Source organism: Fulmarus glacialis, unplaced genomic scaffold, assembly GCF_000690835.1.
Source record: "Fulmarus glacialis isolate BGI_N327 unplaced genomic scaffold, ASM69083v1 scaffold10, whole genome shotgun sequence".
In the NCBI taxonomy this organism is placed as follows: Eukaryota; Metazoa; Chordata; class Aves; order Procellariiformes; family Procellariidae; genus Fulmarus; species Fulmarus glacialis.
Genome location: NW_009185633.1, coordinates 40,152 through 112,240, shown reverse-complemented (window position 1 = coordinate 112,240; position 72,089 = coordinate 40,152).

Here is a 72,089-nt window from a genome sequence, read left to right as displayed (position 1 = left end):
TTCTTTGCCTCCATCTAGTTCTGCCCACGGAGTGATGTATTTTTTGTGAAATTTTATTAGCTTGACTAGAGTGAGCAGCTGTCCTAAGCCTAAAATTATACACAGTATTGGAGCAATTCCAAAAGAGCTATTCTAGGCATGCAAATGAAGGAGACAATCCCACCTTTTTTGTAATTGATTAAGGTAAGTAACTAAAGCCTGAAACAACTTGAAAGGAGCCCCTTCCCTTTTAATTATGCCTCTTTTTTAATAATGTAGCTTTTGAAATCACCGTCATAACACTGAGAAATTTTAATATCTCCATCTAATGCTATTGTGTACATACCTGCAATCATGGCTTCTTTACAGGAATTAAGGAATCCAAGTTCCTCGTAATATTTTTTAAAATTCCTTTAAAAATTGGCTATCATTATCCCTCAATTTACCAACTGATTTTCTGTTGCCTAACTAGGGCTGCACAAATTAATAACAGATTTAAGTCATCTTCAGGCATTATGATTTCTCTTCTCCACCTATTCAAACAGTGGGGATTATACTCATAAAGCAGGTCAATACCACCTGATTTAATACCCTATTTTCAGTTGCTTTCAAATCCTCAAATTTAATCATGCAGCCTGAATGATCAGCTACATTTTTTTTTGAGAAATTTCAATTTTTTAAAAAAAGACATTCATTTTGGAAACAGGTTTAAAGAACAAGACATCATATTCTTTACATAAAAGTTCTTATAAATTTTCAGCTGAAATGCTTTAATGTTTTTATGGTTTAAATTAGTGACGTGGAACACCTTTTCGGTTCTTCGTAAGTTGATAAAGAATAGTAGAAAACAAAATTAATTTCTTTCAATATGGAATTGTCTAAGTTACAGACCCAAATAGAGAAAACTCATTAGATAATAACTCTCCCTGTGTTGTCAACATCCGTTACCTCAGTGCTTCTTGTACTGTTTCTGTACCAGCAAAACAAGAGTTTAGAATCGATTGAACTATATTTTCTCACCAAAGATGACACAAAAATATGATCTTCTGTGATGTATCTGTTCTTTTTTTACTGCCTATAGACAATGAATTCATACATATTTTATGAAAACCTTTCACCAAAAGCTCTTGCAATCCTATAAAAATGCTTGTATGTTGTGTTTTTTGAGATGCAGGAAGATTGATATTTGGAAAAATGATGGACTTCAAAAATAACTTTGGATTCTCTGACCTGCTTCACTAATGCACACTGCTGTAAAACCAGGGTGGGTAGAAAGTGCAACTCGCAGATAAGGAAAGGTGGAGGCATGTCCTGAGGCTTCATGGCACTGATCATGACCTCTCAGCCAGGCGCTCCTGTTGCTGGAGCTGTCTCCTCCTCTACCAACCTGCTAAGACTGGTGAGAGAATACATCAGCCCCATCTGCCTAAGAACAAAGAATAAAACTGTGCTTTAAAAGTGTCTATCTCTTGCTTTCTGGCTATTTCTATCATAATTTAATAATCTTCCTGCTTTCCAGCACTCTGTGATCAGAGGGAGGTGTTTGCACCATTTGTTATTAATGTTTTTTCCATCCATTCTAGTTGCCACAATAGCTCCATCATCAACAGGCTTGAAGTATGAACAATTAGATCACGATTTTCTTTAAGCATGTACCAGACATCACAAAAATCCAGCTGTTTGAACAAAGTGAAGTATCATCTTTGAGAGCAAATGCTGTTTGCAATCTTACAATTTGCAGACTAGAAATTAAATGACTATTTTTATCCTCCCTTTCCTGCCAGACACTAACAAAATTTGTCAAAGTAAGCATGCTTAGGATTAAAGTTTTATTGATTTTTTTTTTTTTTTTTTTTTTTTTAAGGCGGAGCCTTGCTATGAGTGAAATTTTTTTTGTTTTTTTTTTTTTTTTTTTTTTTTTTTAAGGCAAACTTGAAATGTGGCACATAAAGTTTTCATAGCTGCATTAGACTGCAGAAGACTTCCTGGCCCAGATTCCAACTCCTGCTGCCTCCTGTTCGCCTGCTGAGAGCTCCTGATCCCAATCATGGTGACAGTCTTCAATCCACTGCAGCTACCTGGCTCACAGCTTGGTCAGGGCAACCAAACGCTAATGCAGAGGGGTTCTTGAAGGAAGGAGAAGTGAGAGATGGAGACTGAGAGAAACACCTATGGGAAAAAAGAATATCACCCAGTAGTGGACATCACCCGCAGGTTAATGGGAATGGTCGCCAGCCTGGGAGCAGGTCGCAGTCATAAAGGAAAGTTGGTTTATTCAGTGCTCACTCTGAAAGGCTTCTGTTGGGTTATTTTATGCAGTAGTATTGTTTTTATTTCTAGGTTTGAGAGATGGCTTTTTTTGTGTTGAATTTTCATTAGCTTTGTCTTTCGTTTCTGTCAGTTGTCTTCCATTCCCTTCTTAGCATTTACCATACATAAATCCACGGTTCTGAGATGAGAGGAAAAGCAGAAATATTTTAGGAACTACTGTTTTCAGAAGTTCCCTTGTTAAACTGCTTTCTGAGGTGGTTACCCACCAGCTTTCCATGAGCTTCTAATCCCATTCTCTTGAATTCAAGAGAGTCCCATGGTCTTCAGTTAACTAGACCAAATCAGGCACAAATTTTTAACTGGTTTTCCAAATAGCTCATTGGTGTTCACTACCTGAATTGTTCCTTGGGTTACCAGTAGAGGCTAAAAGACCTAGTGTTGTGATGTAAAATTCAATAGCTTTTGTAATATTTTCATTTACTTGTAATTGCATAGCAAAGGGGTGGTATTTAAATGGTAACTTTTTACCTGTGTTACAGGAGATGAAGGAGGAGGTCCTGGAGTCTTGTATTACGTACTTCAGTGAGTACAGCTGAATTCCTGAAACTTCTATAAGGTCAGTGACATTAATTGTGATCTCTAGCCATATCTGCTTAGTGGTCCAAAAACAACTATTGCTAAGGGAAAAATAATTAGTTTATGATGTTATTTGATAAAGATAGGAGTGAATAATTTTAATGCAATCCAGAGAGATACACCAATTTACAGCATCTGCTAAAGCGTCAGCTTCATCTAAAGAAAAGGCTGTTGCATAGCTTTTACATAAGCATATTGAGCAGACATGCAAAACATCAGCACTTGCAGTAGTTGCTCTAGTTCAGAAAGATTACATACCTATAAAGAGGTACAAACAAGCAGCAGATTAAGGAGGACTGCAGGGGACTACTGAGTCCTACACAACTTCATGTAGATGAATTTTTAACAACAGGAGCAAATAACTACTAGAAGGTACATTATTATGTAAAGTATGAAAACAGAATTTACATGTCTTCTTCCTGAAGCAATCAGGATTTTTTGTATTTCTATTGCTAATTGAAAAGAAGATAAGATAAAACACATAGTCTGCCCAGCAGCATCACAAGCCCCAAATAACTTAGTCTCACAGTGCTGAGTATAATTTGTGGTGCCAGTTATACTGGGCAGGGTAAGGAGCTTCCCATAAAATGATCCCCAATCTCAATTAAAAATTCCGCAGTTACCTCTTGGTTTATCTGAAACTAAAGAAGGCTGCTCTCTCTTGCAGTCAAAACATGTCATATGCATATTCTCACACAGAAAGCAGTAGAGGCTCTAAAGCCTATCTTAGAGCGTGTTTGATTTCCTGGCTGCCTTATTTGTTTACAACAATGCTCTTAAAATTGTCTCTACCATCTGTGTGGTTTCTAGTTGTTTGAATGAGAATGAGATATTAAAATGCCATCCAGATGTCTAGATGCATATCAGCATTAACATATTATGCAAATTGTCACAAGGATAGGTTTTTTTCCTCTTAAACAAAACAATATTTTTAGAGGGAATGGAAAGAAGTAAATCTGTGAAGGATGACAAGCAAAAAATGCACTGAGCATATTCAGCTGAACTTTTCAATCACTTTTTATGAAAAGATTAGATACAAAGTGTCCTTAGTTGTTTTTACTGTAAATCTATAGAAGGACAATTGGATGAAAACATAATCTTAAAAAAAAAATCCACAAAAAGCAACAAAGCACCACTAAGCCTGAAGATCTCATAAAATGAATTCAACAAAGTGAAATATAAAAGTTGCTTCTGTGTATTTATCTCATGAGAACGGGACTTCATGAACAGTAATAACAAATACCTGTTGGCTACTAAGCATCTAATTTAAAGAAACCTTTGGCTCTGACTCTACAGATGTTTATACTTGGAGATAAGTCCACGGAATCAACAGTGCAAGATCATACCTGAGCCTTCATTGCTCTCAAAAAATAAGAACTGGGATCAGAAAATTAAGATAGATATCTTTAACTGAGGTTGATTTTTTTTCTGGGACCTTGATTCTTACAACTAAAAAAATAAACGTGATGTCTCCTGAATTTCTCCTTAAAGTTTGGTGTGTTAAAAAAAAAAAAAAACAAAAAAAAAAAAAACAGGGAACGTTGCAACAAAACCCTGAAAGTTATTTTTTGGAACACTGTTGGTATCAAGAACTAAGGGTGGAAGATGGCCCCAGCTGGTAGGTTCTCCAGGGAGGCTGGGTACCGATGCAGGGAATGAGCTGTGAATAGGAGGAAGAAGAGATTCTATCACTCAGCAGGCAAATTTTCATGGCTTTTAAAACTGGAAAGGAAATTGGAATTCAAACAACTGGAAAATTGTCTGATCTCCTCTATCTCATGGAATTTCACTCAGCTACCATGCATTAAAGCCTACCAACTTGCATTTGGGTGAAAAGATAGCAGGGCAAGTGCATACCTATGCTTGGGTTTTCCTTCATAGTTTCATCAGCAATACAGGCATGAGACATTTTGTCTTTGGTGATATATATTCCTTTCACAAATTTTAGCTTTCAGATTTGTGAACCAAGGGTTATATTTTCCTTAAAAATGTGTTGCACATAGAACACTTAAATGAATTTCACTTAAATCAATTATTGTTGAAATCAGTATGTGTGTGCAGCAACACCACTTTTATGGTAACTTGAGTGATACTTTTCCAAGAGAAATAAACAAACAGTAATTCTCTCTGAATACAGCTCCTGACAGTCATGGTCCAGAAGCTGTCCAGATGACCCCTTCAGCTTGAAAATAATATGAATTAGTTGCATATTGGTTCAATCAAAATACTCAAATCTGAATATTTACAGCTTTCCACCAAAGTTTTGAGTTTCCATGCATTCCAGATCAAAATGTTATGTGGTCAGCAGAATCTGTAGCAAAGACTTTTTCTTTTGAATGGAAATGGGGAGTCATGGGTTTGTAATACTCCATTTAAAATGCATTATTTCCAGCTATGTTTGTTTATAAAAACCTGTAGTTCTTACAAACTATGCCTTCCTGTCCCCACAATGAGTAAAATAAGAGCATGAGAATGGGCATTAGGAAGTCCTCCATCTGCGTCCCGTCCCCTCTGCCCCCAGACTGGATCAACCCTACTTCTGCTCTTTCTGAAAAGATATTTGTCTGCTCTGTTCCTGCAGGCTACAATATTGGACACATCTTACAAAGTATTTCTGGACCACTTATTCCAATGTTTTACTATCCATCCTATCAGAATTATTTTCCTCATATGCAAATCTATCACTTATTCTGCCCACCATCCCTGTGGAGCACAGATTATTTCCTTGGCTGTCATCTCCAGGGTTTGGACACTAGAAAAAAAGAAGCTACAAATTTTAATCCCATCTACCTTATTTTGTAGGGTTTTGGGGACAAAGAAAACCAACAATCAGAGATCATCCCCTCTCCTAAGAATCACTCATAATTCACTTTGTCTCTGGTATGTCATCAGCTTAAAATACTCTTAAGTCTGTGATTCTGGTAGATCTTTTAATTTATATTAATAATCTCAGTGCTTTACTTTAAACAACAGAATAGTTATATTTCCAATGTTCACCATTTTTAGTATATGCTTTATAAGCAATATGTTGGCAAACTGTGCAGAACTTCAAAAGAACTCACACAAGCCTGTGAAAACTTTTGGGGTTGATGTATTTTGACTTAATTTAACTCAAGGGCATATGGTACATTAGCTAGAATGGGGCCTGAGTGCAAAAAGATATTTGAAAAACAGTAGTAGTTCAACTACAATCACCATGAAAAGAGTGTTTGAAAAACAAAGTATTTGGAACAAAGAAAATGGGGAAATACATTTTACAAGAGGATTCCTGAAGAGGCTGTAGCCATCGTAGAGGAATTGTTGCAAATGCCAGGAAACTGAAGTATGATTGCAAAGGCACCAGTGGCGATTTCATGCTGGGGGTGATCAGATGAAGGAGTAAAAGAAAAGCCAGGGAGGCTATTCCCAGATGCATTTGAAACCTGTTGCTATACCATGGTCTACTCAAAAGCCATCAATTTTGCCAATAGAAATGGTTTGTAGTGAAACACAAAAATCATAGATACGTTCTTTGGCTTCAAATATTTTAACTAAGTCTAACCTTAAGCTGAATATCAGGATAAAAATAAAAATGGAGTCATATAAAGCAGGGGTAAGGGAAGAAGGGTTTTTCCAAAGTCACCCACTCCATCATTTTTATGTCAAGATGGCATAAACCAGACTTAAATCGTGTCTGACAGGTGTCTGCTTAACCTGTCCTTCCACTGATAGAAATTCCACATTATTTATTCCACTACCTACCTGGCCTTTAGGCTGGACTTTTTTTTCGCTAGTGTTTAACCTAAATTTTCCTTGCAATTTAATCATGGAAATTATCCTATCCCCTTCCTGATGGCAAGGAGTACACTTTACAGCCTTCCTCCCTACAGAGAACAGAGCTAGAGCCGACGCCATATAGGTTAGAACAACCATTCGCTTTTGTGAAGGCATTGCACCTCCCTTATTGTCCTTCTCCAGACTAACCAAGCTCAGTTATTTCAGGCTTTCCTCACGCATCATGTTTTCTGCAGTTCTGACTATTTGGCATGTTCTCCTCAGAATTCCCTTTTGTTAATCCGTATCGTTTTAGAAATATTGAATCCAAGACAGGCCAGAGTACTCCAGCTGTAGTCTTACTGATGAGTAGCCTTGAAGAATTACTTCACATTTAAAACATACTATTCCTGTTTATTTATCCTGACTTGATGTCTGATTTTCTTTGTTAATGACACTCCTACTCTCTCCCACCACAGCTCCCTTCCACTGCTTCTTTCCTACCCACAACCCTGTTACCTTATCACCGAAAAGCATTAGGTTGGCTTGATATGATTTGTTCTCAAAACATCCATGCTGGTTCTTTTCTTATCATCTTTTATCTTCTGAGTGCTTAAATAGATTGTCTGACTATTTATTCTGGTATCTTTCTGGGCACAGAGCAGAGAATGATTGGTCTGTAATTCCTCAACATTTTTTAAACATATTACCTTATTATTGTTCTTTTTTTGTCTGATACCAGTGGCATATAATCTTCACAAAGAGAGTGTCTATTATGTGTGTATTGAGGGCTTAATCCACAGAGAAATGTAGAAGAAAGGATTGTATTTCAGCTGCTACTGCAGCTACTCCTGAGTGAGGATGACAGTTCCAGTGCTTGGTGGATCAATGATATCACAAAAATTGATCTTTAATAAATAGGCTGAGAGTTTGTGTACCCTGTAGCAGACAGTAAAAAGGTATGCACTACGATATATACATGTTGTATACATCATAGCAAAATATATGCATGATCCCATCCTCAGGGGGGCAAAAATATATTTTATATCTTTCAGTTTGTGCATTTACTGGTTTTTTGCTGTAAAACCACCAGAGATTTCTAATGATAATTCTCAAATGCCACTGTAATGTCACAAGAGAGTAAAAAGAAGGAAATCTAATCGTATAGTTTAGTTCCTTCGGTCACTAAAACAGGAATCCTAGCCTGGTTGAAAAAAATATTGCTGTTTTGAGGATTGCTAACTATTCAGAGAATAAATCTGTTTGTGGATTATTAACTGCAAAGTAAAAGCCTATTTGCAATGAATGAACTATAGCTGCTTTTTGTATTGGTGTGTTTGGAGTGTCTGCAGCCAGATACAAACATTTGTAAACAATCCATCCATACAGCTTCATTTAGAGTTCCTGAGAGTTATGAACTGACGCCAAGAGGATAATAAATAGACCACCAGATTTTTTTTAAATCTCATTTTTGCTTGGCATGAAGGGAGTTTTAGTAACACTTCTTAAAGCAACAGGGTATTGTCTGCTGAACTTTATTAACTGCAAAAGATAGAGCTCCTGTTGGTGAGACCCTCCAAATGCTAAAAGCAGAACCTCGTTTACAAGGTACTGAAGCAGGGGTCCAAACTCACCATATCGCAGACTTGTGCACCCCAAACTTTCACAAAGGACCTGGCAGAAAAAGCTCTTGTGATATCGTTTTAGAAAGGAAACAATAGTAAAAACTTGCTTCGCTTGAATCCTTACAGACTATGCAATCCTCCTGGATGGCAGCTAGTCCTTATTTACAGTGTAAAATTAGCCCTTACTTACAGTATAATATTATCTTAAAACTCAAATTAAATGTAAGGTCTCTCAGCTTCTGTTATTCAGGTGCAGTAGAGGATTAATGTGCATTTCCTATGCATGGTTACAAGCAGAATGAAGCTCTGCTGCTGCTGTTCACCCTGAAAAACATTCGTGATCCCAAAGGCCAAACCAACTGGTTTTCAAGCATTCACACGAAAGTTTTAACTCATGCTCTCACAAGTCCAAAGTATGAATGACTGATATAATATATTCTAGGGTTTAGCTGTTGTCATTCTTCTGGCTTTTATAGTTGCTCTCACACATGGTGGTATAAGCAGTGGCTGTATTCTCACGTTTTCACATACGCAAGGGTGTTTTACTGTGAACTATTTTGACACTTTCAAAAATGGCTAATTACACACATTTAGAGGTCTCTTTCAAGGCCTTACCCAAAACATATTGATCCACCATTGACTCTTGTTGCCCTTAATAGACTGGTGGGCAGTCAGGCTCTTTCTGCTGTATTTGATCTCTGCTGCTTACCAGAAATGCAATTTCTTTTCCAGCAGAGATCTGGGCACACTTTTCATTTTGTATCTTCCTGCATTACCTCAGTAGTTGTTTTTCTTGCTGTTTGAACCTTCTGCACAGAGACCTTCAAGGGAAATAACAGAATTGCATCAAGGGAAATAAGAGATTTGATGTAATCCTGAGACACGTTTTAGTTAAACATAGGCAATTTGTCTTAGAGCAGTTCAATATCTGGATATAAGTATATGTCCTTTGTATACCTGAGATAATATTGTCTATCCCAGAAAGCTATGACTCTCTTAATTAAAATAGATCAAGTGATAGCAATAATTTTACTGGCATATTAAGAAATAATTAATTTTTATTTGAGCCTGAGTCCTTCACAATGACTTTCCTTAAGCACTTGATGACTGAGCTTCAGTTGCACAAAATATTCTTAACACACTAATTTTAGCAATAAATATTTTATTTGAAGTTATTTCTTAAAGGCTTCTCAAATAGTATATGGAGAGGTAATATTAGACTTTCTCAATTTACAGTATTACCTATTTGTATGTAACTATCATGTGCAGATAAAATACCTGGTAATTTGCTTTCAAGCACCAATACCTTTTCAAAGAAATACTTTTAAATCTACTGAGGAACATTTCACAGAGTGAAAATGATGAAAATAGGTTAATACATCATTTATGATGAATGATTTGCTCAGCCCTATGCAAAATACAGGAACATTTTTAATCAGTTAAATCAAAGGTCTATGAAAAGAGGTGAAGCATATTGTTTTCCTCATTTTTCTCAGTTTCATGGCAGACTGCCTTACTTACTTACTAGGCCTTAACTTTGCAACTTGTCATGTGGCAGCTGGACAATAAAGACCTGTGCCTGAAAAGATGAGAAACTCTGGGCAGTACAAGCAGGAATAGTGGCATTGCTGCCTGATCTTGTCTCCTTTTTTAGCCACAATGTCTGTGTCCTCTGCTTGAGCAGCATGACAGCATGTCTTCTTCCCCCTTTAATTCCCTTTATACATAGTTATAACAAAGACATTGCAACTGGAGAAGCGATAGAGTGCAGAATAGAAAATGAATTCACGTTAATCATGCAGGTACACCTCACTGGATAATTAATAGCACATCTTCCTGCCCACATGTAGGACTTCAGAACTGATTAACTGGCAGCTTTCACTGCTGTCACGCCATATAAGATAGTATGGCAATAAAAGAGGATTCAGCTTCACAGCATCATATAAGTTTTGTTCTGTTTTCTTCATAGTAGCTAGTATGGGGCTCTGTTTTGGATTTGTGCTGGAAACAGTGTTGATAACACAGGGAAGTTTTCATTACTGCTGAGCAGTGCTTGCACACAGTCAAGGCCTTTTCTGCTCCTCACCCCACCCCACCAGCGAGCAGGCTGGGGGGGCACAAGGAGTTGGGAGGGGACACGGCTGGGACAGCTGACCCCAATGACCAAAGGGATATTCCATACCATATGACGTCATGCTCAGCATATACAGCTGGGGGAAGAAGGAGGAAGGAGGGGACGTTCGGAGCGATGGCGTTTGTCTTCCCAAGTCACCGTTACGCGTGATGGAGCCCTGCTTTCCTGGAGATGGCTGAACACCTGCCTGCCGGTGGGAAGTGGTGAATGAATTCCTTGTTTTGCTTTGCTTGCATGCACGGCTTTGGCTTTACCTGTTAAACTGTCTTTATCTCAACCCACGAGTTTTCTCACTTTTACTCTTCCAATTCTCTCCCCCATCCCACTGGGGTGTGGTGCTTAGTTGCCAGCTGGGGTTAAACTATGACAATCTTAAATTTCATTGATCGTAGCAATGTGAACCAGAAAATGTGAGATATGGGGAAAGTATCTCAGGGAAAAAAGCATAAGAAAACAGTTCTTCAAACCTAAAAATAAAAAAGCGGAAGAACAACCTACTAACCAACGTAACAAATTTCTAAACCGAGGTTGCAAGAGAAAACACTTAAATCCCACAAGAAGCAATTAGAAGATCCTGTGGAACTAGTGCCTTAAAAAGATGAGTCTCCAAAGGAATGAACTGCTTTGTCCTCATATCTTTTTTTTAATTATTGTTCACATGGAATTCATCTAACTGCTTATTCTCTCCACAGTGTTTGAATGTTGCTTTTCCCTTTCAGAACCATTATCTGTCCTCTATTGTAAGGAGGTATGAATAACTAAAAGCTTTCAAGGCTGCTGAAGTACTTTTTTATTTCTCTTTGTAGAACACAGAGCCTGTAGGAGGGAAATTGCAAAATATTGTTCTTCTCTAACGTGTGTTAGAGAAGTACTTGGCTTATTTACTCATATCCCACCTGAAACAACCCACAGATTCATTTAAATAAATAAGCTTGCACTACACAGTAAGTTTTTATGTCTGGAGTGGGGCAAAGACAGTAAGGGAAATTTTCTCTTGTGCGGAGTGGATTAGTCCATGCTTAGCCTTTTTTTTTTATTCCTTTTCAGTTTTACTGCTTCCCTTGTAGAGGGGGTTTGAGCTGAAAGAGTTTGGGAATCTCATAATCCAGGGCACTTAGTCCCTGGTTTTAGACATTTATCACCTTCTAGATCAGCTCACGTGTGGTTTAAAATGCATCTTTCTTTGTAATTCTTCAGTCACAGTCACCTGGAATCTGAAAAGGCCTTTATACCACTGAATCTGTTACCTGCTGTCGTGCCCATAGTGACTACTGCTCTTCCTTAGAGGTAACAGGAGACATATTACAAATCTAGGTTAATAGGTTTTATGATCAATCAACTCAAAGGCACACACTTGTCCTATTAATAATGCAAATGTGATAGGATTATTGAGTTATGAGTAGCTTATACACAAATATTAGCCACTAATACATTCATTAAAGCTGAGTAAAGTATTAATTAGCTTTGATGCTGCTGGATTGCAGAGTAATAGATAGTTTTACCAAGGCCTGCTTGAATTGATTAGTGTGATCCCATGCTGTGCACTGTGTTTCCACAACAGAATTGATCTTTTTCCTAGATGAAGACAAACAGCGTTCTAAACCACATTTGGGGATGTTTCTGACTAAGCGTGGTTAGGGAAATAAGTAATAGAAATATCCTGCTAGAGAGTTTTATCCTGTATGAGATCTTATTCTGAAAGTAACCATTTTAATTTTGATATGATAATTTTTAGATCCAAAAGAAAAGTAGAATAAAAGATTCTCCACTTTCACTGTGCACTGTAGGGGTATAGGCAGTCTACCAGAAGTGAGATTATTCTCCAGTATTCCTGAAATGCTGCTTCCTAAAGTGATTTTCCTGTTCTGTCAATCTTATTTATCATGAAACTGTCAGCTTTGACTTTTCCAAACTGCAGGTAAAAAACCCACCATTTGATAGTGTCTGCATAAGCAGATGCCTGTAGCTCATGCTTATTATTGAGTCTTAAAAATGTGGCCCTCAGCATCTATAGTCATCCAACTTAGCAGTGGCAAAAAATGTATCTCCATACTCACAAGAAAGGCTGAAAGTGCTGAACAGTGTAGTTTGAACACAAATTATATATAAGTAAACTCAGAAAGCAAAAAGATCACAGCTGGCATGCATGTTAGGCAACCGTGCACTTCTCAAAGATGCTCAGATATGAATCATGTATTTTAAAGCCAGTTAAAATACTGTTGCAGAAATGCAGTCATAAAATATTACTGCCAATGATTTGAAGGAGATATATGTTGTTCAGTAATTATGCAATAATTGAAAAAATGATTTTTATTTCATTACTTTTTTTGCTTGTCTCATCCTGGAGGAATGACAGCAACAATCATACATGGGAAATCATTATCCTAATGTGGTAGCCACTGTGGATTTCTGTGCTGGTGAAAGTAAGAAAAACTGGCCTTCTCAGCATGCTGACCACAACATCAATGAAGGCACTCATTGATGAGAGTATAAATATTGGTACTTTAATATTACACAGGTTTAACAACAGGAACTGTTTTTTTTTCATATACCTTTTAAAGGGTCTGAGACAAGCCTATGAAAGAACAAGATTATTTCTAACAATATCACTGGGCTAAATTGACATGGGGTCATTTTACTGCATGTATTAAGGGATAGAAAAGTTTTTCAAGGTTTGACCTGAGTGAGTGCCACACAGAGATGAATATTCTCAAGGTCTCAAAAGGCTCTTGATCAAGGAAAATTTCAGTTTCCTCACAGTTTTTTCCCCAACTCTAAATGGCTCATTGTCCCAGTAATATTATCTCATTTCTCTGACTTCTGAAAGTGCCTTTTCTTTTGTAGCACTTCACTGACAGTGAGTGGCAGTTGTTCATTAACCATTATCTCTTCTAATTTTCTGTGAACTAATTGTAAGGAGCATAAGAAAAGCTATTAGAATAGTAAAGCACTGAGGGTTAAGAGAAGAAAAAGAGCGGGTCAAGATTACATTGGGTCATCGCAATTTACAGCAATATTTCTTTCAAAAGATGTGAAGGTCTAAAAGTCAATTGTTAAAAAGAAGGCAGAAACAGACCTGCTAATATCAATTCAAAAATCAATAGAAATGTCCAGTTTGATATGAACCTCTATAGCAATGTCTAGGGAAAATACTTACCTTATGACATGACAAGCATCTTTATTGCATAGGTTAAATGAGGCAGTAAAAGGAAAAATACTGCTAGCATATCGGAGCATAGCAGTAGAACTGAAGAACAGACATACCGAGGCACAAAGCTGAGATAGCCAAAAAAGAAAAAGAAAAAAAAAAACCCCTAACAAAAAAACCTATTGGAGCTGATGCTTACAGTGCAAAGCTGATGTCTGAAGAAAGGAACATGCTTGGTAATCAAAAAGCATCATTTATCTGGCTAATGTTTCCCAGAATTTTGAAAGAAATAGAAATAACACTATTAAAACTATTGCAGATTATGAGTAAAGTAATTTTGCTCATGTTTGCATTAACTTGACTAACCGCAGCAGGAGATTCCTTATAACTTTAGCTGATTATGAATACAAATCATCAGGTTTATATATATATATCTCACTCATAGTTAAAATTCATTTTTGATAGCAATGAATGAGGATGGTAAAAAATTGTAAATCAAAATATGTACTTGAACAATGTCCTGTTGTGTCAATGTGATTTCAATAACTCACGATAAAAAGGTAGAAAAAATGTGAATGACAGTTGTGGGAATAACATTTTTTGTATTTTCCTGTCTTTCAGAATTTAGACTAATAGGTGGATGTAGCATGAAAAGACAAACAATGATGGAAAAAATAGCGACATTGGTCACACGTAGCAAACAAGTAAGACATAGGCATCTTTATAAATCAAATCTACAGCTAGAGCACAGACGGATTAACAGGTGGTGAAACAACAGATGACATATACAACACTGATGGTGAAGAAATATGACCAGGTTGAATAGTTTGGACAAGCTTTAATTCAACACAGCCCACTTTTGAAAATTGATGGCTTTTAAAATAACTTAGGAATGTTTCTGCTGGCCCCTGGGACTAGGAACTAATCCAGCACCATTGTCAGGATAACAAACAATAAAGCTGAGCAGTTGCTGATGATCACTTGCACCAATTTGAAATTATTCTTGTGACCAATTACTCAGGCTGTGGCTGGAATCAGTTCGAGTTGTTCTGACTACACAGTGCAGTATTTCCACAGCTAGAGATGCACCACCAGATCAGAAGTTAAAATGTTAAAATAATGTAAGGCAAAGGATTCATTGGCATGCAAAGGTTCTCACTACTTAGGTGGGGGATAGCGAGGAGGGTATTGCTGAATTCCTTATGGATGATACCAAAAATAAATGTTAGCCTTGGAGTAAATTAAAGGCAAGTAAACAGAGCAGCAGAAATATCAGTCATAATAATGAAGGTGGAAGTAGATGGCTTCTCCAGATTGGTAACCTTCATCAAACAAATGCAGGATGAGATCATTTGAACACAGACTGGAAGAATTATGGAATGAAAAATAAGTTGAGTAAATCAACAAGCATGCCAGGTGATATTCTGCAGTGAAGATGGAGGTTTCGTTTTTAATTTACTGAAAAGGCACATTCTATTCTCACAGGGATGAAGCTACAGGGACTCATTGCCAAGAAATGCTGCTGGGTACAAACCTCCATCCCTTCACCCAGAAGACCGTTGATGTGCTTGCAGGACAGAACTATTTATGAAGAAACTTTTTGTACAAGGTATGCAGTGTTATGTGCATGTGCACAGTTCAATGTAAGTCTAAAATAAGCGCCTAATGTGCAACATGGATAAAATCAGAAATGCAGGTAATGGAATAAATGAGACTGAGTGTTAGGTCTGTACCCTTCTTATCCTTTTAGCTGGTCAGAGTTCTCCTCTGTATCTTTCTTTAGGAAGCTGCTTGCCTGCTCCCCAGGCTGTTAAAAGGAAGGATTGATTCGAGGCTTTAACCTGGGCAGTTCCAGCTGAGACATTCGGGCTGGGCAGACAGTACACGAATGTTTTTTGAAAATAATAACATTCCATCACTGGCGATACCAAGTAATAGTAAGAAGAAAGAAGGGTTGTGATTTATATCATGTCATGATGCCATTGGAAAAGGGGGAGATCCACTAAAGCCTGTACATGTTTCTCCTGGGAGCAGGACTGTGCTCCACTCAGCTCAAGATTGTGCCCAAAGGTGTATTTTGACCAAGAGAAAATAAAACAGTCATGTAGACCTATAATCTCAGTAATGGCAGTAGCATGGGCATACCAGACATGCTTTCAATCTAGCTAGACTTGTGTGTGTATATATATCTACCTCACATGCCGTGATTTTGCACCTTGGGCAAGTTTTGAAGACCATCTTGACTTCCACGCAATTTAAATCTTCTATTTAGATATGACTAATATATTTACAACTATTGTTCATCTGTCGCCTAAACTCTTAGACATCTAAGTCTTCCAAAATATCTGTACCATCTGTCACAGTCTAAGAATTACCATTCTAGTTACCACCAATAAAGGGAAGGAGGCATTTGATATGAAATTTATGCATAGCAGCAGTCACCTGTTCACCCAGGATACAAGTGAATCTGCCACTGGGGAATTCTATATAACTAGTGAGTCAAAGGCTGGGTTAATCATATGCATAGAGGGCTAAGAAGAGTATACTGGAATCGTGTGGATAGTTTGAAAGGGTGGGTATGAATAAGCATATGTGAGACAGAGCAAGGATGGGCTTTTAATTGGTGATGGTAAAATGAGGTTGTTTTGGAGAGTGCAGGGATGATGCATTATTTATTCCAAATATAAATAATGCATTATTTATTCCAAATAATGGATTATACTAAAACTAGATTTACCTGTCTTTAGTTTTGTACATGAGCACAGGCACAAAGCAAGATTTAGTGTTCCACAGTGAGTGTGGAACTACAGGTTAAAGCACCCACCTTGGAAAAGGAATAAATCTGCTTTCCCCCCCTACTCCAATGAGTTTATGAAAGACTTTGTAGCAGTTAAATTTATGCAAGGGGGTTGGAACTCGATGATCTTTAAGGTCCCTTCCAACCCAAACCATTCTATGATTCTAAGTTGAATAACTTTAAAAGAAACACTGAGAAGTCATCCCTGATGGTTAACTGGTGGCCTAGTCCAGGGAGGACACTCAGAGGCAGGAATTCAACCCTCCTCACGCAGAGCACAGAGCTCAACCTCAGTCTGCCACTTCCCAGGTCAGCGATGCAATTAACGGCCTTCTAGGTGGGAAAGAAACAAGGGGCTGTGTTTTGCATGAAGTCCAGACCATGATATCTATTAGGTTGGGTCCTTCAGGTGTCACAGATGGGGAATACCTGCTCTGACACTGTCTCATCTGCATGGCCAGTGCAGCAGCCAATAACTTGGTGACATCTGAGCTGAGGTTTTGAGGACATTCATTTAAATGTTTGCATCAATCACAGTTACAGAGATTGAAATACTCTAGTGGGTCTAGCCCATGGCACTTAAACAATATAAATAGTTACCTTTTTGGTGATGCAAGTAGCATACGATGAAAAACCAACAGAAACTGCTGATGGGAAGTCTGACTAGGTTAATACAGTTATTATCTAAGTTATGCTGCAAGCTATAGATGAATATTTTCTACAATTCGTTCATTGTTAATGGACATCCAGGCTAGCAAATTAAAATAAACCCATTTTATCACTCAGATTTAATGATTTCCTGCTGTGCCTTTTTAATGTTCAGAACTGGCCTTCTTTGAAATACTTAGCTCATCAGCAAATTTGCTATCAGTCTTTCATTTCTTCTTCACCGAAGGTTACTCTGAAATTTTCGCCTTTTCCTTTCAGGTATTTATATTTAAAGATGACCACTGCCAGCACGAGCAAATTTTACCTCTCCTTGAGCTTTGAGTTCATAACGCTGTTTGAACATTGTAAGCCCTTGAGTACTGAAACAAGGTGAACATTCAGCTCCAGAAATTTCATATCCAGGAGAAGTGAACTTGCTGATTAACTCTGTGAATGAAATGAGTAGTTTAGTAGAGTGCTACAATGACAGCAAATGAAAATCTGTCCTAAAATACAGTAAAACCTGCAGGAAATACAAGGTACCTGCTGAGAAACCAGCTCTTTCTTTAGCTATAATGTTTAATATTTTTGACTCTTGCCTAATTCTTCTGGGGTAGAGGGAACACGGGTACAGATTTCACAGCGCTGTCATGGCCACTGAAATGCTCATATTAATCTAGATTTGTATGCCGTGTGACTGTTGGCAATAAGGACAGTTAACATTCCAATATCACTTTCCCTTCAAGGATACTGAAGAGCATTGGAAACATTAAGCTCTGAGGCTGGTAATTTACTAATGAGAAAACTGATTCAAAGAGAAATTAGGACCTTAATCTCTCATCCATTGAAGCCAATGGAAATCATTTTGTGATTTCCTTGGGCAGACTGTATGTGGCTTGTAAAAGGTCACACGAGAAATCACAGAAAAATTAGACCAAAAGTCCAATAACTTTTTGCTTGTACAGTAGAAGAATAACTGTCCCTTATCCCATGCCTGAATCCTGTATAACTGAATCCCTTTTCCTTAATGCAGTTTAGAAATATTCTAATAAATTTAGATTTGCTAAGATTACATTTCAATATCACCACCAGCTGTGTGCTGCAGAGGAGACATGAAACAACTGGTAGCTCTGGAGCACTACTATTTTTTTAATTTAGGCCTGTCATCATGGGTTTCCTCCCTGGGATCTGAGCTGGAGCCTTCACTGGTAGTGGAGGCTGAAGCTCCAAACAGATTCTGGAAGCAAAGATCTCTTGGGCAAGTTTCCTACAGAAGAAGCACAAGCCAGTCCCACTGAGCTGAAGAACCAAAGCCTTTGTATCCTATTTGCGTGCTCATCATTATTTTAAGCACTTTAGTACAACTGAAAGCCATACCTCATGTCATAGAAATGAAATTTTCAAATTCTTTGAAGTAGTTAAACTTTAACAAAAAGCTGCTCTGTATTGCTGAGACCTTTCATTGAACTAAAGCATCCGGTTTTCAGACGTGATTACATACACTGAAGAAGTCACAATTAAATTCTTCAAACTTGTTATTTTAGAGGTAATATTCTCCAAGGACCTGATCCAAAGCACTCTGTACTCAGTAGGAATCTTTCCGCCTCGGGGCTCTCTTGGTGTTTTGCAAGATCCTCTATCTCTGGTAATATTTCAAGCAGTTTATTACAAAATTCCGTAATGCAATATGCATTGCTTGTGTGGCTAGAAACCTTTATATCAACAGTCTAGATAAATGCCGGTACTGCTATCATAATACACTTCAACAGAGGTAAGAAATATAGTGCTGTATTTACAGATTTGATGCATTCAGGGCCTAGGGCTATAGTAACTTAGATATAGGAGCGTTTATGCACAAAATCACTGGAGCATACACATGATTATTTATCAAGATGGTCTGTGCATACTGCTAGCATTATGCATTAACACCTACTTGATATAACAGGAATAAACATTTAATGAAAGAAGACAAAGGACACTGGAAAGGTATATCACAAGCACAGTTTTATAATGAACCCATGGAATATTTATGTTGTACATTCCACATAAAATATATGAGAGCTAGCCAAGTAAAGCCCTCCAAAACTAGGTAAGCAGGACACTTTTATAATGGTGATATAACAGAAAGAGCATTCCCAGACTTTTATGAACCTTAAGTTTTCTATTGCTCTTCCTTCAACCTATGTATCACTTTAAGGTCATCGCACAGCACGATTGAAAGAATAGATGTATTTTCATGATATGCAGAACAGACTTAAGTTTTCACACTAATCTGGGCTTAGCAAACTGTCGTGTGCAGTGAGTGGCAAATGCATTATTCTACTGTGTCATATAAAGGATTGTTTCAGATGTTTGAAATAACGCATATAGTTAAAGGTTATGGTAGAATAACGTTAAAGAAATTCATTGTTTCTGGGCCTGATGGTAATATGAATGATAAAAAAGGTGATGACTATTATAGCCTTGAAGCATTACAGTCATTTTGCTATGATAATAGTCCTCAGATTTGGTTATAGCCCTAATATGTTACCTGAAAGTTAAAATCAGATTCTGAGGTCTCTTGGCACATAATGATTACTTATTGACTAGAATGTAATTTCTGAAAGAAAATGAGAGTTGATCTTGAGGATAAATCCTGCTTTCTTTTATATATTCCCTTTTTCTTTTCTTTTTTTTTTTTTTTTAAGAAGAGCTAAACATGGAGTTTGTATTTTAGAGAAGGAATCGATTTAGGATCATTTCTAGCTTGAAGTATGCCAAGATAAAGATCTCTGTTCCTTCATGCTTTTATTACTCTATACCAAACTATTATGGACCACGGGCAGATAATGTTTCTCGTGTTAGAAGCAATACACTGAAGCTGTCAAGTGACTGAGAGCTTCAAACCAGACCCTACAGATTATTTTGGTTTTACTTTTGAGATACTTTGAACAGGCATGTGCAAAGGAGCAGCTCACAGAGACCTGTCCTGGCTGTTAGCCTTGTCTGGGGGGTTACAGTGTCATCTGTATGAAGGACACAGACTCCAAGATGACTTTTCTCAAAGTGAATCCCAGCCTTCCCCTTCCCTACAGAAGTACGTAGCAGGAGAAAGGAGTCAAAGTCACAATTTTTACTCCTTCCCCACCACACTAGGCAGTTGTCCCAGCTCTGTTTCAAACACTGCCCTTTATTATAATTTTAGCTCTGTTTCAAACACTGCCCTTTATTATAATTTTAGCACTTCACAATCCTTAATGCTTGTTTGATCCATCATTTTTAGGACTCTCAAATCAAGGACTCGCTGTCCGTGCTCACTGCTACCAATGCAAACTGTAAGATTGCAATCTTAGCCATAACAAGGTCACGTAATAAAGCACATATCAGAAGAAAGACTAATAATAATTTTCATTGTATATAATAAAGTTTAGTAGTAGACAGTAGAAGAGCTGTAAAAGTCAAGGCATTTCTTTTCTATTTCTGATTCTCCCTCTGCAGGGAAACACACACACAAAAAAAGACAGACAAGGGAAAGGGTGGAAAAGGAGGAGAATAATGTTCCAGCTAAAGCCAAGCTGGTTCCAGACAAGCTGAAAGAGAAATGAAATGGTGTCACAATTATGACAATGCAGAATAGAAATTCAATATTTGTTCTGTAGTTTGTGCTCTACTTTACTTTAGGGGACTGGGAAATGTTTGATTAAAAGGGAGTAGCATTCACAGGGTGCATTATTCATTCCAGATTTCACTTTTGTAGCTCAGGATAGTCAAATACATTTCTTACCCTAGAATCTGTCTGATGTCTCTGTATTTCTGGAGCTTCACACAGGTGATTGGAAATCAAACATTCAGGGGAGATATTGCAGTTAGGTATTACACCTGACAGCTTTTATATGTCTCGTACAATAATTGATTTCATGTTATGCTAACCTACTCTGCAGGTTAAAGCGGCGAGGACAGTTCCATTTCATAGAGTAGTCACTGAATTATTATTTTTAAGGTTTTAAAAGCACTGAGGCAATTTACATTTCTATTTTCCTTTTTAAACATTTATATAGATGAAGAATACAATGAACACTTGCACAGGCAAGCGGACAAATTCAATCCTGAAATTTCCTCTGAGAAAAAAAAAAATTAAAATAGTAAAATAGTTAAAAATAAGTTAACTACTTGAAGGGAGGGATTATATGTTTATTTTCTCTCTCTTTGTTCTGGTCCATTTACTACCTGCTTGTGGCTTCTTGTTGGAGTGGGGAGCTGGGGAGTGCTTGGCAGTGGCAACAGTCTGAGCGATTTCTGGCATTTCAGAGTTTAAAGGAAAACAAAGTAACACTCTTAAGCAACATGGTACCAAAAATACATTGGCATAATGTCACTGTAGACAAATTTTGGAATCAGCAACTGTCTTCTTGATCAGAAAGATTTGAGAGAAGAACCGATACTTCTCCAATGTCCTTGGTAGAAGGCGTTTTTCCTAGGTAATCCTCAGGCTGGAGTGAACATTTTGTTATAATACCCCAAAATGGAAATTAATCTGTATTCCAAAACACTGCACTTTTTTAAGCACATATATGAATATAAGGAAACAAAGGTGGGATTCACAGAGTATTGTTGAACATGATGAAAGTTGCCCAACTTTCCCTTCCAGAGTATGTAGCCATTTCCCTCTGCTTCAGACTCATCTCAACCAGTCAGCAGAGCGATTTGAATGTGGGTCTTCTACTTGTCAGGAAGCTCCCTAAACTGAAAATAAGATGGTCTAGGTTGAACTGCCTTCAATCTTCCCAAGTATTACTGTTTCACTTAGATACATACGACACCTGGAAAAGAGAGGCTGCTTCTGTGGGCAGCTGCTCCGGGCACTTGGTTCACATCCCAATCTCATTCAACAGTCATACCTGCTATGCCAAGTGGAAAACCATTATCTTCAGGATTAATTAACGAGATAATGTCTTTTTACCTACTGTTACGAGTAATTGCCATGACCCGGTGCCTGTTGAAGTAACAGAATTTCTACTTTGGTAAAGACCAAATCAGGCTGTATATGGTCAGAGACCACTTCTTTTTCCAAGTAGTTTTTACTGTGTATTTATGGTGAGAAATGAGTGTCGCTTTCTTTTTGCACATTAGGATTGCTGAGCTGAAGAAAATGGGTATAACTTTTCTTTTAATTCTATAATCTTATTATCCTAGCTCCAATAAAAACTGATAATGAAAACTGAGGATATTGAGAACTTGGATTTTTTCCATTAAGTTTAACTTGATTTTTTTTTCAAGCAATGTGGTACTTACTATAGTCCAACTCTTTTTAAGACTATCCAGGGAAACATAAACCCTTGCAGTGAACCATTTTCTGTCAAAATTACATCTGACCTGCATATTTTTGCAATTCTCTGATGCATTATACAGTCAGATCAGGTTGTTCCTTGACCAGTTGTTCACCCCTATCAATTGCATTAGCATTTAACCTGTCAGTTCAAATTACAAAGGTAACAAACGTTTAGGAAGGTTGCAGTAGATCCAATCTCACACAGAAGTGCGAAGGATGATTTAAGATTATTCTTCCAATGTGAGTGTTATTTTTTTTCATCTGACATATGTATACTCACCTTCTAAAAGCATCACTGTAACTGTGGGCAACTTTTTATGGTGAAGACTACATGAGATGAGCAAAGCATGTGAAATAAGAGAAGTACTAGCAGTAAGACAAGCGTGTATATTTTCTTTGAACTTAGATTGCATCTCCTGTAGCTTTACTCATTTTCTCTTCTATTCTTTATCCTTTTTCAGTGCTAAATTTCCTCTTTTTCTCTCTCTAGAGCATCTATTCTTCCTTGTCTCTGATTAGTAAATTTGGCTCTATTCTATAGTCACATAAGCACATCATCAGGGGTTGGAGTCCTTTAAATCCTTAATCCTTTAGACTTGAAGATACTGTGTCTGCAAGAAGGACAGCCCAGCCTCTCCTCGAACCATCCATCACCCTGTGCTGTACACTTACAACTCTACCACATCAGTTTCTGTTGGTTGGGTGGTGTATTAATAAAATACCATCAAGTACACACAACCCGAGAACACAGAATTTCTATAAAATGACATCTAGAGTCAATGTAAGGATAGTCCAGGCTAACTCCTCAATTGCTTTCAACCTATAATGTTAGCACACTAAGACAAAAAATCTGTTCTCTTTTAAACAAATGCACATGCTTAGAAAAATCTAGAAATCATATTCATTTTGTCTGAGATCATTCATATTTCTGTAATGATTATATAACTCATGGGCAAATGGCAACCTACCGCCGCTCCTGTAGGGTTGTTCCAAGGGAGGAGGAAGATCTGCAAAATGCCTGCCCCGGCGCTGCAGCTCCGGCGCTGCGTGAACCCCAATGCATCAGGAGAGAGGTGCGGGAAACCACATTTCTGCTGGCTTGCAGGGAAGGGCTCGGCACGGTGCGTCTGTGAACAATGATGTCAGAATTCCAACTGCAGGTTGCCCGAATACAAAATATGACATAATTCCCACATCTACCCACACCAACCTCTCTGTGCCCCTCCCAGCATCAACACAGGCTGTTGAGTACCATAAAAGCGCTCCACAGCCTTTTGCAAAGTTAAATCAGCACATGACGAGCAAAAAATGCCACTGACTGAAGCATTAGGAAAAAAAAACCAAACACAAAAGTAAAATCCTGATTCTGTTAACCTATAAATGCCATGATATTTCCTACCTATGTTCCTCCTCTTCTCACTAAAGGTGAAACAAAGGGCTTCTGCCAATAATATTCATATGCACAAAGCTCACATCAAAGTCGTTCTCTCTTTTGCCTGCATGGAAACTGCATCATTAAGATAGTAAAAAGCAATATTAAAGGTAAAGCCAGATTGGGACTGTTACTGAGTTCAGGAAACACAGGTGCATATTTCTTTTAATATATGTAGATATTTTAAAAATACAGTGTTCAGTGTGTCCAGAATTCATGTTAAAAAAGGCTCTAAAAATAACAATGCCTGACTGTATATTAAATTTCAGCAATAGATAAATGCTAAAAAATATTGATGTTGGAAAAATAGTTTGGGCATATATCTTTGCATGCTTACACAAATACCGACTTTACCACGTGCAGCTGTGCTACATTAGCTGTGCCATGATGAACGTTGTTTAATAAGCAGAAGAGCGGAGGATGGCCTACATTTGGCTGGAGTGCATTTGCTGCTGAAATTAGGATGTGCCGGTTTCATCTCCCCAAATGGGGAGCAGCTGCTCCACCCTTCACACAGAAGAGGGCTGAGGCAGGGTTTGCATGCTAGACTCTGGGCAGGCCATTTGATTGTTATAATTATTTAGCTATGCAGATATATTTAAATGCAAAATTGATAGAAGTTCGTCATGAGAATCTATTGAGTATCTAAATAGGAAATACCACTCTGTACCAGTTAATATGAATTTCCAATGAGTGTTCGAAGCCATACAGCTGTCAAACAAGACAATCTTTACAGTGACAAGACTGATTCAGACCTTATTGATGTAACCCACAATATTACTGCTCTTGAGCAAAGACGGGTAGATCACTCTACAGTTGCATGCTAGGTTTTATTGACGAGTGCATTGGGAATTGTCAAACTTCTGAGACTGCTCTGCTACCTATGCACTCAGAAGGCTCTTATGGCCTTTTTCCAGCAACTCATATTCTGTTTTCAATACATATGGAATAATGTTAAGGAAAGAAACAAAAGGTGAAGTGATTTTCATCTTCAGTGCAACATTCACTACTCTACTAACACAGCTGTGGATTTTGCTATTCCTTGCACAGAGACAGAGCTTGGATTTAGATTTTGGGCCCCATCACATCTTCAGTTTGTAATAAGAACTATCTTAAACCTATCATCTTAACTGGCCCAGCCAAGGCTATTTCTCCAGAGGCGATTCTTCCACCAGACTCATTCTTCACTGAGGGGGGAGAAGTCTCCTACGACTGAGGTGGGGGGAACTGGATAGAGCTGGTGAGCTGATTCACTCAAAGAGCATGCAGATATCAGAACAGATCTCCTGGTGCAAAATGCTCCAAGAAAAAAGCAGATTTCATTTGAGGGTTCTGCTTTATAGTTCCACCTCCCTTGCAATGAGTTTCTTCAGTGAATACATTTGAGAAGTATCCTTTTCATTTTTAAAGGCTCTTTCTTGAATATTAAAACCATATGAAGTGAATTGGCTCCAGATTTCTTTGTTGTGGCTTCACTGTAATTACCCTCTTTCCCAAAATAAGCAGTTCTTTGTGGAACAGACTATCCACTGCCCCCAAGTGTTCTCAGGAACACAACAGAGGCATAAAGTTCAAGCAGGGAGGCAAAAATGTGAACAAATAACAGAGATCCACAGTCTTTCAATCAGCACTTGTATTCATGTCCCTGCAGCCACCATCAAGCAGCCAAAACTAAAGTTAATTAAACTTTGGTCCTAATCTTTACATTCCAGAGAAAAAGAGAATAAAATCATAACTGACAAAAAAAAGCAAACACAAAAGTATTTAAAAGCTGTGTTATCATGTTTTGACTATGGTTCTTTGAACCAACAAGAAATGCTGTCCCCTGATCAGGGAACTCATCTTAAGAAAGGACAAAATACTTCTCTTATCCCAGATAATATCCTGGGATATTCCAAAGGAAGATGAGCATTTATATATAGCACAGGCCCTATAAAAGCACCTCATCAAGAGCTGTTAAAGTGCATTGGTGCATTGTAATATACCTCATAACTTCTTGGGTGAGCCGAGCTTCTTTAAATATCTCCAGCTAATGCATATGGAAATACTCCCATATCTACATTTGTAACTCCAACTTTAACTACTGTTTCTAATATTATATGTTCATAAATAACATCCTAAATTGTTTAGTTTCTTCTGGCATAAACCCAAATACAGCCCCGAGTCCCACCAAAATTAAACCTTAACACCATTTGGTATGTTTTTCCAATGAATATTTATAGCAGTACAGGTGTCAGAGGCTCTTTTCAGTGAAAAAAAACATATTCAGGTTTTATTGATGTAACTCACGATATCAGTGCTTCTGTACAAAACAAGGTCACACTGAAGTTATATGTCAAACTTCATTAAAGTGTGTATTGGGAATCATCGACTTGTGACGCTTGCTGACCCGAGCAGCTTGCGGTTCATGAACATTAGCGAGGCTTTCTCATGCCACACATTTGCACCATGTTTGCACAGTCAGCTAATCAATACAGTTACGAAAATGAACTAAAACTTACCTGACTGTTATTATCTTTGCAATATTGCTAACCTGATGGTGTTGTCAACTGTGAGTATAGCTTGCACCTCCACTTGATAGTTTCAAGTCTTTCTTCTACTTGGTTCACAGCAAGCATTTGAAAACAGATCTTTCTTGCCTTATCAAGGAAAATAATTCCATTTGGAGAGTGTTATCTTTTAAGCAGAAAATATCATGGATCAGAGAGCTGGTCTTTGAAACTTCCAGCAAAGCTGAGAAATTTCCACAAAAAAAAAAGTTTTTATTTCAACTACACCCCCTTCCTTCCCCCAAAAAAAGCTTTAGAAAGAAACAAAAGAAATAAAAAAGTTCTCGGTGTCCTCTATTTCCTATTCTAGATGTATTCTCAATACAAATGAAATTAGGTCATGTAGTCGATGTGGCACACATGCACTATTTATGGTCTGCAATCAAGCTGCAAGCTGTGGAGTTCAGTGCCACTGTCTATCATGAAGTCAAACTCTGAGGCTAAATAACTTAATATCCTTAAATTTTGTATCCACCATATATTCATGCTTCGGAGAGCAAACGCCTCAGCTGAAGGCTCCAATGTAATTTGTTTGGAGTGCTGACCTTCCTTTGAAATATTACTAGTATTTGTCGCTGTTATATTCATGATCGTAGATGAGATTTACCAGTCCTTGTTGCCTGTGTTATCAAATTGCTTAACTTAAATATTTAAATGGGAAATGATTTTGCATTTTTACTGACATATGGAGTAATACAGGTACAGGGGCTTTGCAGTACAGCAGAGGGAAATACTTACGAAGCTGATGACTCACTGCGATTTCTTGTACAGTCTTGGTGTGTTAATGTACAACAGGAGAATTCCACCCAGCTGCTGCGCCGAATCCCTGTTTAAAAACAGGGAGAGAGAGAGAGATCATTTTCACTTACCACCTGGAGAGCTACAGGGCTGAGGAATGCCACTGGACCAAGATCCCATCCTAGTTTTCTCTACGTATTTCACATCACACTTTGTTACACTCGTGGCATTCATTTTTTGTGGTTTTGGTTTTGATTTTTTTGTTGTTTCCCCCCCCCCCCCCAATTTACATTTGATAACTGCAGAACTGCAAAGAAGGTAAGGAAAATAAAGACAATTATACTTAATCACAGTGAGACTATCAGAATCCTGTAAATAAATTCGTTTCCCAGCCTTGCTTCTTAATCCTAAAATTAATGTAATCTGATTATTTTCCTAATACTGCTCGAAATCCCAGGTTCCTGTAGGCTTTAGAGAGCCTCCTTGTACTGAAGAGCAGTGGGAGCTGGTAACCTGATTTCTGTAGATGCCTCTGAAGAGTCCAATTGTAAAATTAGGCAAAAATATTAAACATTTTAAAGGTTATTTGGGATGTCTCTGTTGATAGGTGCCTACCACATCATCCAAAAGGTTTTCTTCCCTTATCCCCCCAAAAACTGTGGGCAAAGAAAATTTTGTTTAAAAAACATGGACACAATCAAATTTGATCACTATTTTAAAAAGTAATCATGTTTTGTAACATTCAGAAACCCACAACTCATGTAACAGAGAGACATTGTTGATACATAACAAAGAAGCTTCAAACTGACATATATCTGTATGGCTTTAACTAATTAGGTGAATTTTATAGCTATTAAATTAACCAATACAAAACCCTCTGTGAACCCCCTTAATTCAGTTCCAGTCTGGTTTTATTTGCTTTGGGAAATGTACAAGTAGAAACTCAATCAAGGAGAAATACCCCTGCTCCTCCGATACATGTCTCCAGCTGATAGCTTTTCACAAACTTAAGTAATTGGGGAGGGGGATTAAAATAAATAAAACCTCTGTATTTAGACAAAGGCACTGTCTTTTCTACTAACATCTCTCAGAGAAATAAGAATAATATTGAGGATAGCAAACTGATCAATATTCCCCTCGAAGTAGACTGGTTAAATACACTAATTAAATTTAAAAGTCTGAAGATTAGAGTCTCAATATCAAAGCAGATGCTTTGTACGCACCAGCCTGCTAAGGTGCGATATTTCCGTGCACTCTACGGGGCCTCCATTACAGACTGAAATTCCTGGGAGGGTCGTGCCCAGCACAAATTAGAGGCCACATCAACTTGTCGTCTGTCCAGATAGGCCAGGTATTTGCAAAGCACAAAGTTCACTTTTAAGCATCTTTTCCCTTTAGCCTCAGAAGCTGTAGCTCCAATCATCAGCTTCTGGCACATGTTCCCAATGGTCAAGGTCACAGTAATCCTCATTTCGGTGATGATCTTGCAGTCCTGAAGGTCTGCTCTGCTGTGTTTCAAATATAAGGAAGGTGGTGGGCAGAGATCACAGAAGTGTGTGTGTGCATGCAAGTTTGTGCGTTCTCTCCTTGTTCACCGTTCAGCAGATTCCCATTCCTTAGAGGCAATTGCCCGAAATATAACAACCGCTGCACTCAGGTTTATCACAGGTAGCCACAACACCATCTTGTCGTATTCAGGCAAACTTTTCTTTATGGCCTCAAGTTCTGTTTGTGTATTGTCAAACTAAGAACCACTCCAGAAACATGGGGAAGGGCCTCTGCAGAAAGCTCTCTCCAAGCACGGCGTTTGGATGAGTGTGCAAGGCATGTGCTTGGCATGAAGCTCGCTAGCTGGGTTTTGGAACTGGATGGAGGAGCTAACACCTACCCTGCACGGCTTCCAGCTGTGTGGCAGAATTTCAAAATGGGCTGTCCAGAGGATTGCACAGGTCGCAGCGATGCCAGGGAGGGTCTCTGTGGGCTGCAGAAGCAGTTGCACATCCCAGAAAGTGTCGTGCGTCCAGTCCCAGAAAGCCAAGAGGACATGATGCTGAGTATGACCTGGAGCATCCCAAAAGCCTGCTGACAGTATGTTTTCTTTTTTAGAAAATGTATTTACAAAAAATAAGTAAGCATCAGAAATACCATGCCATAATCTGTACTAAAAATACCTCTGTTATTTGCATCAGAAGAAAGATGTTTACATTATCAACTACAAAGAGGTTACAGGAAACTCTTGGATTTCTTGTAAGTGTAGAAAGCTTAGAAATAATATTGTGCTGCGCTAAATCTCTTTTATATTTGCTTTTTAAAATAGTAGCTACTTTATATTTTAACTATGACCTTTCCATCTGTTGGGTCAAGGATATCTGCTGACCATGGAGTTCAAAGTAAAATAATTCCCAACAGACACCGCATTTTTTTTTTTTTTCTAAAAGACAGCTTTAGCCTTTGGCTCCTAGTCAATATTAAGAATTACTATGATTCTTACGTTTTGCTAAAGAAAAATGAATAATCATATCTTTTCCCTAAACCTCTTTCTATCCATCTATCTCATTCCTACAGCAAATACTCAGTCTAGCCTAAATGCAATCGCTGTGTTAACAATACAGACTTTAGAATAATTATAGTCACAAAAGTCTTTCCTGTGGAATATAGCGGTAATGTAAAAGGAAAAACAGTAGCTCAGATTACTCACATTGTGGCTTTACTGAGAAATTTCATGGCACTGTCACAATGAAATGCTGACATATATGTCACAATAATAGTCATACCTGGTACACATACCAAACGCAACATAGAATCACAGAATCATTAAGGTTGGAAAAGACCTCTAAGACCATCGAGTCCAACCGTCAACCCAACACCACCATGCCCACTAAACCATGTCCCTAAGCGCCTCATCCACATGTCTTTTAAATCCCTCCAGGGTTGGTGACTCCACCACTTCCCTGGGCAGCCTGGTCCAAGGCCTGACCACTCTTTCAGTAAAGAAGTTTTTCCTAATGTTCAATCTAAACCTCTCCTGGTGCAACTTGAGGCCATTTCCTCTCGTCCTATCGCTTGTTACTTGGGAGAAGAGACCAACCCCCACCTCGCTACACCCTCCTTCCAGGTAGTTGTAGAGCGCGATGAGGTCTCCCCTCAGCCTTCTCTTCTCCAGGCTAAACAGCCCCAGTTCCCTCAGCCGCTCCTCACCAGACTTGTGCTCCAGACCCTTCACCAGCTTCGTTGCCCTAACTTCTGGAAATGTTTGAGTAATCTCTACTCCACAAAATGAGGATACTCCTGTTGCAGCAACTTTGGTGTTACCTAAATTTGTCTAAGTTTGATGTACATCTCATTTGGCCAAAGAAAAAGAGGCAAGGGAAAACAATTAAAACAGTCGGAGATCAACCAATATAATCTACGTGGAATGTTGGGGTTTTTTTGCCATAATGTGTCATAAAGAAGGAGCAGAGACCTGAAAACAGATTTCAAGTACTTAAAAGGTAGTGGCAAAGGTGAAGGAAAGAACTTCTCTTGGCAACAAATATTGCCAGGGAGGTTTAAGCTAGCCTAACTGCAAGGCCAGTTCAGACCATGGTGTCTCCATCTCCATCACTGACATTTAAGTGAAGTTCGGACAAACAGCCATCAAAAATGTTGCAAGTGTGGCTGATCCTGCCCTGGGGCAGAGGGCAGTTAAGGTGTGTGAAGATTCTAGCTACAGCTAGAAAAATGTCTTATACTTCTGAACCCTATTTTTTCTCCCCAGAACTACCTGTCCAACAACCCCTGGCAGAGCGGCCGCACGGGGCAGGGGTGGCTGGGATAACCACGGACCCGGCTCACCCCCGCAGAAGGGGACGAGGTTAGAGAGTCACTGGGGCAAAATCTTCTATGACAAGACCTATTCATGTTGTTTATCAATAAACATCTAGCTGCAGATTCTTAAAAGGTGTTTAGATACCTCTAGGCTCTGTATAAGGTTTAGAGGTACATAAATACCTAATTGCATTTACAGAATATCACCCTTAAAAATATTCCCCTTAGTCTGGCAGACCTAGGGCTCTTCAGTACTTGATGGCATTGATTTCTGTATAACCTTAGAAAGCAGATGCTTTACTCTCTTGTGAAAGGTAAAATACAAAGAAACCAAGGAAAAAATAGGAAAACTTGTGAGAAGAGGCAAAGAAGGTAAGGCAATAACTTCTGCGAAGGTGAAACTGTTCTGCCGAATCTAGTTCTCTCGGGCAGAACTTAAGTAGACGAAACACATGTTGGCATCTTAATGCTTAGTTTTCTTTCCTTCCCTTTTCTTTATCATAAAATGAAGGAAAGTATCTCCTTTCCCATCTTAGATCTATCCATCAGACAGCAGATCAGTAAAGCTGTGTCAAAAAAAGAATAATGTTTCCAAAGCAATAGAAATTCTTGAAGAAGTACCTATATGTTTGCTTGATAAATTATTTCTTCATTTCTATATTCATACAAAGCACATGTGTTTTCATGCACCATTGAACAGAGAAATACTGTGAATTTCCATAGCAAGCTGCTATTAGGTTATTTTTCTTTTACTGAAGAAGTTATTTGCTATGGCTTTTCAGAGCATAGTAAAAAGCCTTGCTATTCTTCCTGCACCCTATTGAGTGCAAGTGCAAATTAATTTTTTTAACATGTTATTAATTGAAGACCGTTGCAGATTTTACTTAAAGTAAATTCAAGTGTTTTCTCTGAACTAGACTTTGTTTTTAAACTAACTTGACAGGATCCTGATGTTACAGTAATGCAAATCTCAGGCAAAACCGTTATTAGAAATGGATTGATATTAGTTTATCATGTTCGGTAGGATCGAGGCAAAGAGGAGATGCTCAGGAAGATCCCAGCACAGCTAAGCAGGACCACGGATGGGCTGGCACACGCTAACAAAGAGCTGAAAGACAAGCAGGACCCCAAGCTCGACTCTCTGGCACAGGGTGGTGGAAGCCAGCTGCTCTCAGGAAAGCAGAAGACACCAACCAGAAGACACCAAGCAGGAAAACAGGCTGTTAATGCCTTCTACATTGAGATGCTGATTTTTTTCCCCGATTTCCAAGTTTTTTATAAACAGTGGTTGGGAGGGATGGTATCAGCAGCGTGGCAGCATAGCAAGGAAGTTCGCCGCTGAGCGTAGATTATGTTTCCTTGTCCCACAAGTTTTCAACAGTTTGCAGAGAAGTTGCAAGAGACAGGGTGTAAATCTGTAAATCTGTGATTTCACATTTCCACCCACCAACACCCTCCCCTTTTTTTTTGTCAGGTTAGTCACATTAATTGGTTTCAACTTTTTTTCTAAGTAGAAGTTCATTAAAATTTTGAAAAATTGCCATCACAAGAAAAAGCACAATCTTCGGTTAACAGTGTCAACCTGCTATTACACTGGTTTCTTTTTCTTCTTAATTGGATATGTTGAATCAAACTCTGCTTAGCAAACAGTTCTGATTTTGGCAAATCAGCATTTTTTTCCAGTGGGAAAAAAAATTATCACGGAATTCCCAACCATCTCAAATAATTTCCCAGATGTGTTGGTAGCTTAATAAAGTCGAAGCCTATTTAAAACTACATTCTTGTATCTTTTGGGTTTTCCTGAAGTATCAGGGGACAATCAGTCACCACCTGTACTCAATAAACTAGGAGATGATACTACAGGAATCGATGCAACTCTGTAGAGATTTGAAAGATGTGCATATATTGGAGAAAGCCATAAATAAAAATAAAGCCTCACTGTACTTGTGTGCATATATAAATAACTTAGCCAAAGGAAAGGCAAGATTGTAAACTTAGTTCTATTGACTAATATACAAAAAATAAGGCCAATGTCATCAAGTTATACTCTGCTATTCTAGTTCTGCATTAATTTACATAAAGATCCTTGCTGATTGGATTCAGTTAATTTCTGGCTCTCCACTCCATGAAGAAAAATCAATTTGGGGATATTACAGACTAAACCATCATTTTCCTACTGTATTACCAGTGCGTGTGGCATACAACAAGCTCCACTGCTCATACAGGTAAGTTTGTGTTTCCAAAGGTAACAGGGGTGTCACTGGCGCTGTGCATATGCAGGAAGTATTAGGAATAATATTGTCTCGATATTGAGCTAATACTAGTAATGGTAACATTTTTAAAGACGACTTGGACAACTCAAAATTAACATTTCTTCAGTCGTCTTAAATTATCAAGCATTATGAAAATAGACAAGGTCATTGTTTTATCTGCAATAAAGTTAAAGGAATTGCTGGAGATACAGCAGGAGTATTACACATATAATTACCACTGTGGTAATTTATTCAATAAAGCTCTCATTTAATTACAGGAACCTATTACACCGAGTGATGTGTTAAGCGTGATTTATACCTCAGATGTAAATATTCAGAAAGAGGCCTCCCGTACTGAAAGGAGCTCCTCGCTGGTCTCCACCTGCATTTCACTTCAGTGTGCTGATACAAGAGCAGGGCACGTCGGCGGGTCACGCAGCCGCCGGACGGTCTGCGTGCCCGGTGAGCTATAGGCAGAAAAAAGGTGGCTGAAGCAGTGCGGTCTGAAACAGCACTGCACACCTCCACGGGCTGTCCCAGGGCTCGCAGCTGGGAGCAGTACTTCAGACCAGCACCCTACAAGCAGGCAGTGGTCGTTTTGGAGCCGCTCAGTGTCCCCTGTCAGAAGCATGACAGAGGCACCCTTGCTCTTCAGGAGCACCGGCTGCAGACATAAGCTGGTGGTGAGCTGTGACATGTGATCTATGTTATGTCCTCTTTCTATGTTATAGAATCATAGAATAGTTTGGGACCTTTAAAGGCCATCTAGTCCAACCTCCCTGCCACGGGCAGGGACATCTTCAACTGGATCAGGTTGCTCAGATCCCCGTCCAAGCTTACCTTGGATGTTTCCAGGGATGGGGCATCTATCACCTCTCTGGGCAACCTGTGCCAGTGTCTCACCACCCTCGTTGTATTTATATGCTATGCTCGCCAACAAACACTGAGAAAGTTGAAATGGTAGAAATTTGTCAGTAAACCTGCCTTTTCTGCATCCATCAAGAGACTGCATCTGAAATAACGAAGTATGAATCCATACTGATTTGCTCTAACTTAGAAATATAGAGAATCTTTTTTTCATAATGTGGAAAAATAAATATTCCTCGTAAGTTGTTTCTTATTGGTATGATATTACGCACTGTACATGCAGAGTGCTCACAGCTGCCTGCCTGCACTCGCTGCCCTCACTGCTCCTCTTCTCTGCCCTTGCGTTATCCGAAAGCCGATGGAGATTCTGCACAAAGCTTTTAAATCCCAGAGTTTTTAAAGGCAGAGATATTTAGAGCTGTAATAAGTCACTGCCTCTGCATGAGTTGTACCTGTGCCGTTTTAATACCAAAAGCATGGCAAATCACTCAATTACTTAAGTCTTTTCCTCCACGGATCTCAGAGCTTTCACAAAAAAACGTAGAATGAAGCAGTTTATATTTGAACATAACACATTCTTCAACATCCATTTCTCAGAAAATGCTCGCTTACCTTATCACAAATTTGAACAACAGCAAAAACCTCAAATCCAGTCAAACCCAGCCGTGTCAAGCCTGACGGAAGTTGATGACACTCATAAAAGGCACAGCTTTCTAAAGAGACATCTTTCTCGTGAAAAGTGTTAGCCAATTGATAATACAGGTAATATTCAGCACTCTACATCTATGCTGATATATAAAACTGCTGTCAAAGCTGCTCTCTTTATTGACATCATCACGAATACTTTGCTCCCGAGGTAAAGACATTATTGTCAGAAGTAGCTGAAAACATTCTATAAGATACCTCTCTCATTTAACTGCGTAAAAGTCTGTTGTTAGAAACTCTTCAGGATTCCTTAACATCAGAAAAAGACTGAGAGCCCCATTCACAATAGCAGGTCTCACTTAAAATCTTCAAAGAGCATTTTAACTGGAAAAAAAAAAACCCTGGGTTGGTGTGACTAGTCATCCAGCCGTGGGCTAGCCTAGCTCTGGCTGCCCACTCCACGTCCCACGCCCTGTGCACAGACCTGGCTGGGGGTCACACAGACTTAGAGCAATCCAATTAGCTACAAGCCACCGCTGTTACACCATGAAAACCTTGCTGACATTCAGATGGGCACTGCTTAGGGTTTTTTCCCCAGAAAATCAGAAAGAAGGCAGATGTCACTGCACAAATTGTCCACTCACATTTATAAAGGAGTAACTCAGAACAGACAAGACCAGATTTTAACAATCACCAGGTAACATTTTGCCCAAAGCATACAAGTTTTACTGATTACTCTTTATCATACCATATTTTCAGAGTTTGTCTTTGGCAAGCTCTTGATGATGAGGAAACTACTCAACAACTGATGTTCAAGAGGCTGAAAAAAGAAAGTCAATCCAGCCACATATGGCCCCTCGCAAAGCTCTGGAGTTGTGCATCGTCATTGCAGCACTGTCGCTGTCTGAGCAATGCGAAGGACCGACGGGCATCTGTGGAGGAGCAAAGCATAAATCCCGTCGTGCCCATTGCTGCATTCTCCTTCACCATACACTGAAAATAACACCAAAAATAAAGGAATAAGCCATTGCCTCCCTCAGTGCTGACCTTATTTAACCTTGCTATAATTTGACAGGTAAAGCAAGTCACTGAAGACCAAATCTACAAAAAGATTTCAACAATTTGCCACCTAGTGGAATCAAAACCCAGAGACGCTTGCTCAGGGGCAAGCCTGTGCCTTGCTCCCATTGCAGTTTCAGCCCTTCCGAATGACCCCCCTGCCCCGTTCAGGGGATCAGAGGCGAGCACATGCCCGCACCGTTTCGCCCCGTTCCTGTCCCCGTGACATTTCATCCCACTCAGCTCTTACCTCTAATCTAATTTGACTGAGATGGAGAAACCTCACGCTCTCTAGAGATCGATTCTCCTCAAGCGCAGCATATAAATGAATATTTTACAAGTCATATAAATGCAGCCTTTTCCATTTTTCTTTTCCAGTTCTGCTGTATGAAGGCAGACGCTGGTACCAATTTGCAGCGTTAAGCTCCCATCTCAGGGGCAGGCAGAGATTCCTGGCATTCCAGCCGAGCCCCTCACCAGTCTCCCCCTTCCAGGGCTCCCTCCTAAGCACCAAAAATAACATATGCTGCTGTTTAGTCTGTAACTTTTGACATTATTTTAGTTCCCGCTCAGCTGCAACAGTTGATTATTAAAAATGTGTGATTGCTCATTTGTTCTAGAAAACATTTTCCAGAGGTCCCCTGCACCAGTGGTCTGCAGGGACCTCTTTGTTGGTAAAAAACAGTCTGCATCGAAACTACTGATGTGTGAAACCTTCTTTAATAAGAAAACGCTCTCTACATACGGTCACGTTCTTTAGCACCTTGTGGTCAATAGCTAATACGATGTACCTTAAATGTGGCTATAGGGAATTAACACTTGACACCTTAGGATCCCACTGCAATAGCCCTACGCTTTTGACTTCAAAGGCAATGGAAGAGTAATACTGAGATCAAAGACTTCCAGCACAATTACAGTTTTTGAAGTTTGCAAGCCGTAGAAATTGGAGGCATTTTCGTTCATTTTCTCTTGTCGTTTTCTGAACTCCTGAATACTTTGAGTAACTGTTCAAACTTTTGATGCAAACTAATGTTTTGATGCAAGGATCTGAAGATGCCAGGGAATTCCAGATTAATCCACACGTACAGCAAGGGCTCTCTTTAGCTTTCCATTGATTGTGGGGATAGTTTGCAAGGTTTGGAAAAAAACCAAAAAAGCTCTGCTATACGTTCTGATGAAAAGTAAGCTCTGCTACTTGGGGCAAACACTATCTTTTCAAACATGTATATGCAGAAGTCCTTATTTTTGGATGACGCACACAAAAATGTAGAAAGTTGTTTCTACATTTCATTGCCAGCAGAACACTTCACCTTTTCCTGCTCCTTGTTTGTGCACCCTCCAATAGACGGAATGGCAGCAGATCAGTTAAAATTCTAGGCTCCCTTGCACACTGCTGCTCTGCCATTTTAGGTCTCTCTTCTTGCAGTTTTATTCCATACCTGGTTTATGAATGTATGTAACCATTTGCTCAATGCCATCATTGGTTGAGCGACGCCTTTCCATCCACAGTTGCATGGGATACAATACAGGTCTAATGTCACTCTTAAAACCTTAACCGAGGAATACTTCCAGTCCAACTTTCATTTACTTCATAGATCAAACACAAATACTAAATCAGACACTCAGAAAAGGATGATTTCCCAAGGTACTGTGACAGATACACAGGTGCCCATATCCTGGTACATACATTTCTCAGATCCCTTTATCCTTTTCCGTATTTAAGCAATCTTTTCCTCTTGCTTATCTACTTGCTTTTATCAGTATCTTTCTTCCTCTCATGAAAATTATCCAGATTGCTACATGATAGATCACTTCAAATAGAGAATTCTGCTTGTTGTGAAATTCAGTATTTTTGTGGGAAAGTATTTTTAACTTCTTGTTTGTAACCAAACTCTAAAGCACAATGAATGCTCCGTCACTTTGCCCAGTTCTTGAACGGAACAGCAGACACTGTTTGAGGCTTACCTATGGCAAAGGCTAGATCATACATCCAATAATTGCTCAATTACATGACAACATGTCCATGCTTAATATTCCAAACTAACTATAAAACTTCAGTAAGCAAACATTTTAATCAGGCCTTGCAATTCATATTGTCTAATGACCCAAAGTCATATCAGACAGTGCTGCGAGTAAAACCTGGCCAAGTCAAATACCACTTGAAAAGCAAAATACAGGCAAACACCAGAGCTAGCCAGAGAGCCAGCCCCCAGAGCCAGGGCACGTGGGAGAAACTCGGCTGTGCTGGGGTTACTGGAGACTATCAAACAGGGGAGCTGTCAGCACTCTTTGTGCATGAGGATTCCCGAAAGTCGCATTACATTACATGCTTAAGTGTTCAGCTTGGAAACTAAATTGCTTATTCTTTATGAGAGATAATCTTTGGACATAGCAGTGCACCATGTTAACCCCATTTGACTGTCCTGGACAGGTAAAGTGATTATAAATCTTGGCAATATTCTGTATATCTGGGGGGCTAAAGTAGAGTAACATCCTCTTTCTGCTCCACAGAGTCCTTGTAAAACAGGCTATATACAGCAATAAATCTGTTTATTTTTGTTGTGGTTCTTCCATCACTCTCTGACTGCTTCTGTTTTCTCTTTGAAAGCACTTGATTGTACCATTCTCTGTCTGTTTTCAGCATCATAAAATGAAATTCACCTCATTGATCAGAAGATGACCTCTATCCTGTGCCTCTTAGATTAGAGATAACAGCAGGCTGCTGTCTAACTGAGAAATAATTTCTTCAGCTCCTTCAGCTCCTCTTTATTATGATTGCTTCCTAACATATCACTTAAAAACTGGAATGGAAAACAAATGAGAATATCTTCTCCCAGTGCTTGTATTTTGACTTACCAACAAACACATACACACACACGCTGCAGCACACATTGCTTTAGAATAATTCGGGTTTTCTGAGGAAGATGAAGAAAATATTTAGCTGTAGATAGATGAGCTGAAGGAAGGGGTAAAAATGGATTGACATAAAGCCTACATTTTGCCTAAAAGACTTCATGCTTTAAAACAGGAAAATGGTAGATGCGCATTCATGTGAAACTTAAACTGTGCATATTCAGGAACAGGTTTTTAAATATCAGCATTAAAGATCACGTTAGAATATATTACCACATTCTGCACTGTAGCATGTGTTACATTTTTATAACAAGGAAAGCATGAAAGACTAATCATACACTATGAATAATGCCATGTTTTTACAGTGAGATTTGCAAAGCGTTATCCCAGACACTCACTTCTGCTGGGGGCAGGAGAAGGGAGAGGCTCCTCCAGCACTTACCACCCAGCTGCTCAGCATCCGCTGCAGGATGGTCCGGCTTGGCAGGTGTTGGGCATACAGTGACATTTATCTGAAAATGGACATAAATACATGTATTATTTCAGCTATTTCAGGCCTATGGCTGAGCTGCAGAAGAGTTTTCAGTTGGCTGAAATGCTGCACTTTGTCCCCAGGGCCCTGGGTCCTACCGCCTTGGCTGCGTGGTGGGATTTCTGGAGGGCTTGTCAGCCTCAGCCAAGCCTCTCAGCTTCAGTCTTACCATCCTTCACTTCACCATGTTGAAGAATGCGCTCTTTAGGAATAAAATGAACTTTTCTTTTTCTTTTCCTCCAACAAAACTTTGAGTGCCTCAGAGACTGCAATAGGTTTTTGACAGCTGACCTTATTTTATCAGCTGACCTTATCATCAAAGCAACACCAGTCTGATAGTGTATTACACTAGTACAGGTGAAATACAACACGAATATATCATCCAAGTAATGCTGCTTTTACGATCTCTTTGCCTTAATATGAGCTACCCAGCAGAAGCCCTTTCTAGTGTACTGGGCTTTTCTTGCTTTATTTAAGGAGAGGGATCTTTTAAAAGATGGAGAAAAGAAAGAAAATGTATTTCTTTCTGGCTATGGTGTTAACCACTGCTCCTTTCACATGGTGCAACAAAAGCACCAAAGTAGTCTGTAAGGCTAATAAAAATTAAAGCTGCGTTCCTTGCTTTGCTCAAGGGGATATGTTGCCGTAGCCCAGACTGCGGGGTCTCCAGGGAGCTTGGCGTGGAGAACAGGGGCTTGGTGCGTTTGGGATTCTCTGCCAGGGTGGAAGGGCAGCACGTGGCCTCTGCAGAGAGATGCCCTCAGTCTCGGGCATCTGTATGCAGATTGCGCTGCAAGAAATTTAGAACGGGATTACAAGACTGAGCGTGAAAAGAAATACTGGCAGTAGTTCTGCAAGAAGGGGATGCGTTCAAAAGGATACAGGATCAGCTAGAACAGAGTTTGCCCATAAAGCACATCTGCACCAGTAGATGAAGGACAGCCTTTAAAAACCTCAATAACATATTTACCACAAACTCTTTGTACTTCACTGGTCAGTCCTAACTTCTAAACAAAATTTAACATGCCCAGGCTTCAAAACTCAGATCACATTCCCAGGAGAAAAGAGCAACTATTGCTCAACGTCAATCACAATCACAGAGTCATGGAATAAAGAAAGTCTGAGCATCTCCCAGCTAGGAAAATATCACCCAGGAATCACCTCTGCTTTGTCGAGAAGAAAGTCCTTGGGATAGGGACTGTCCTCTGCTCTGGGGTTGCACTGGGACCGAGGCTCTGCTGTAGATTTGTTCCCTGATATCATACAGGAATAATACAAACATTAATTGGGAAAACTTCTTCTGCAAAACATTTTCTGCATATTCTAATGTGTCACTAAATTTCCCTGTGTCCCTTTTTAAAAAAAAGTGTTTGGGTTTAAAAAAAGTGTTTGGGTTAGTAAGACCACTGTTCCCTTTAGGTGCGAGGAACCCAAATTCCCTGATGGTCAAGGTTGTTTTGAGATGTTTAATCCATGAGGCATGCAGCACATCGCAGTGCAGAGCCTGCCATTGTTTCAGACAATTTTATCTATTCTGTGATTTTCAAAACTACTGAAAGCACACAGATACGTTGACAGATACATTTGCTATGTAATATTGGCTCTGCAATACTAATATTGGCTGTCGCCTGACTTTTTATATAACATTTGTATAACCAAAGTTCCCTTAATTTCTACGTTATCTGATGCAGCCCAGAATTTAAAACCAGCGATTCCGTTTTCTTCACTTATCAACGTAAAGCTCATGATGAATCAAGTAATATCTGAGAAGATAAATTATGCCGCTGTTTATTTACAGTTTACACCCCTGCAGTCGATGTACCTCATGCAGGAATTGACCTTTGGAAGAACTATAGCAGCACATTATTTTTGCAGCAGTAAAATTGATGGAAATTGATGATGCCTGAAAAACACACAATTATAGTGTCTTGATTAAAAATGGAGCACATTTCAATGAACTTTTTCCCTTCTTCTCGTGATTATGATACACAAGTACTAACATTAATGGTATTTTTTTATATAATGAACCATAAAATTACAGTTGGCAGTCAAGAGCACTCTAGCAGATAAGTAAGGCAATTTTCCTCATCATTTTTCCCTTTGTTGTCAATCTTGTTGCATAGCCCATTGCCTTTTCAATGAGCTGTAATGTGACTATTCAAGATCTTGCTTTTCCCCAGTGTATATATTCCAGTTGAAATAATTCAGTTTCTTGCCACCCATTTTAATAGGTTTTATTAAGTAAACTTAATATTTTTAGGTTTTCGACTAGTATTAAAATTTGCCTGCACATTGACAGAATAATGGCATTTAAATTGTACGGGTTTCATGCAGATCAGCAAAAGTGCTTATTGAGCTTGCTGTGCAAACATGCTTAAAAGTTTGTTTTTGATTTTGCTCTAATACTGTCTTTCTCACTATACAGGAGGTTTTATGAAGTTTAGACATGTTTGAATACTTACCCACGTAAGTATGACAATCCAATTAACTATCAGTTTAGACTGAACTGAGTTACAAGAAACATACATTCTAGCTATTAGCTCTCATATTAAAGCATTTTAGGAAGCATTTACTTCACGCTATTGCCAATTGTCTGGCAATTTACAACTCTTGATATAAATTACAGTTACCATAGTATGAGAGCTGAGTAAAATGTTGCATGGCCTCATCTGTGTCTTACATGGAATAAAATGGCAATAAAGATTAATATGTTATGCAGTTTGGAGTTAGAAAAAAAGATGTGAAGTGCTCTTGAGGGGAATTATCATTCTTACCTCCCACTGTATGTAAACAAGCGGTTATCAGATAACCACAGCTTTCTTGTGCTCCAGCAGTAAGATGAAGTCTGGGCTCCACTGAAGACAAAAAGTCGGTGAGTGTGACCTCCTCCACCGCTTGCAGTGCTGGGTGATCCTTCTCAAAACAAGTTTGAAAACATAACTTTTCTGTCCTCTTAGCTGTAGAATTTGTTCAGCGAGCTAGATTATGTAGATAGCTCAGACTTGATAAAGATCGACACTTTATCGTCACAGTAAGTGCAGAGTCATGAGAAACTCGTCTTCCGGACATGCCCAGCCCTTGTGCCATTGGAAAGTCAGTTTGTTTAGGCTGTTGTAAACTGCCAATTGTTTCCTGATTCTCACTCAAATCTTTCCTGATCATCTTACTAACCTTCCTTTATTATTTGCGATCCGCCAAGGACACGTTCTTTCTTCTTTGTCTGAACAAGATGTCAAGATGTTGGTGGGTTTTTACATGGCATCTAGCAATCCCTAAGAATTGCAATAGCACAAACAGACAAAAACATGTTAACTCTGTTCGTAAATAAGAACCACAGTTACAAAAGGCTACCCTAAAAGTAGCAAGCGGTAACTACTTGTGACAGTTCATTGCTCAACCCCCCTGCCAAGCACAAGATCCTGGCTCCATTCTGAGAGTTATTCCTGGCTTCACAGTTATTCACACTAATTCCAACAAAATTTTGTTATCTTTTAGTTTTACTTTTTCCCCACAAAGTATGAAGTAAATAATACTAGTCACTGCCACTCAAGAAAAGCAAAACCAACAACTGTAACTTGGGTATTGGATAACGCTACTGAAATACTCACATTCGTGGAATAGTTGTAGCTCATTTCATGACATTTGCTTGCAGAAGTCTAGGAATTTGCAAGACGGTGCAGGTCAAGAGTGTTGGTAAAAGAATTTTAAAAATTCAAGCGTTTCATCAAAGGCAGATTGTTCTATTTTTGTAACTTGTAGTCAATGAAGATAAGTTATCATTACGTCTTGTTACGTTTTGTCAGATCATCCTACATACGGGACCAAGTTCGATAAAAGTAAATAATCTGTGAAACAGCAGTCCAAGTTAAAGGAGGTGACCCTTATTTTCATTTTGGATGTCTATCACTATATGAAACACAATGCTTATCCTAGGGGAAAAAAAAAAAGCCTCTTAAGACCTCCTACATGGCTGATTTAAGTTTCTTGCAATACTCAATTAAATTTAGGGCTACATTCTGTGGTATTTAAACATATTAAATTCTCATTGACTTCAATGGGAGTGTTATTCAGTTAAAGACTGCGTTACTTCAACTATTTTATTGAGCTCTACTTGAATAAACACACATAAACCCACTAGCTCACAAAGATCTCTACAAACACGAGACAAAAAAAGAAAGAACCAACTAACCCAAAAAACTCTAAAGAACCGAAAAGAAAAATAATCTGTAAATTGAAAACGAGACATCAGGATTTAACAGCGTAGATTTGACTCTTATGTAGTGCATTTTCAGTGATGCAGCTGTGATTTATCCATTAAAACCAGAGCATCTGGCAGCCGAGCAGCTGCAAGTGGGTTCAGTGATGAGCAAAGGGTGCCACAGAGTTCCCTCCTCCAAGAGCTCCTCTTCATGCAGGAGCTGAGCCGACACGGCTGATAAATCTCTGTGATGTGATGAGGTTAGCCTCATTTCTCCCACCACTTGCAATCAGCACCTTTGTTTTCATGTTCCCTCGGCAGCTGATTCCCAAATGCACTGGTTTTGCACAATCTACCTGAGACCTTCTTTTCGAGCAGTAGTATTTTTAAAGGTTTCTGAGTTATGTTAGGCTATGAAAATGAAATGCTCTGGGAGACCACTGTCCCTAACTGTGAGTAGTGTTATTGTGGATTTTGTTTGTTTGTTTCTGCAACAGTGCTTTTTTTCCCACGGGTTCCTACCTGCAAGGAAACTGGAGAGGCAACTTTTAGTGAGAGTTACACCTTACTCCTCTAAAAGGGACAATTGCTGTGAGAATTTCATGGTAATATTAATTCCTGTTAGGACCAAAGACAAGGAGCAACATTTGAACATGCAAAGCTTGCACGAAATTGTTGTAAAGAAGCAAGGCCAGCTTCATGATGAAAAGAGACTGATGAGACCGTGCTGGCTGCCTCTCCAGGTGGCTTTGAAGCAGTGGTTAGTTTTATCCAATTTAAAGCTAACATGGGATCAACTTCCAGCACTCATGGAAGTACTTACCTGCTTCTATTAGCTGCAAATGTGCAAGACTGGTTCCTCAGATTTCAGCTCTGACAACTGCAATCATTTCCTAAAATGAAGCTTAAATATAAAGTTGACCATAGCCAGTTTTTAGAAGAAACCACCAGTATATCCAACATAGACTATTTCTGACCACTAAGTAGCAAGAACTCACTGCTAACTTTGATGGCCTATATTTCAAGTATCGGCTGGTCTATTGTGTAAAAGCTGTTATTAAGCCAGACAAAGTCTATAAAATAAATCAGAGTTAAGACGAATAGCAATTAAATTTTGTTACGAGCTGTGAACAACGAGATGTGTTTCTAATATAGAACACAAGTTGTTGAGTAGGAATCCAATGTGAAAAAGAAAACACTGTATGACGGCTTTTGATACATGTCCATGTATCTTTCACATAAGCAGTGGTGGCTAATCTTGGCTCAGAAAGCTCAGAAAAAAAGCTACGGCTCAGAAATGAAGAGTGTCAGGTTTGCAATGAGCTAATGTGGCAGAAGGTCAAGGTTGACAAATCAGCACCAGCCTAATACCTCGAATATGTCCAATGCAGCCTTAGTCTACAAAAGATAAATGAAGAAACTGTCAGCCAGCTCTAGTCTAAACAATAGAACAATTTAAAGTGGAGGGAATCATAATCTAAAGCAATTTGTTTCATACTGTACAATCATGATAAGGAAAATCTCAATTTTTCTCTATCAAATCGGGGTGTAAATAGGAGTTTCAACCAAAAATCTTTCATCAGAATAAAAGTCACATTTCAAGGTATCCTTAAGGATAAGAGCCAAGTTTTAACCTCAGTAGCACAGCAGATATGAGAAAACAATTTTGGCTCGGTTGTGTAGCAGTAAATAAAATGCTGCCAGCTGTAGTGTCCATTTGGAGGTAAACAAGAACAGGTAGATGAAATATGCATTCAAGAGACATGGTGCTTAGCAGCAAGCCAAAAGAGCGTTCTGAAAAAAAATTAAGGCACATCCCCTGACGAGGTAAATTGTATTTGTAGTTTATTTCTAGAAGGGGCAAATGGCCATTTAGCTCTTAAGGGATTCCTCCAAATCAGAGTACTCTCCTCTTTTGGCCTCCAAGCTAATGTATTGAATGCAAGAATCATTGTTTCTCACAGACTTACACAGACTCTTCTGTCAAAGACATCGTAGGGGTCTTCACCGTGAGCGACACAAGTAGAATGGCAGAGGGAAGACCCTGCAAAAAGAAATCTGAATAAATAGATTGTAACGTGTATGTTCCACTACATAAAAATGGTGAAGTAACAGTTAGTACGTGATAAACCCACAAAGTGAAAGAAATTGAAACTTAAAATTCTCACTAATCCACTCTGTAACTTCACACTTCAGTTATAGATTTTTATTTTAGTTCTTTCATAAGTCTCTGATCTTATTATTTTCTCTTCCATTTTCCAGATTTTAATGAGTCTATCAAGACATTCGTATAGCACTGAAGAGAAGGTTATGCAAAGACTGAAGTAAATTCAAATTGATTTTGAGTACAAGGCACTTTAACTTAATATGCATCTCCTTCTATCAAAATGGCTCGTTACTACCACCTCACACTTCCAATCTCACATCGGTTATATTTAAATAAAACTGGTTCCTATTATTCTGTGTGGTTAATAATTCAAGGCCCAATCCTGTTCCCATTAATGCTACTTGCTATTGACTCCAAAGGGAAGAGGTGTGAATGTGATATGCGTATCATCGGACTCACTCCGTTAGATGGCTGTAGGTTTCTGAAAACCCAAAGATTTCAGAAAGCTGATAGTTTGCAGAGATCTTACTATTAGGAAAGTCCGAGAATACACCATATAATTATAATTTTGTGGATATAGTTTTCTCAAACAGAATTATTACTCATATGATACTTAGTCCTGGTGACGCTGAAGAGACACTCTGTTGTATACATTGGAGACATGAATAGTTCATCAGCAGTGATGCTCACATGCGATGTTCCTGTTGCTTCTTTTGGAGCTCCATCTCAGGTCTTTTCCTTCTAGTACTCTACTACTAGTCTTGAAGGTACTGTTTCCCATAGGATGGATTCCCTAGTGTAGCAGCTACGGCCCCACAGGTACAGATGGTACGGCTGTTGAAGTCATCCCAGTCTTCTCCATTTGGCCGGGTTTCGCTGGGATCGCTTTCCTTGGAGAAAGGGCTGTTCTGGAGTTGTCTCTGCCGAATGCCCTGCCATCGCTTCACTGGCCAAAATGGCACCTCAGAGATAGAGTGACCGCAGTGGCAGACAATGAAGCGCTTGCATTCTCCGCTGATTTTTCATACTTCCATAAGCTATTATGGCCCATTGTCCTACCAGGTACCTTGCAGTTAGATTTTAATCCCTCAGCTCACATACGTTGAGTAGGTAGCTCTGTTAACTCCTTACACACAGCAGTCTTATTTCTAAGTGGAATAGTTTACTATTTATTTTTAAAAATAATAATCCAAACCTTACCATAATGACCTCCTAACTGTTATAATTTTAAAATAGTTAAAATATTTTACATAATAACAGAATCTTAATACAATATTTTTTAATACATTTGTTTTTTTACCACTCATACTCAAAGTTCTGGAGAGTGTATCAGCAATGTTAGTAAGAGTATAGATTTGTACAATAACAAAATCTGAAGCAACAGATTTTTATATTTTTTTTAATATTAGTTTCAGTTCAACTTCAACTGTAGGTTTGAGAATGGCAAAAATAGTCCTTGAAAAACCAGTAGATGATAATTAATGTTTATAGTAATGTTGTATTTGTTAGTACTAGCGAAATCTATGGAATTACTTACATGTTTAATGAAATGCAAATAATTACAGAGTTTCTTGGGTTGGGGGAGCCCAGGTATGATGGAGAGATGCACCACAGGCAATTTTAAAACACTTGAGATCCTAAAACTAAAAGAACTTCCTATCCCCAGCTCACAAAGCCCACTCATCCCTAGGCTCTGACCCTTACAGCTTAACTGACATGTTTTCAGGTGCAGTATCCATGCAGATTTTATAATTAATTATGTTTTCCTATAATTGTTCAAGGAAGTTGCACAAAGGGAGACAAATCACTAGAAAAACAGTATGACCTGAAGCAACAAAAAAAAAAAGAAAGCAAAATAAAAAGAGGAAGACAAAGGAGACTGCTCTAAAATTTGTCTGTGTTTTTAAGATGTGTCTCACAAAATTATTTTTAGGCAGCGGTGGTGTAAACCGACCAACGCTATTGACAGAACGATGACAGACTATTGACTCAGGTGGGGAAGGATCCAGCCTGTGTACACCACATCCCTCTCACTGGAATTTGAGCCCTCTAAGGTTACAGAGAATGGATTCTATAAAACTAAACCTAAAAAGTGTATTATTTCTCAGAGGACACAATTGTAACAAGCTTTTCCTGATGGCAAAAATCCAATTATTGTAGTAAAGGTTGTGCTCAGTTATTTCTCACTTCATGTCAAAGCAAATTGTAAAATGAGGTGCATGGGAACTCTGCTACTCTACCTTTACTGATACCTAAGCTTACATGCTACCTTTTTTGTTGTTATTAGCAAGACAACAGAGGGAAAAACTGAAGGCTCATGTCATCAAGGACTGGCCAAGGGTGTGATATATAGATTTTTTTGTATTTCTCAAGAACAGCGAAGAAAAGTTTAGCATAGATTGGATCAAATATATTTTTTTCTTTGGTGACGGAAATAAAGTTATCTTCATCTCTACTGAATTTTTCTTCTTCTTAGATAGTAGTGTATGTTAAACTAGTACAAGTGCTTTTTCTATTTGCTTGGCAGAAGAAAAGAAAAAACTCCACTCAAAACTAAAGGCTAAAGCAATTATTCCTGGCGATATCTTTGCTTTCTGCAAAATGGCAGTACGGCTTGCGAGGAAAGTCAACTTACTTTTTAAGGAAACGAAGTGCAGGGAGAATGAAGAACTTGCTGAATTTTCAGCACTGGTCACTGCAAGTGACTGATGCCGTACTCCTCCCCTTGAGCTCGTGGCAATGTAACCCCAGAGCAAAGACCTTTTTGAACAACTCTTCCCGAGTTTCCTAACTTGGTGTCGTTAGTAAAATAGCTGTAAAATACCTTCTTTCTTTTTTTTCTTTTTTAGATTTCCTTTCAGGTCATAATAACATATAGAAGAAGGGCACTTCGAACAACACTCGCTTGGGCTTGCTCTCCCTTCCATCTGGTCCTTCTGCTGGGATGGCCTCCCACACCTGAAACACCCAGTTCTTCCCTCCTCATGGGTAAAGCTACACGTTCCATTTGCTGCAGCTGCTGGACTCAGACATACAGAACTATTTCTCTTTCCAGTAGTTGATATATCGGATAAGTATCTCCCACACATTTATTTTCTGCAGAATTATACATGCAGTTGTAGCTACATTCATTTTTCTGCTCAAGCATTAAAAAGATGGACTTATCGCTTCTCTCACATGAATATAATATGGAAATACAAGTTAGGAGATGACTTGCATACACTTTTGGCAAGTTCAACACAGATTAGATCCTGCAGTAAGACCAAAGCTGGGCAGAGATCATGGACAGAACTGGTGCCCAACAGCAGCTGTATGCAGCAGAAAACCTGGGCTGCATCCCTTTGCCATGAATAAGCTAAAACACAGCTTAAAATCAGGGATTTTTCTGGGCAGCCCACTTTGACTGACCTCACTTGAGATGACCTAATTCAGTTTATGAAGTTCTTTCTAGGCATTTGCTAAACAAGACTCAATCAAACAAACCAAACAGAAAGCTGCCACGGTTGTCTGACCTGTTGCATCCCAGATTGAACTGAGGCTAGATTCTGCTTAACGTTCACAGTTATCAATAAGCTTTCTCTGTCAAATGGGCACTGCTAAGCCACATGCAAAATATAATTAAGCACAAAATCCACCCTTTTTCATATTGATGGGATAAAGTAGCATCCAGTGAGGAAAAGGACAGAATTGGGCCCAAAACTTAAGTTTAAACCAGTTTACATTAAAAAGATATTTGAAAGAATGACCATGCAATATGAATACTGTATTTTAAAAAGTGTTTAGTTCTCACAAAGATGCACTACCCATCAGCTGGGAAGATGCTACATCCATATTTCAAAATAATGTCTATTGGACGGATCAGTGTGAACATATTAAGTGGGCATCTGTCTTCAGCTGAGATAGCACTAATTTGGTATTGTTCTGTTGAAGCTGACTACAAAGTTAGATGAGTCCTTAATCAACAATTATTTGCTGACTCCTAACAGTACGATCTGTATTTAGACAAGAATTTCCCAAAACAAATACTAAAGATGCTGCTTTTAGCATATATTAAGGGGGAGGGGGTAACCCCTTTCCAGCCATTCAAGAGATTTGCCCGTTTTAATAGTTACATGGCAGTGATTAGGGAACAGTGAGAAGTGCTGTCTTTAGTGGTCTCACTTAAGCGTTTTCATTTAGATTTCATTTTGGGGTTTCATCCCAAATAGCTAAGACTGAGATCCCTTTTCTGTTTTGGGTTGTGATGTTCAGTAAACATCTAAACTGCACCTTCAGCAATAGGGTGTTGGTTTTTTTTTTTTTCATTCAAAATTCTTTAAAAGCAGGGAGCAAGCCAAATCGCAGAAAATTCTGCAGGATATAGTTATGTTTGCTATAATGCTCTTAGAAAGACTAATACATAAAAGGCAATAGAAATATGATTTGTAGGAAACCAACACTTCTGAGACTAACTTTAAAAATCATCCTTTGCTCAACCTGAAAGGCTTTTAATAATGCTATGACACTCAAGACATGCTTCCACCAAAGCGATATTTATTTATTGACCCCAATCCTGTGACACAGGTCAGGGCTACAAAGGGTTATTTGCCAGACACAAGACAGGGGCTTGCCCACTGGCTACTGTCAGAGTCCTTAAGTCTATTTTCATTTATCTTAGCAAAAATCTTGACCAAGTAAGAGCTGCAGGGCTTGGCTTTCATTTCTCAAATTAAAATTTTATAGGGCCCTGGCGCTGTCAGAGCAATTGCCAGCCTTCATCACTTTTGCAGACACCGGATTGCCTACAACCCCATCTGCAGCCGCCGTGATCCCTTGGCACCGCTCAGGAGGTTTGGTCTGCCCTTGGATCTGGGGAAACACCACCAGTAGCTTATGCCCCCGTTTGCCTTCTCCTTCACCCCAACGCACCCGTGCTGGCCTTTTACTTTCCATTTCATTCAGTTAAGAGGGGTGTGTTGTGCGGCCAGGTTTATGATTGCCGCTTCTGCCAAGTCTCAGCCATGACTGCATTTATCAGCCTCGCTGACAACAGTTATGAACCAGTTCTTAAGCACGGTTGTGAATGCATAGTTAAAAAAAAATACTGTAAGGAATGCATCTTTTGGAGGAAGACAAAACTAAAGCAAGTAGACAAGTTTATTTGAAAGTAAACTTTGATAAATAGAATTATTCCTGTGGAATACTCCAATAATCTGTTTTTAATATTAAGACCGTTTTAAATAACATGCAGATTAGATTTGATATAGATGAAATTGCAGCCTCTATTTACTTGTATTCATACATACAGAAGCAGCATAAAAACCTCTCGAGTTTGTGGAGAAGCGTGTAGCAAATTTGCAAATAACAGTATCTACAGCAGTAGTGTATAATGTACCAGTATAACATACTGGAGGACGTTGTCTCTTGTTTGGCAATTAACACTGATATAAGAGGGAAAAGGAACGAGAGGATATTAACAGATTAATCTTGGATCCTTTTAGACTGCGCTGAAGTAAAATGACAATTGAGTTTACTCCAACTCCTATTAGATCAGTGCCCTCTGCTGATCACTGCTTGGATTAAACCAGCCACGCTCTACTGCAGCAGAAAAGCTCACAACCACCTCAAATACAGTCAAAGTATGCGGCTTTACATTTAAAGGAAGAAACCATACATGGATTTAATCCTCAACACCATCTTTCTAAGTGAAGCTACAGACAACAGGGAAATTTAGCAACAACATACACTGACAACATTGCCTAAAAATAAGAGCATCTCTTTGTATCTTAAGTCCTGTGGTTCAGCCCAGAAACAAAAACTCCTCTGCTTGCTGCATTGCTGCTAAACTGTGTCTTTTTCTCCTTTCTGATCAAGTGAAACGTTTTTAATGTATTATGAAAAAGAAGTGATTGAGAGTTTCATATTGCAGCTGTATACTGAGATAAACTTTGCAAACAGCCCATGGCATGACACTTGGCATGACTCAAAGTCAGCCCACGGCATGACTCAAAGAGTAAGGAAATTCTTCAGGTGAGTAAAATTGGCACAGCCAAACCCATGGATGCTAAATAAATGATCATAAGCTTGTCTAAAGCCCTTCTTATGCCAAATGAAGTAAAATATAAAATGCCAAGCATTGTCTTTTATACCTATAACTTGTTATACACATATTATCAGCTAGATATCCTTGTTTAGCTAATAAGCAAAGTGCTAACATGGGGCAAAACCTGAGATATTTGCCAACTGCCATTGCATCCAGCAGATACAGGTGGAAGGAAAATTTCGTCCCAGCTAGAAACAGTAGTATGCTTGGGGATGCTCGCGCAGTAAGGGTCTTACTTGCAATTGAGTGAATGTCACAAATGCATAAAGCCACAGAAAAGTATAAAGACTCTATTAGTTTCAAAAACTGAAAGATAACTGCAAGAAGGCAGAACAGTTACGAAAAGAGAAAAAAATCCAATAGTGAGCTGGGAAACTTGACAGCAGCTACCTGGAGGAAGGAAGACATTGCTCCATGAAGAATAGAAAGAAATGCACATAGCAATTTTTGGAGTCTATTGATACTATTTACGTTTAATTTCTTCTTCTTTTCAGATTGAACTTTCAGCTTATATGCAACCATAGGATTCAACCAAATTTGAAAAAAAAAAAAACACCAACAACTTTTTCTTCTGGGAGTCCATCTCCCAGAGAAGTGTTGCAGGCTGTGTTACTTACGTATAACCTTAGCTCTAGTGTTGGCTACTCATAATTTTCACAGAAATTAGAACAGAAAAGTATTTGGGTAATGGTTCTGCAACCACATATTCCCTGCATGAGTACATGCCTCTATGCCCGTGTGTTGTCTTCTCCAACCACCGGTGAATTTGGATGCTGATTTTGTGTTTCAGATGGGCATATCTTCCTCTATGATACATCACTTCATTCAGCAGTTTCACAAAGCATGGAGCTACACAGTGCCTTGCTCCCCGTGTCAGTAACGTATCACAATGGCCAAAACAAAGTCCATTACATGTCAGCTGCTGAATATCCCTAGCTATCCCCTGAGGTACTTCATCTCAAAACGCAGCTAGAAGATAGAGAGGGTCAGCGTTCATGTTATTCACAAGCATTGCCACTCCCCAGCTCACTGTTTTTAGCAGTTTGCCACTGTTGTTCTTTCTGTGCTCTGAAAATGTGTTGCACATATTACAATGGGGCATTTATATTGCTCAGGAAGCAATCAGAAAAAAAAAATCACTAATTGTTAGAGTGAGGAGTGGAAATAGTTGACAACTTCTTTATCTATCGGTAATCATTTGAGAGTGAAAACATGTGGAAAGGACGCTGGGATGCTGCAGACAAGGACCTCACCTCAGTGTGTGATTGCACCCCACTTAGCGCAGCCCACTAGAGCATCTCACCACAACATCAGCACGATAATGACAGCTCGCAAAATTGCGGCTGAATGGACAAAGGGCTGGGGACAGTAGGAGGTTTTGTACTTCTGGCAGCAGCTGGGACACCCACGCTGGGGCTCTGTGTGCCCTGGTTTGTCACCAGCAGGTAGGGACCTCAGTGCAGGACCACAGCCTGGAACTGAGCCACCAGTTCCCAAATAACACATCCAGAACAGATGTTGGGAAACCTCAGGAAAACACAGGAAATAACCTCTTACCATCCTCTTTTGTAGGACACACTATTTTTTTCTGCACTTCCAGGCTACCACAGCCTGGAACTGAGCCACCAGTTCCCAAATAACACATCCAGAACAGATGTTGGGAAACCTCAGGAAAACACAGGAAATAACCTCTTACCGTGCTCTTTTGTAGGACACGCTATTTTTTTTCTGCACTTCCAGGCTAATTAAGCTCCTGGAGGTGCCACTTCCTCACAAATCCTTCCCCTTCCCTAAGTGAAATGTCAGTATTAGTGCTGATTCAGTGGCACTAACGTCTGCAAGCATTGCTTTTGGGAGCTAACATTTAAGCACAACGGTATTGCTGGCAAGGTACTACTTGGCAGAAAGAGTGAAAAGTTTGGCAACTATGGGCCAACATGGGTAGCAGATGTTTTTAATGCCAGCTTCTCTCTAATTGTAAAGCAGCAGCAACAGCACAGCATGAAAGGAGAATACCATAAATCTCCAATGTAGGGACTAGTCCACGAGCACATAAATTCTGCCACTTGTTAACAGAATTTGCTGACAATCTCCATGCTCCACTTAAAAATGCGTGGTGTGCAGTCCCATTTGGCTTCCTAATAATAGGCACAGCGAGCTCAGGCTGGGCTTTCAGACACAGGTTGCCATGATACAGTTCCCCGCGCCACAAAAATCGCAGGGGCCAATTTGGAGTACATAGATGAATCTTGCATACAGCGAAGCCTTGATGCCTTTGCTCAACAGTAGAGGATTAGCACATATAATCAAAGCTTCTCCACTTTTGAGGGTGCAGCAGCAGTAACAGGCTTTCCCGCTCACCTGTAGATAAAGCACCCGGTGCTTCAACAAGCTGCAAGAGTCAAGTCATTGGAAAAGCGTTCACCCTACAAACATAATTTTGTCTTTGTGCCCTCACTTCCTCAACACAGTCACCTGCCATCTACTTTCCTCTATTGCACTGTAAGAATACAAGCTTTCTTGTGCAAAGGGAGGTGGGCTGGACCTCACAGAGGGCTTGTTTGACTCCCATGGGACCAGCAGCAGCTGAGTCAGCATTCTCTGCTGGCTGCTCTTGCCCCAGAGTGCTAAACCTGTTATGAGGTACTCTCATGGGGTTTGGAGATGATTTCCTCAGATTTTTCTACAAAGAAAACCCAGGTGATATTATTCCTCATCCTCAAGATTGGGGTGTCAGTCTTGCACATTTGTTTTCCTGGCTGGAGGCATTAGTGATGCAACTACTCCCCAGAATAGGGATGCACAAGAACATGTCCCTGCTCCTTGTCCAATCTCACCGTGCTGCTTTCACTAAACAGTAAGGGTTAAACCACAAACATAAAATCGTGGTTTGGAGCTGACCTGGAAAGCAAAGTTTATGAAACATTTATTCACAGTTCTGATATCTGGAGGGAGATACTTCATTTAGGTCATGAATTTTTCTGTTTGGATCCAGGCTGATTGCTCATGCTGCCATGCTCCACCCTCTGGTTCCCCTGCACCTTCTAGCCCACAACTAATTTTCAAAACAGAGGAGGGTGACCCTTAAGAAGGCTTGGAAAGTAGATTGTTTCTTTTTTAAGCAGCAGGAAACAAGACCGTTCACAAGAAGAGAAAATGTAAGAAATAAAAGTTTGAAGATTGAGGAGCTAATATGAAGGAAAGAAAATCTTGTATATTTATAAGAATAAAATGAGAATGTGTCCTCTTGAACCTTGCAGTCAGAGGAATCTGAACTGAATTAATCAATCACCAGACTATTGATAGGGAAAAAAATGACTTGTCGGCAAGGAGCTTGCAGAGGATGTAGATAGAGAGCTAGACATAGCAGTCTGCTTTCTCTAAACAATTAAGGACAGACTCAGCTAATTTAAATCCACATAGCAACATCCTAATCAATACAGCTAAGCTGAGTTTCTCGGTCTAAAGATATTGTTTCTTCAACTGTTATTATCCTTAGTTATAAAATTAGAGAATATGGACTCAACATGTTGTGGTCAACGTCATTCCAAGAAATTCGCTCTACCTTCTTCAGTATGCAATGCACTTCTCAGCCCCCATAAAGGTTATCAGAGAACTGGAAGGGTGTTTGCAAAGGAAAGGGTGAAAACTGCCAAAGAAGTCAAAACCCATACGCTTCTCCCTATTATAATACTTCCCAAGACAGAATCCCCTGAAGGAAGAGACTGTGTGAAAATGGCAGCTGTTTCTTTCTCTGACAGAGAAAGGATTGACAGATTCGGTATTTATTTTTAAAAAATACCTAACTAAGCAGCATTAGTCACCCATCATCCATATTTCTCTCCATAAATGAGAGTGCATGAAGTTATAGAGTCTCCGGAGAAAGCAATTACAATATTAATTTCAACTTAAATGACAACTAGGAAAAAGAAAAAAAAATCAGCTAGCTTAAGGAGTTCAGTTCTCTTAGATCCTGATTATGAAAACTACTCCACAAACACTGAAAACCACCAATCACAATATAACCTTTAAATGAGCTCCCTGGAAGGCACTACGAAGAGCAATATCTGTGTAGGAAGACATTTCAGCAGTAATGAACACACAAGTCTTCAAGTCTGTCAAGCCGCAAGTTTGACCATGAAATAGGCTGGATCCCCAAGGCGGGGGGACGCACACGCGCGCACAGGCAGGCTGTTGATCCAGCTAGCTCTACTGGCATCTTTGCACTGGAATTCAAGGAGCTACACTTTAAGAGCTCACTCTATGGGCCATCATCTCTCCCACATGAAAGGGTGTTGTTCAAAACCTCACTGAAGCCCTAAGTGACTCTTACCCTGAAGATTTCAAAGACTCATACAAATCTTGGTTGGAGGAGACAACAAGAGATCGTAATTTCCCCACTCAGAGTGGAGCTCTTCATGCCGGATCAAGTCAGCAGTGGCTTTTTTCTAGCTAAGTCTTGAAAATCTCCAAGGATGGACAGCGTGCCTCTCCCTGGGCAGCCGGCCCCAGTGCTGCCGGAGGAAAATTTGGGAGAAAGGGCTCCCCATCCTTTTTTAAACTGGAGACCTGAAAGAAATCTTGTAACTCACTCCAGCTTTGAAATAGTATAGAGGGCAAAGTCACAGTATGAAAGTGCCCCAAAGTGCTCTGCCTGTCTCCTCATCTTTACTCACTGCTGACAAGGTCAGACCCATAACCTCGACACTCAGCTCAAGTGTATTTTGTCACCACTTTAACACCAATGGGAGCCTTTGCCCTAATTTAGATTTGAGCCAAATTCTTCTGATGAAATGGCTTGAAATGACAACAATATAATGATTGTCTTGTTAATTCACTTAATAATGAGAACCAATTATATACCAAGAACATTTCCCTTGTGAGTTATTTTCCTTCTCAACAAACAGTCCTACTGGAAACATGATGGTCTCCCATCCTCAGAGCAACACAAAATATTTTATCCCAATTGTATAGCTGCCAAATACACACTGAAATGTGTTCCTGCAAACACCAACGAGATTGATGTGATGTTGTATTTTAACTGCACTGGCTGGTTCTTGACTTGGGCTTTGCTTTTATTTTTTGCTGGCAAAATATTGCTCATTAAAAACTGTAATAAGGCTAAAATAACATAAAAAATTAAGAAGTGGAAAGGATTCTTTTGAAAGATTTCAAGGGACTTCCCATTTCAAACCAGCCTCTTAGATCACCAAAGCCCATTTAAAAGTTGTCTTCAAAAGGAAAAATAAACAAAACAAAAATACCCTCCATCCTAATAAGCTTCATTAACTTCTAAATATCCATCATTTGTCATGGAACTCACTCTTTCTTCAGAGGACTGCAAGCGCCTGCGTGCCCCTCTCTGATGGGCTAAACGATGCCTTGTTGAACAAAACTTCTGGGACGCCGTGCAGCTGGGAGTCTTTCAGATGACAGTATTTTGCAGGAGCTGTCTGATATTTTCTGCTGGCTTGGAAAATAAGTGGAAGTGCCGCTTCATTCTCTGTCTTTGTCATATAGTATCACCCAAATGAAGATATAAATATAAGGAGCCGAATAGGAGTTGTATCGTATTTCTTGAACTTCTGCCTATGACTTCAGATCTGACAGATTGAAGTTTCTGACCCCAATTAAGCAACTTCATCTCCATACTTCAACCTAGGAAACAAATAGGTAGAAAGGACTACCATATGTTGGTTTTCAGTTCATTAAATCCTCGATTGTGCAAAACCTTTTAAGAGATACTACCCCATAAAATTCATACAAAGCTGTATTTTCTGTTGTTTGGAAGAATCTTATTAAACACTTTCTCCAAAGAAATATTCCAACCTTTTGAGAATCAGCATGACACTTAAATGAATTATTCATGCAAGGCTCTGCAAGATGGGCAAGTTTCCTGCCAAGACTTGCACAGTGAGGGGTGTTATAAAACTGAAATTGGGATGTGGAGAGAACTGATGGAAAAGATTTCAAAGATCATCTCTGTTGAAAAAAAAAAAAAATCCCACAACTTCAGACCTTTAAACTTGCTTCTTCACAGCAGAGAGCCTTCTAAATGTCCCGCTTCACATCCACTCCCAAATTCTTCAATTTTAAAATGTGCTCACAAACAGATACATGTTTTTAAGTGAAGCCACTGAGTGATGTAAGTGCAATTTGTGAGCATCATTGGCAGATAATTCATTTCAGTGATTCTTAAATGAGGCTTCATCTCAGGAAACTCTGGTAAGATTTACCTAGCCATCTTCATGGAAGCGCTGCCCACTGACACCACGGAGCTCTTCCTAAATTACCCAGTGCAGGACAAACAAAGAGTTGCCCCATGCATACAGAAGATGATCCTGAAAACCAATCAAGCCTAAGAACAAAATTTGCACAATTTCTGAAAATTTGTTGAGCCTAACTCAAAAGCTGACATCTGACAACAACCAAATGAAAATTAAGAGTCCAAAAATGTAAGTCTTTGATTTTTTTTTGCCTATATTCGCAGGTATAGATGATGATGAAAATGAATAAGGCTTACTTTGTCCCCCACAAATGCGCTGTACTAACTAATGAAAGTCATATTATAAATAATACAACAGACACAAGAAGGAACTGCTATCATTAATGTAAAGCAACTTGGTACCACCAAACATTGTTTTGGTAGCATTTGCATGAGGGAAAAAGCCCTGTAGGCATAGAGGGTTGGCTTGAGTGATTGCTGAGCACATTTTAATAATTAATTCCACAAATAAGTGAAGTCTATTTTAATTTCACCTTACACAGCATTGCTATCTCAGTGAAGTAAATTGCAAGCCCTCTTCTGTTACTGTACCCAACACTGACACTTTGGAAACATTACAAAAGCAGCGGGAATGTAATGAAAAATATATATAGTGCTGAGACTTCTGAGCTATCCAAAGTGCTCTTTAAGATCCTGCAGATAATCTTTAGGGAATAATCCAAACAGCTCTGTTGTATAAAGTTACATTAAATGACTGTACATCATGCTGTGATTGAAAAGTCATGCCCAAAAATGCTGATCAGTTTGATTGGACATGGATTCAGTTCCAGCTCTTTAAAAGGCCTATAAAGAACAGCTTAGTAAAGAAAAATAAAATAACTAAAACCACCAAAATTATCATGTTTGCGTGTTTCAAATGGAAACAGAATTATTTATCTGTGAAGGAACTGCTAAGAGGATCGGGGAAAAAAGAAAATGTTTGGAAACCTCTGTTTTTCTTGAACTAAGATAAAAAGCTGTATTTTGACTTCTCAAAAGTTTCTGTCAAGCACTTTTACATCAGCATCCCCATGGATAATTCCACAACACTGCTTTACAAAACCTTAACATGTATCCATATTTTGGCCAAAAATTTCATGCACAGAGAGCAGATGAGGTGGATGCTTCTTCTGACAAGTGAATGTTTCTATGTTTTCTCAGCTGTCTCCCAAAAAATAAGGGTTTGAAACTCATTCACAATATGCAAATATAGGCCCTCATCATTTGCAAGTGGTATGATTTTTTTACCTCTCCTTTCTTCCAATGGGAGTGGATTTTGTCTTGGGAAATTTAATTTCTCTGACCTCACATGTGACTTTACCCCAACGAGGAATCCTTTCTCCCTGGGGCTATGCCTGCATTTGGGGGAGCAGCTTCTTCACCTTACGCTTTCCCAGAGGAAGTCCTCCTTCCAGAGCAGAGGGAATGCACTTTTGGAAGAAGAAAGTTAAGACTTTTCATCAGTGTGAGGTCTCTAACATATTCCTCTGGTACCTGAAAATTCATGGCCCTATTCCAGTTTTCAAAGAAGAGTCTCTGTGGACACAGCATCCATGATATATGTTTCCTCTTATAAGAAAAGCTATATTTCCTTATGATTTCTTTGCATTTTGAGCAAAAAGGACTTAGAAACAACATAGCCCAAGAGACTGACTTATTATATTGCATCAGGTACACATTTTATTCCTTCTACTCTGAAATGTTGCAATTTAAAGTTATACTCAGATTGTACCAGGGACCCGTATATGTTTTCTGAGAGAAGACCTTTGGGATTTTTTTTGAGATCAAGTCACGTAAGAAGAAGAGATTATAAACACATGTTACAGAGTTGTCCCAGCCTAAAATATATTCTGCAAATACATCTTAAGGTTCTGTAAATAAGGTTACTACACATAATCCCACAGGTACCAGTATTATATGTACATAATAAAGCTTAAGATCTTATTCAATTTTCAGATATTTTATGAGGAAAGATACTGCCAGATTCTCAAGGGCCAAATATTTCATTCAAAGGCAAGGAGATATTATCGTACTCTGAATAGATATAGTAGTTAGTTTGTACAGCATCTCATAAAAGTGTAATTTGCAGACTTGGGGAGAAAAGGAAATGCTTTAAGGAACACAAGGAATATTTATGCAGCTATACAAGTTACTTGGTTGAGTGGGGTTGCCTTTTCAGAATGATTTTAGAAACTGAAATTACTCCTTACAATATAACTTTTGCCATTATTATTATCTCTTGCACTTAAAGATATTAAATCCTTGCTTTGAAATCTGGCTCATGAACATGCAATTATGATTAAAACACTTCATCTTCTTGGCCTGTTAATTCATCAGAGTAACTAGCCAAATTCCACTGCACACAAAGTCTAGAATAAATGGAGCTGGCCTAGGCAACCTCAGTGCAACGTAGCAAATACAACCACAGGGTGAGCACATCCTCATTTTCTTCCAGTGACAACATCACCTCTACTTAAATATGCATTTCTGGACCTCAAGCAATATACAGCAAATAGCAGATGAACCAGGTTATCTGGAAAATGAAGTGATTTTCACATTTTCAAACCAATTGTGAAAATAAGCTTAATAATAGATTATTAATGTGAAAGAAACACATTTTTCTCATGCTTAGTCAAAATTGCTCTGGCAAGCAGTTTCATTCCTTCTCTGCTCTGTTACCTTGAATGAGCTGTCTCTCAGAAGAGCATGAAACACATTATACTGAAGATGATATTGTTGGAAAACTTGAATTAGATATCAGTAAACTACAAGATTCAAATGCTGATCACCCAGGTATGCAGCAGCCCTCTAGTACTTCAGCGTTAATATGCTCACTTTAATAATAAAGTTAATGAAGGCCATTGCTTCAGACAAGAAGTTATGCCTATCACAGTTGTATCTTATCTATCTTTAATACATTTAGTCAATATACAACGATGCTGAACATATCTGTGCAAACATACCTAATTTTTTACCCTGAAAGCTAATCAATAATATTTCTGTTAGCATACTTCAGCTTAACTATTGGAAACAAGTGGCTGGAAACAAGTGACTTATATTTCCTCCTTGTCCTATATTTGTGGGTACTAAATCCATATTAAGATGACTGCAGAGCCTTGTAATGACACCTCTATATCATTAAAAAAAAAAAAGGTTATTCTGAAAAAATGATGTTACCATAAAGAGATTTTCTCTGCACTAGATATTTTAGGAGACTGAGGATAACCCGAAAAGGATTGCATCAGCATCAACCATCTCATGACCCAGGAGACAAGACTGCAGGATCAGCCCGACCACATACGCGCACAGGTATCAAAGACAACCCCCACACACCTCTGCCTCCCTGGTCAGGCAGGAGCCGGCTCTCTACAAAATACCCTTCCTTTTCATGGGGGCACAGATTGAGAGTCTGTCCTCAGGTGTCCTGGGCTGTAAAGTCTCTCTTAACACACAGGTGAAACAAAGCTATGCATACCCGAAAATCAGGATGTGTCATTATTTTATCTGTGCAACAGTAGTCATGAGATGCTTGAGAGCACAACCCAAATAAGTCACTGGGCAGTAAACCAAAAAACTAAACGTGTCTACACATGATACCTCTCATCACAATTACGTTGGCCACAAATCGGTATTGTACAACAGAGACGTCCCAACTGCAAATATTCTGTAGCGTTCAAAGCTACGAAACATGAAACGATCACATCAATTGATAATGACTGAAGCATGAATATAAAATAATTACCCCTTCAAGGGAAATTAGGAACGATAAAAATAATAACTAGTAAAGAATAAAATATAAGGAATATATTAATATATAAATGAGAGACATGACTAGAGCCTTTGAACCTGAACTGCACGCCCACTGCGTGGGCTTTGATCACCAGCACAGTGCTCACCAGGAGACATCGCCTGCACAAGGAGCAAGAGATGAAGGTGGTACTGACCTTGCACAGCTCAGCCAGAGTCCAGGTCAGGATCCCAGGGCTGGGATTCTTCTCTTTGCTTTTCTCCTCTTAATGCCAGGTTTCTTTCTCAGCTTGTTCTTCACTGTAGGAGATCACAAGTTTCATCATTTTAGCACAACAGAGGAGACCCCCAGCTCATCCTAGCAAGCAGCAGAGGACCCCATGGCAGTACATGCTGATGGTGGTCAGTACACAGACACTCCCTCTGCTCTACTCCCATTCCCCTAACCTTCCACTTATAGCTCCAAAATATCACGGTTTCAGAGGCCACAACACAGAGACGCTGCAGGGGTTCTCTGTGACTGACACTCCTTTGAAAATCTGGGCAATGTACTGGTGGTCAATATACTCTGTGAAGTAATCCCCATTCTATTTGTTTCCCTTGGCTATAGTTCCCCATAATGTTAAAAAAAGGAACAAATGAGGTTAAAAAAAAAGGAACAAATGAGGTTGTGTGATCAAAATTTCATATTAAGTTTCAGATAATTCACTCTCAAGTGATTCAAGTAGGAACCAGAACTCCTAAATGAAATTACAGCTCCATGTAATTCATAGTCATTTGCCAATTAATGCATGTTAGCATTAACACCAATGAAAGACAGCCTGACAACACTCAAAATATGTACATATTACAATAATGAAGACTTCATTAGAAACCCTGTAAAAAGCAACTTCCATATGTTTCACAAAAATTGGATGTTAGCTGCTCATTGAGTCTGGTTTTGTTCAATTATGGAAAGCACATTTGCAAACATTAAAATAGTTAAAGAGTGTATTTTATCTTTTTTAGGACTTGGAAGCTGAGGGCAATGTGTCAGCTGATCAGAGAACAAATTTTTGTCCACAATAACTCAAACTGACTACTATTTGACAAAATTCTGTCAATCAGTAATAGTCTGAATATTGCTGGTCTCATTGGACAACACTGCAGTTGCAAAGACGCTACCTTTTGTCAGTAGTTTCTTTAGTGATAAAAAAAAGAAGCACTCATTAAAAAAAACCAAACCAACAAACCAACCACTGTTAGAGAATTAAAGTAGTGTTTATTTTCTTATTGTTAACACTAAAGAAATATACAGCACATTAAGAAAACCATTAAATCAAGATCTGTAGAAATGGTGAGTACTCAGAAGAAAAAAAAAGGTATTTGTTAATTGTTTTGGGTTGAAAGTGATGTTATCCTACCAGTTATATTCCATTGAGTTAGATTCTGTTGATTAAAAGTTAACTTATAAATCTGACATGGTTCCACCCAAATCAATAGAATTCCATTTGCTTGCTAAAGGAACATTGATAATCAGGCTCATCAACTTCAAACGAACAGAAATTGATTTACTAGTTATGAGGAAGAGCCAAATCAGACTCCCAAATACATCCTAATTCTAGTAGCCCTCCTCACGGACATTGTGTACATAAAGGTATCCAGTAAATATTTTAATAATCTTACAAATACTACGAATAAACAGAGAAAGCTTTCCCTAAAGAAAGAGGAGAAAAACTGGAATTATGAGGAAAGGGATTTTTTTTAGTCAAAGGAAAGTCTGTGAAAGTGAGTTTGGAAACAAATATATTCTAGAGGCTGCAGCAAAATGTAACCTCAGCACAGCAGGGGTGAGACGAATGGGTTGTCAAAGCCGTTGGGAGCCATTCATACTTTCAGAACAGCCGTGTACCAGTATGATTGTCTGCTGCGCCAAGGGACTTCAGCCTCCTGAAGTGTTTTTTACTAGTAGCCAGGTCTAGGAAACAAATATTGGCCTATTTTGTGAGAAATATCAATATTAAATTTTACTTGCCTAGGAATTAAATGAAAGGTAAAAAGCTCAGCCTGGGGAGAATGGTAAAAAGGAGAGGGGAATTGTACTACAAAAATTGAAACCTGGAATTTTCCCCTAGTGAATGATTTGATGGACTTCATTTAAGTGTAATCTTTCAAAAATACAGGCTATTGATTTAAATTCCAAACCAAAATGTCATTTAAACCCTTCAAATGCAACTTTTCACTTAAAAAAAGTCAAACAATACTTTAAAAATATATATGTTTTTAATGGGGAAATTTGTCAAAAGCCTCTTTATTCCCACAACACCATTTTATTTCCACATCTCCTTAACTCCTGGTGGAAAATTGGGGGAGTAGTACCCAAGATGAGCTAACTGCTCTGCAATCTCCAGAAGCCCTTCCAAACTAAGTTCCTCCAGGACTCTAGGATTTTTGTGATCCCCCCGCCCCCCCAAAGGAATTGGCAGTTTCTTTTTTAGCATAAACAATTTACAAACCCAACACAAATGTACAAATTGTATTGGTAATGTATAATCCAAATTATTTCCAGAAATACAACAGTATTTTTGTACAGAAGACCCAGGGGAAAAACAGGACAGATACTCTTGCTAATTTTGTCAATTAATTAAGAGGTGAAAGGATGTTAGAAAAGAATCTGGACAGCACAAGATATCAGTGATTGCTTTAAAACCAAGAAGATCATGAGTTTCTGAAGAGAATTTAAAAAAAATGCTATGCCTGGAAAATATTTTTAGATTTTGCAGAGTCCATAGACACCTGTGCACATCCTGACCTCCAGGAGAGGTGCTAAAAATAGGCTTCAATTTAGATTTACACCGCACCTTCAAAAAACAGCCTTGTAGCCTGCACGGCTATTTAGACAGCTATAAATAATAGAAAAGCTTATGTGGGAATCGTCTCTGAGCTCGGTGGTCAAACACATTTTGGCAACGTGAAGGGTCGATTATCAATTTTACATTTTATTGCAGACATCCGTTTCTCATTCCTCCAGGGTGGCTGGTCCAACTCCAGAGGACCTGCTGAAAGCTGCGCCCATGCAGACGCCCTGCCGTGCCCCCAGCCCGCTCTGCACGTCCTCAGCCAAAGTCAACAGCAAAACTCTTCTGACCTGCAATGACCGCCAGCTGCAACCCTGCGCACCAGGCAAAGCCTGCCTGGTAGGAAGACCAACCAAGGTCTCTTCCAGTTCAAAGGCCACCAACGATGGTTGGACAAATCAAGGTTATTGCAAAGAAATCTAGTGGTGGAAATTTGCCACAATCCTAATTTATCCGGTCAGTAATTAATGAGCTCTGCACACATCGTTCGTAGCCTGAGCTTTCTGGCTTCGAGCTGCAGCCACTACATTTTCTGCCAGTATTATCCCAGCACGGATCATTAGAGGCCGACTGGGGAAGTCCTTCACCTTTTCTCTGTGGCTTAAACAGGCTTAGTTTTATATGGCTGGATTGCAAAATCTTTAACCATTCCGGTGAATTTTCCCTGAACTCCCTCTGAATTTCCAAGCAGCTTCATGAATCGTGGACACCAAAACAGGACAGCAGCATTGCTGCGTGGAGTTCCCCTGTGACAGAGAGAGAGAGAGTTTCTCCCCAGCCCTATTCGGTATTCTGTTGTACACTGCTCCTCGGGATGAAATCTCTATCCTGTGAGTATCAGCAACATTCATTATTCTTAGGTATATGACCTTACATTTGGTGGTATGAAACACATATTGATTAAATGCTCGTCTGACAGGCTTGTAATTACTCAGGTCATCCCATTTACCCTTTTTAAATAATGACAGAACATGAGCTTTCTTCCAGCCTGTTAAAACTTCCCTAGTGATCCAGGACTTATTAAAAATAAACATTAATGATCCAAAGAGTAGCTCAGCCGGCTCTTAAAAATTTTAGGTGCCAGTTACCCAGACTTACTGATTTAACAGAGCCCAACGACAGTAGCTGCCGTTTAACTGCCTCTTAATCACTGCTGGGATATAAATTATTCCCTCCTGTGAGGCAGCAGCATCACCCTCCTCCTCCCCGCCGGGGAGAGGACAGACGCACTGACAGCGCTCTTTCCATCTGCAGATGGACTGGTGCCACTGTTAAACTCCTTTTCACTCCTGTCATATTTAAAGGACATTATGAAATAGGTTTAAACTTGCTGGCCATGCATTTTCTCATGCTCTTTTGCTTGTCAATCTTACCATGTTCAACTCCTCATTTCTATTCTCTGCTATATGCTCCTAATCGCCCCACTCACCATTTGTTACAGAGTATTTTGCCAGGGGCAGGGAGGGGGGTGGAGTTAGGGGAGTTTTATTGTTTTCATCTTTGTGAAATTGGATCTTTTGGAGAACCGTAAATAAATTATTGAGACTTTTTTTCCCCATTAGCACATACTAAACATAGTCAAACCATGCTTCCCTGCACCAAGCAACCCCCAAATTTTCATTCAGTGATCACTCTCTTGCCGTGGCTCCCTTCTGTTGGACGCAACGCATCCTGAGTTAGGGAAACGTCAACCACGGTTTTTAAGAAACACCAAGGGCAAACGCATACCAGCCACCTGAGACCTTCCGCATGGCTTTCTCAGAGGAAAGGACCCAGCGATGCCACAGTTCTCCTGCTCTCCCCATTAGCCCACCTCTTCTACCCTGCAAACACACATTGCAAAACAGAGTGAAAAAGATCCTGTGGGATTTGTTTTCCTAGCAGACATGACCAAGTGCCCCATCTTGTATTTTAGCTATTAGAAAATTGAATTCGAACACTGATGGCTCATTTGTATTAATTGCCTGTGACTGGCAAGGGTAATGCACTCCGGTCTAAGTGCCATTTCCCTGTGCCTTCTGCCTACTTGCTTCTTCCAGAAAAGCAGAAAGAGCCACTAATTGTTATATTCAATACTTTCTATTTCCTGCAAGCAATACCAATTTAATTAAATTTACATGGTTATAAATGACCAGCTACAACTCCTCTCATCTGTTTATACAGGTCACTAGAATTGATAAATCTCCATTTCATTGCTGACAACTTCATTTTAAGTACTCCCTCAGTCCCCTACTGACCTTTTTTTTTTGTTGGTTTTTTTTAGCTGTTTTCTACCCTTCCCGCTCAGCTATTCATGCTGTCCTAGCTGAGGCTGGTTGAAATAGAGGACAGCAATCCATAAAACCCAAACCCCATTGTGTGCCAGGGTATTTCCCTTCGTGCTTAGAGCATGAAGGGTCTTTGAGAAGCAAATTTGGACATTTCTCTTCTTTCACCCGTTTAAATCCTCTAGAGCCATTCACAGGTGAAACCAGAGGCTGCAATGCCATTACCCTCAACAGAGATCATCATCCTCACCCTGGTGGGTATCTGAAGCCTGCTGAAACAGGCACTGCTGGTGATGCCTCAGCACTGCAAAGGCACTGCAGTGCTCTCCAAAGAGCAAATGAACAGCAAAACATCCTGTTACTTTAAGCCCAAAACCAGAGAGGGTTGACCTGCGGGCGGCTGCTCCTCCCCGTGCCACCGAGAGCCCTCCAGCTCTGCTCCTCCGGTGCCCGCGCTCCAGCACCGAGGTTGAAGCTCACCCCATTCCCATGTGCTTTTCCCAGGGCAGCCAGGGCCACGCTTCCATTGCGATTCAGAAACTGGAAAATCTGAATAAAGCAGCTTAAAAACGACTCCTCTCCTGTAGCTTCTCAGTAGCTCTCAAGTTAGCTCAGCTCGCTGCCCAAGCCCAGAGGAAATGCCCAAACGCTTTGTCCCTGTCCCAGGCTCCGATTCCCTTCTGAACCTCTCTTTTCTTTGGGTCAGGCAGGAGAGTTCCTACAGCCCTCACATCCTCCAGTTAGTGCTCAAAGTGGGCTAGTGCAGGCGAGGTTACTGCTTCCAGCCGCAATAGCTTCAAAGCGGCAGACGTTGCCTTTGAAGGGTTGGAAGGAATAAAAATGAAACACAACTTTCAACCGCATGAGCACGAAGGAGGGAGGAAGGAACGAGCCGCCGGGGCTGAGCATCGTGGGTCCATCCTCAGAGCCTGTGCTCAGAAACCAGTTAGCGTGCACCAAGACCAGACGGCTCTGGTGCAGACACCGGGCAGTAAGAGCAGCTTGGCCGCTCTCAAAGAGCGGAGACCTGCCCTGAGGTTACCACGCATGAAGGATGCTCATTGCGCGGCTCCTTCCCGTCTCGCCGTGCGCTCCCTTTGCTGCGCAACGCTCCCTGGTGAGGGGAGCAGCCACCAACGGGGACTTCAACAACTGGTTCTCTTGTATTTATTGGGAATAAAATTTTCTTGGGTTGTTTTGACATATTTTTCATAAGATTATGTTTTAATTTTTTTTCTGGAATGAGGGAGAAAAATAATAGCAGCAGTGGTTCTTATAAATCGCTTTTATCTGTAGGTTTCAAAGCACTTTGCAAAGGAAAAGATTACAAAAAAAAACCCCAACAGGTTTATGTACAAGTGAAGTAGGCTGTGACTGCAAAACAAGACCAGCTATGGCTCTCAACTCCAACTCTATCTGTAGGTAGCAGAGTGGCATGCTAGGGACAAGAAGCCATGTAGAAAGAAAACTGGCTTTCCTGTCTCATCTGCCATTTTCCTCTAGTAAGAGCTCATACCAGAAAATTCACTTTGTCAGGGAAATGCATGCAACGTGATCCGTGCAAAACTTCTGCTCGATGTATCCTGCCAAACTTCTGAGTATGGTAGTTAAGAAAAAAGAAATGTAAACACTAGAATTCGGAAATGCCTTGAGTATGGATGCGGTCTGACTGGACTTCTATCTTCAGGGAGGAGGGGGAAGAGAATCAATAGTAAACAGAAGAAGAAACAATAGTAAACTTACTGAAAAAAAAACCACCAATAAATCCATGTTTCTGAGTTAAGAGATATACAAGCTGACAATGAAAGTGCAGCTCAAATTCAGTATATTGTAGGCATCCCTTTAGAGTTTGTGCCATGTCTAATTCACCTTGGAATTGAAGTCATCAGGTTTTACTTTTCATGAGAAGCACAAGAAAAATAAAGGAAGTTTGGCTTCCTGTGAAAATAAGCCAAATATTTAGCACAATGGTAAATTATTTCTAATTCATTGCAAGGGAGCCATAAAATAAATGACATGGAGCTGTCAAGTAAAATTCATCTAAACAGCTCTGAAAACCTCACAGGGAAACTTCCTCCTTCTGCAAAATGTGGTTACAAGGAAGTGGGTCAACTGTATAGCTCTAAATGTAAATTCCTCAGTACGCCATGACTAAATGAAACCACAAGGAAATCTCAGCTTAAAAATCTGACTTGATCTGTCTTTAATGCAGACGGTACATTGTAAGATTTGCACTAGAAGCAAACAGCTTCGATATAAGAACTTCTTAACAGCAAGTGAGGGCCTGATTTCAGATGCCACTGCAGAAACCTGACATTCTTGCATCTAAATCGACTTTAGAGCAGCAGAAGGCTGAGGCTCTTGGACTCCAGACACGACTCAGATTCCCAGTGCTCAGCCCTCCTGCATCCTCACCTGCTGGCCAGACCCCAAGGTCTGGCTACAACACACAAAACCCAGCTGAAGGAAGCTTTTTTTTTTTTTTAAATTTTTTTCTTTTCTCTCCTCCTTTTAGTTGCCTTGGTCTTGTTGCAGCTCTGTGCATGCCTGACCTCCGTCAGAGCAACCCCGGGCTATTCTCACTGCTACCTGCTGCGGCCGCTGCAGGAGGACTGCAAAGGTAAAGCGCTGCGGGGGCTCTGGCCACTTTCTCCTCATCAGACAGTACCTGTAGTAGGGAGATTGTCTTCAGAGTCCTACATTAGCTGTGAAAACGCATTTGGTATGGAGTTGAAGCTGAGCAGACTGATTATACCACTGTTGCCATGTCTGTTAAGTCAGAGACAGAGCTCAAAGCAGCCAAAAGGCAAATCTGGCCCAGTTTCTCCGCTTTCCCTCTGGGGACAATTCAATCAAGAATTGATTAATGCTTGAATTCTCATCAAGAATTAATAAGTTCCTGATGTGGTGAAAATGAATAGTCTCAGAGAAGTGGCTAAGCTTGTTGTTTTGTACGGGGGAAAAAAATATTATACATATTTGGCAAGTCTGATGCGATGGCTAAGTTACAGAGAGGGGGAATTCTGAATTCCCCGACTGTTTATGCTTTTTTAATAATATAATGAATGAATTGATTGCCGGCCAGTTCTCAGAGGTGACTTGGAAGAGACAGTGCTTCCCCCACTCTTTTCTCAATCTTAGGTGCAACGCTTAGACTCCTTACAGACGTACCGGGAGAGCTCCGGGCACATCCCTTCACAGCCTTGGTCAGAGCCAGGTCCCAGTAAACAGGGAACACTGAAGCTCAAGATGCCTTTCAAGTGCCTTAAACCTTCTGCCTCTCCGGAGCTTTTGCATTTTACTACTAGGCAAGAGTAGCAACTAATGCTGAAATAAGACTAAAGGATGGTTTTTTGCTATGGGATATATTTATTTATTTAAAGCACCCCACCCTTGCTGCCCACATTCACTGGCTGGAGCACCCATTTGGAAAGGGATCCTCCAGCCTCAGGTGGGTCAGGTCTCCGTGTCCCACCTCCCGTCAGTGTCCTCACTCCCAGGCTACTCTGCTGGAGGCCCAGTCCCACCAGTACAGGTATGCTGGAGAAGAATATATACCAACATCCATCTGCCTCAGTATCCAGTGAGGTCTGCCCTGGTCATACCTGCAGAAGTGAAGCCACAGAGGCAAACTCCACTGGAAATCCTTCCCCCAGCTTGGGCACGAGGTGCTTTGCATCATTAAGAGCGAGAGCGTTGGGGTACGCACACCCAGAAAAGGAGCTACAGGGAGATGGTAAAGTTTAGTGTAAAAAACCAGCTGTACCTATAGACCCACTGATGTCAAGCCGTTGCCGGTCAGGCAGCAGCTAAGCACCGGACTCGGGTGCTTTAGCTGTTCTGAAGGTCTAGTTTTAAATCCTCAAAGCAGCGAATAAATATTTCACGAATAAAACACAGATGCTGAAATACAGTTAAAGCTCAAGAACTGGATGCAAGAGAGTTAGAGCACACGTTATTGAGGTGCAGGGAAGGCTGTCATTCGGTCCAGGAGGGAGAAGACACAGGGAAATAATAATCTCAGGTGATTTCTTACAATCACTGTGTCCTCAAATCCTTCCAAAGGACACAGCCAAGGAGGTTATAAAAGTTATTATCTGAAGAGACACAGGAACAAGCAATATCCCTGGCACAATCACTACTTGTAATTATCTTTAAGCATTTCCTGGAAGAGTCATCATGCATGTTGCAGCATCTGCCTATTTCCCCGGTGTAACCACAGCAACACTTGCTTTTCTGCTCCGACTGGCAAAGAACAGAAGGGATTTGGGATAATAGCAAGGAGCAGAAATGCCAGGTGAATACTGCAGTCTGGAATTTCACATTCTGCAGTTGTTTATATGTAGCAATCATTCGCTCTTATGAAAAGAATTATCAAACGGTGATCATCTGGAATTAAAAAGCCAAGCGTGACTTTTGTTTGTATCGCCAGCAGATGTTTCGGTCTGCAGAAGACGGCTGCGTGAAAGATGCTGTGCTACACTGCTCTCCCTACCAGCCTGGAGGGATGTGGATTGTAAAATGTAACTTTGGGATGCCTCACAATGATGATTAAAATTAAGGTAGAACTGAATAAAATATCATTGTAAAGAAATAATTAAAAAGTCTATATCATGTATCTGTTACATACAGGGGAAGGTTTTTTTATTTTATTTTACTGCTTACTGCTCATCTTAGGGTAGAAACCAGAAAGCAGGTTTCTGTTTTATCTCATTCATTTTCTTCCATTGCTGCATCAACATTCATTTGTGTACACGCCACAAAAGCAGAAAAATGTATTCCCAGATGGAATACGCTGAATTTCCATAGGGAAAATCGTATAATCGTTTAGGTAGGAAAAGACTTTTAAGATCATCAAGCCTAACCGTTAACCTAGCACTGCCAAGTCCACCACTAAACCATGTCCCTAAGTGCCTCATCTACACGTCTTTTAAATACCTCCAGGGATGGTGACTCCACCACTTCCCTGGGCAGCCTGTTCCAAGGCCTGACCACTCTTTCAGTAAAGAAGTTTTTCCTAATGTCCAGCCTAAACCTCCCCTGGTGCAACTTGAGGCCGTTTCCTCTCGTCCTATCGCTGGTTACTTGGCAGAAGAGACCAACCCCCACCTCGCTACACCCTCCTTCAAGGGAGTTGTAGAGCGCGATGAGGTCTCCCCTCAGCCTCCTCTTCTCCAGGCTGAACAGCCCCAGTTCCCTCAGCCGCTCCTCATCAGACTTGTGCTCCAGACCCTTCACCAGCTTCGTTGCCCTTCTCTGGACACGCTCCAGCACCTCAATGTCCTTCTTGGAGTGAGGGGCCCAAAACTGAACACAGGATTCGAGGTGCGGCCTCACCAGGGCCCAGTACAGGGGCACGATCCCCTCCCTGCTCCTGCTGGCCACACTATTGCTGATACAGGCCAGGATGCCATTGGCCTTCTTGGCCACCTGGGCACACTGCCGGCTCATGTTCAGCCGGCTGTCAACCAGCACCCCCAGGTCCTTTTCCTCTGGGCAGCTTTCCAGCCCCTCTTCCCAAGCCCGTAGCGTTGCGTGGGGTTGTTGTGCAAG